Source organism: Corvus hawaiiensis, chromosome 11 (genome assembly GCF_020740725.1).
Source record: "Corvus hawaiiensis isolate bCorHaw1 chromosome 11, bCorHaw1.pri.cur, whole genome shotgun sequence".
Taxonomy (NCBI): Eukaryota; Metazoa; Chordata; class Aves; order Passeriformes; family Corvidae; genus Corvus; species Corvus hawaiiensis.
The window spans coordinates 8,127,193-8,199,281 of NC_063223.1; the positions used below are offsets into that span (position 1 = coordinate 8,127,193).

General features: G+C 39.7%; 2 long non-coding RNA genes across 2 annotated transcripts; one reads left to right on the forward strand and one right to left on the reverse strand.

Moving 5' to 3' along the window:
* Positions 1–8,417: 8,417 nt before the first annotated feature.
* On the reverse strand, positions 8,418–15,483 carry LOC125331861. Its single transcript, XR_007206246.1, has 3 exons — positions 15,368–15,483; positions 9,679–9,802; positions 8,418–8,508 (listed from the first exon to the last, which is right to left on the reverse strand). It is a non-coding gene; the product is annotated as an uncharacterized LOC125331861 (long non-coding RNA).
* Positions 15,484–16,769: 1,286 nt separating this feature from the next.
* LOC125331695 lies at positions 16,770–38,415 on the forward strand. The gene is made up of 3 exons (XR_007206162.1): positions 16,770–16,853; positions 17,103–17,163; positions 38,269–38,415. It is a non-coding gene; the product is annotated as an uncharacterized LOC125331695 (long non-coding RNA).
* Positions 38,416–72,089: the final 33,674 nt, after the last annotated feature.

A 72,089-nucleotide genomic window follows, 5' to 3' on the forward strand; every position in this document is an offset into this window, starting at 1 on the left:
GAGTTTTCAGTTAATGATCTGGCCCAAATTTTTTTCCCACCCATGGGACTTACCAGATCATGAGGGACTTGAAAAATGCAATTGCAATCAATACATGGACAAATAATTTTCCCAGCCCCATTCATCCTCTTGTTGCAAATTATTTATTATTTTTAATTAAGTCCAGCAATTCACTGACTGTAAGTAACTGGAAGTGCATCCCTTTCATACCAGAGAGGCTGCACAGGCCCACAGCTCACAAGGTGAAGGGTTTTCTTATAAATTTGCTCCATTTTCCTCAGTTGTAACTCAGACAAACAGCAAGAGAAAAGGAGCCCTTTGAATGAACTTTTTTGACTAGTTTTAAATATCCTCATGAGCTGTTCTCTCTTTTCACAAAAATCTGGGGAAAGATGGGTTCTTCATCTGCCTGACCTACATGAGGTGTGCGACCTTCATGTGACTGATAAGCTTTAAATCAAGCTCATGAAAATGCCTGATTCTGCAAGCAAACAATATTTTCTCCTAAGAAAAACATTAATCAGTTTTCATTTGGTTTTTACATTTTGTTGTGGAAATACATGCCTGTGACTCAAGTGAGTGAAGGCTCTTCACACATAAAAATATATTTGACTTTTTCGGATATTTTGAGCAAATGTATTTCCAAAAATTAGGACTGTTTCATGCTAGGGGAAAAAAAGATAATTTATTCATCAAGTACCCTGGAATGTGATAACTAGCAGGCACCAGTTACATCTATTCAGTAAACTCCTTCTCAGGAAAGTTAACTTAGCTTTAAATTATTCATTTAGAGGTTGATACACTCTCTAGGAACAGTAGGAGATGTAGTGGGTGTGTTACATTTAAGGCGTAACAAATGCTTAAGCACAGAGGAACCTCCACTCAACCTTTACATGGAAAAAAAAACATTTTAAGATGCTTCATCCAAATTTTATTTGTATTTTCTTTTGCCATAATATGCCCTTTTGCTATTCATTTGTGTGGAAATGTTTGCTAGAATAATTGAGGTTTTGTCAATAAGAGACGCTACTGAGAAAATATAAATATCTGTTGCCAATAAATTACACATCTGAACACCTAAAAGATGTGAAGTGCAGCTTCAGCACTGTCCTGTTCAAGATGAAGAACTACAGCACATGACTGATGACACATAGTTAAATACCATACCTTGAAAGCTACAGATCAGGCAAAACTGTTCCAATGTGTGTGATGTCATCGCATCCTGGTAAGGCTAAATGAGAAAATCAATGTTTGACAAGGAAAACCAGATCATAACTTCATCGATTGATAATCTGTTGTATGTAACTCGCTTGCCCTTTCATGTCTCCACACCCAAATTGTGTAATTCAATTCATTCCATGGACACCCTGATTTTACACATGCGAGGATGTGGTCTGGCAGCTCCATCTGGAACGTAAGTGTGGGTTTTCCAGCTCAGGGGCATCAAGTAAATCCTGTTACTATCCCTTCTTTGTTAAGTCAAGTCATAAAATTAAGGGCTCAAGTTCTTTCATGCTTAGGTGCCACATTCTCCAAGGAACTGCATTTTGGGGTGCATTTTGCCTTTCCTCTGACATGTCCAGCACAAACTAGAAGAGTGTTCAACACTTTTACAGCTCTATGCTCGTAACTTCCCTACGCCCCAAGTGAAGCATCAGGGAGAGTTCAACTGGAATTGGCATAAATGTAGGCAAATTAAAATCATTTTAAACATGATCAAAAAAACCCCATTCTTGTTTATGGAGGGAGATGATTAATTTTCCAAAATGCTACTGCATATATTAGAGCCACCAGGAGCAGCTCTAATTTCTGCTGAGACCATTTATGGAGATTTCCATTCCTTTATTTATTCCTTTATTAAATAAGGGAGATGCCATAGCAACCCCTGTCACACACTTCCATTCATGTATTGATTCAGCATTATTCAATCTGTATGTAGTTTCATTATTCATTATTCAATTTAATGTAGGTTTTAATGTGCCCATTGTCTCACATTACGCTGTAGACTCTCAAAATCAAACCCATTCACTGCAACCCTCCTGCAGTTCGTGTTTCTGAATAACGTGGGACAGAAAAACAACCACTTTTGGGAGCCGGCTTGGGTCTAGGTCTTTATCTGTGAAGACTTTTCCCAAATCTTTTCCATTTGACTCCCATTTCGTATCATTTCCACCTAAAATACCAACCAGCTCAAAGCCCTGTCATTCATCTGAATTAAACAAATTTATAGTGAAGTCAAATCAGTCAGTTTGGAACAGTGTTGCTCAGGCCCATTTCCAGCAAAATCCATTTGCTTTTCATAGCAGACTCATCTTCTCAGCATAAATTATTTTATAAAAGCAATGTTTCTGAGTATAATTTCATTTTTTTACTATAGTAAACATTTTCAGCCATTCACCAAAATGGGGATGGTCCCTTTGGTTATACAGCTCATAACCTAAAATGGTAAAATATGGATCATCGCAGCTTTCCTATAAAGGCCATAAGTGGCTAGTGGCATGGCAATAATTTTTGTCCTGAATATCAGAAAGAACCTCTACAATAGTCCATCAAACCATTTAACCACACAATTCCATAGCATCACTCATGGGACCAAAACCAAGTGTGAACTTAAAACACAGGAGCAGTTCAGTACCTGAAGCACAGGCTGGAAGTGTCCCACCTAAACATGATATCTAACCAGTACATCAATTATGTGTGTAGCTCTTCTTAGGCCATTGTGCAGCTTTCTGCTCCTTCCCAAGTTCTCCTGGAACTGTTGCTCCTGGAATTCAGTGATACACCCAGGTTGGTTCCTGTAAGCCCTGCTTTTACTCTGTGGAGATGGGAGCTTGCTCCTCATGCATGCCAAGCCATTCCAGATGCTCCATGACCACATTATCCAGGCTCCAAACCTGCCTTAGGAAAAGCAAAGTAAATTAGTTCAGACTTGCATGTGCATTAGAGTAATCCCAGAGTTAGAGCAGGTACCTCCCACAGCTGGGAATATGGGCACAGCAACCTCTCAGGTAGACAAACCCTTGAAAGGGTCACAATCATCCAGCGCAGAGAAACTCTGGGAAATCTTGCTTTGAGATCCCCTAGGAGCTCACACTCTTTTTGCCTGTTAAGGCTTTGATGCAAAAGAGAAGAGCTGTTCACCCACAATGTGAGAGAAAGTTGGATAACCACTTTTAATGGCATATGGTATGTCCATCTGCTAAGGATATGGCATGTCACACATCTGTTTTCTGGCACTGGCCTGGGAGCAGAGCTTCTCTGAGCTGCTCTCAACACTATCAGCTCCCTTCCTAAATAACAAGTGATGGTTTACCCAGGAAGGAAGCAGTGAGTGAGCAGCAAGCTCAAATCAGGGTCCTGAGCCATACCAGTAGGAATCATACCAGCACAAGGATTTGATGGGGTGTCAGCAGGACACCACAGAGAACAGAGTTTGCCCACACAGAATTACACTCACTACTCATGTAGGAAATAGAAGACACGAGAATGATAGGAAAAGAGAATAATCCTCTTGTAAAAGCTTTGTTCACATCAAATGTTGTTGACAAGCCTGACCCCAGCTCTTCTCACCAAACAAGCTGTGAATAACAGCAGTGGTGACATTGTCCGTATTGGTTTGGTGTTCTGGTCATGCTCTGAATCTTAACAGATCTGAAACTTAACAGATCTGAATCTTAAAATCCCAGACCTGTATCTGCATCGTGAGGTGCCTCAGCAGGCAGCTGTATCCATAGTTTTAATGAAGACTCAAAAAACCTAAAGATTCCTTTCCTTAATATTCATTATCCTTCCAGGATGAAGACTTGAAAGGCACAGGAGCAGGCAGTGATTAATTATTAGCAAAAACCCACTGGGACAACACCCAAATTTAACTAATCTCAGTAGTTTCCTCCTTTGGGAGCAAATCTTTCTTATGTGTTATGTCAGCTGAGGAAACTATGGAACCAGAAGTTTCCCTACCAAAAATAATTTACCAGATTGAAAGGATCTTTAGGATGATAATTTTACTCATCTAATTGTATTTCTAGTCCAAAAGATTACATAAATAGGAACTAAAATGAGAGTTTCATATAGACTGAAATACTGTTCACTCTCCAAAAAATGTAATCGATATCTTCGGGGTAGTTCAGAGAGTGAACATATAATCATAAAATACAGGAACAGAATGTGTTAGTAGGGACTGAAAAAAACAGAACAAATGACATGGCTTCAGCATGTAACCCAGGAAACAAAAATACCTCGTTCAGCTGGCATTTTTCAAAGTGATATATGTCAATACTGTTGTTCCCTTGTAGGTTAACTAAATGTGTCAAAAATGGATACAGTCTAAGACTCGGTAAAACAGTCTCTCTTTACAGCTTGCTTTCTTGACAAAGTTCAATTTCTATTACAGGAGGCCAGCAGTTAAAGAGAGTCACATATCTCTAGCTTGCTATTCTCTGCCTTTGATTTTTATAAATTTTTACCATAGTATAATCAAAGATTTCAACACTGAAAACATGCATTCCCTTTTGTTAACACTTTAAAATTTGAAAACTCAGCAGCAGGAGGTAAAATCAAAAATCACTTGCCCTTATTCTCTCATTCAGTGGAGCAAAAAGTAACAATAAAAAGTCTTTTGTTAGAGAAAGCAGGAATTTTAGGCATCACAAACAGCACCAGGACAAGGGATTTTTAAACAATGGGCTGACAATTGATGATCCTGAAAGGGGAAAAATGGCAGGAATCTGAAGAAAAGCAATGCAACTGCTGCTTCTTTTCTGCTTGCAAAGAGAATATGGAGCATCATAAAGCTTTGTAGCACTATTCTTATACATAAACACGAAACACATCATCATATGGCTTTCTGTTATTATGGATATGCATAAAGCTGGACATATGGCACAAGGCAGTGACTGTACACAGGACAGGAGTGGAGGGTTTCCCAAGGCACATGGATGACAGTGTTTCTAGCCCTGCAGGTGAGAATCTCTGTGTTTGCAGGAAGGTTGTTCTTGCAGTCTAACAACTCTTCATAGAGTCCGTTCGTGTGGCAGGCAAGGGTGAGCACGTTGTATGTTAATTGTGCTTGTATTCTGCAGCTCTAGGAGTCCTCTTGATCTAAGTGAGACAAGGAGATTTTGAATGTTCAATAACAGTCACAATACAATATATTCAAGAGAAGACTGTGCTTATCTTAACAAATTTCCTCTTTCACTTTGCTACAACTCAAGGATACTCAAACTTTTCATGGAGGGATAAACTACCTCAAGTCTGCCCAGACTCATTCCCTTTTTGATGTTGTGCCAATTCACAGTCATCCCTTTGTCCTCTAAGAATATTACGTGCAATCTGCAGGTCCAGTGAGCTTTCTGAAGTAACTTTAAAAAAAATACCCAAGAAACAGTAGAGGAAAGAGGTTGTGAAGGACAAGCAGCATTTTCAGCTGGCAGCAGCTGCAGCTGCCCAGCTCTGTGGCACCCCCAAACCCTCCATTGGCTCCAACACCCAGCAAGTGGCTGGGTAAGACTCCAGGCAAAAAGCCGCCACTGAGCTTTGTGCTGTCACGTAACAAATCCAAGGCTTGTTAGTTTAATGCTACCTTTGGTGTGTCTCCACTCCATAACATTCACAGCAGCAACTGCAGTGCAGACTTACCCAGGGAGAGGCCAACAGATGTGGTGAACTGTGCTCACAGCTAGAAGTGCAAAGTGTTTGATCAGCTGTGTGTAGATAATTAGTTCTATAATTTTAAAAGTTTCTGTTATTCCTTAACATCCACTCTAAGCTGCAGCTACAGAAATGGTTCTCTAAATACCAACTGTCAGAAGAAATTCCCATTCACCAGAATGTTATTTTTAATTCAAGGAAGAACTGAAAACAAAAGAAATTTATAAGAATGCTCAGACAACTCACAGGCCAACCTTACATTATTTTAATTAAAAAAAAAAAAAATAGATTGATTCCCAAATGTGACTCAAATAATCTGTTAAGAAATAAAGTGCCAAATATTAAGTGAGGTGATCTTCCAAAACAAGTATCTACATCTTTCTGTTGGAAAATTATTTAGACCACAACAGCTCTGAACTTTGATAGCATCAAGCATGCAAATGCCACATTGATTGGTCACACTTATTTTATTTTTGCATAGCACAATGTATTTTAAAGATTAACTCTAGCCAGCTCTGTTCACTGGTCAGCTATGGGTGGACTACTCCTACTTTCTGTTTTTCTAGCTGAAATCAATGAATATCCAGAGGATAACTTGCTCACATCTCCCTTACACCATCTCAGAGAGAATTTTGTGTATGAGAACAAAAGGGTATCCACTACAACTCAAACTATGGTTCCAGCTGGAAAAGAACCAGTGAGAACAACACCTTTTTCTGTGTCCTATGTCCTTTTCAGACACCACTCACCTAATCCCAGTGACTATTACGACAGAAATTATTTTGATTCTTCTCAACTCCTGAGAGCCAAATTGGAGCTAAGAGGGGAACGGAAGTTGCCTCCTTTGCATCAGCATCCTAAAAGCTGTTAAATAAGTTTTAGTCCTGGGCAGGTGCATTAAAATATGAAGGTATTGAGGCATTGATTAGGACCTAATTTGGCATTGAATCTTCATCTTTATTGTCAATGCCTGTGATAGAAAGTTTGCATTTTGACTTCCAGAGTACAGGCTGGAATTTGAAAAAGGAAGAGAACATATTTCTAATCCTGAACTTAACAGGTTTTACACTGGGTCCTTGAGTGACAAACACAAAACTTTATAAATATCATACTTGTGGCCATCCACTGGAGCAGAACAGCAATATTAAAAGCTTACATTTCTGAGATTGTACATTTCTGAGCCCTTCATAGCTTTGCTGTACAAAAGCCCAAAAATGTTTGAATGAAGCCTCTGATACTTCTCTACATCCTATTGGTGATGGTGCTACTCTCTTTTTTTTTTTTTATTTCTCCAGAGCTTTTAAATTAAAATATGCATCTCTTTGGGGAGTAGATGAAAAAAAAAAGAAAAAAGATTAAAGCACTACCCAGTGCAGTGTATTTGAAATTTAATCAACATTTACCCACTGTACTAGTTCTCAATTCCCACAGCCAGATAAGGACTTTTGTTATTTTCAATGCATGCATACCTGTGCCTGGCTTTAAAAAAGAGGCAGTATTGAATTTTTTCTGAATTACACCACTTAGGGTCCAGCAGAAAGCCTGGTGATATGAACCTGCTACTTCTGTGCATTTATGTGGAAGAGAACTTTAAAACATGTCATATTATCAACCCATTTGTGCAAATGAAAATGGTGTTTTTCAAGACAACAGCAACCAAGCGTTACAGAGCAGACGGAGTTCATGTTACAGGTAAGAAATGGCCACTAAGGGCTCTGGGGTTATCTGCTCACAGGCCCTCCCTCTCCATGGTTTTATGGGTGTACCTGGTCATTTGCAAAATCATGACTGATCTCAGTCATGTAAAATGATGATGAGGAAGGTTTGCTCAAATGTAAAGGGGTTAGACTTGATCAATCATCATCACTGCTGTTCTGTCCTTCATTATTTTTACTTTAGATAAAAGGCCAGAGGGACTGTAACCTTTGCTGTACCTTGTTATTCACCTCTTTGATGTGAATGGAACTCCTTGCTAAAGGAAATCAGTAGGTTTGGGGCCAATTTAAGGTATGAACACCACACACCCATGTCGTAGTACTATCCTTCAGTTTTGGAGAGGAAGTAGCTGCAGATATGGAAAGACCTGGAGTCTCTTGTAAAAATTAACTTGGAAATTAAAGGGGAGAAAAAATTAAGGGCTGATTTTCTCTAAACGAGGGAAAGGATGCTCTGCGGAGCAGGTGACTGCTTTGTGCTGCCAAGTAACCTACAAATACACTTCAGAAGCAGGGGATTAACCGTGCTGTTTGTTTTGTGTTTCTTGATAGATTACCTCTGATAGGGACCTTGAGATTCAGATTTGGAATGCTTACTTTAAAAGTTTCCTTTGTATATATAGTGTCCTACGTGTATAGAGCAAAAAATACGTTCAACCTTGATACCCTTGTTTAATAATGTAGAATGTTCCTGTTAGTTTTGTATCAGTTGCTTGTAATTAAGACATTAGGTGTCTTTGTTACAAAAATATAATAAATGAACTTCTGCCTTCAAACTACCCTTATGCAGGGCAGCTTTTGCTGTAAGGGAGATGCATTGAAGTGGCTGCTGTGTCAGCAATGCTCCTTCATCACGCTGTGCTGTGCCACTATAAAGCACTATGACCACAGAGAGTTCCTTCCCATCCTTCCATGAAGTACTGTTAGTCTGTCAGGGAAAGGATATTCCAAAATAACCCACAGAAAGTGATTTTCAGGGCGAGTCCACAACATTTTTTTCTATTTGGGCAGAAATATTAGAAATAGCAAATCCTTTCCTTACCACCATTCTTGAACTGCACTCTGGCAACTTTTTATTTACAACACTTGGCAGCAGGTACCAGTCTTCAGCAACTGGTATGCAGTTAAATGCTCCTCTTTGCATCTGCAAAATGCATATGAAAGTTTAATAAACATAAACTTGATGATAGAGTTTTTAAGGCTTTAACGTTGTTGCCAACTAATAGTTGTTCTCTTACCTAAGTTCATGAGTGCCTAGAAAGACTATCGTTTTTAAATCATTAATGACACCCCAAGGCAACTGCAGCAGCCACCCTATATATTAATATAAATGTTTTAAGGAACCTAAGCACAGTCAAGCTCTCTTAAAACCAAAAGATTAACTTCATTTGAACTTAAACATATGCTTAGAGCTATGCATACATTTAAGTGTTCTGCTGAGTGGCATTTTTCTTCAAAGAACAGCCCTGTTAACTTCAATAAGACAATTTATATGATCATATTCTTCTAGTCTAAAGTATAAATTTACAATCCATTAATCACAAACCCAAACCTATGAAATACCATCATAATGAACTTATTTAATAAAGTTCGCCTTTACTCACTTCTAAGTCTGACAGTATATCTGGAAGGAATCTCAAGAATATGGGATTGCAATGCTTAAAGGGCACTGAGTATGGAATTTTAGAAGCCACGCCCATAAATTGGTTCTTTTTCCCTTTTGTTGGTCAGGGCATTTAAGGGAAGTCTTGATGCCACTTCAGACAAGCTTTTATATCCAAGCAAAGGCACCTGTGAGTAACACATCACTGTTTGCTGCCACTCAAACAATGGAAAGGAACAGTCTAGAAATGCTGCAGCACTTTTCAGCCTTTTTATAAAACACGGAAAGCAAGTTGTGTATCAAAGTTTTCTCTGAATTATGCTTAAAAGACAATTTTATTAATATTAAATAGGCCATACAACACCTTTTGATTAAGCAAAGACTTCCAGTTTCCCCGTGAGTGAGAGCATCTGTTTATTGTCAGCCTCTGCTGCAAGATCCTTTGAAAGGGCATTGCTTTTGCCAGGTGTCCATTTTGGGATCAGGAGCATTGTTCCTGATCAACACAGCAGCTAAACCTGACCAGAGAGAGGTTTCAGGGAATACATCATGCAGTGAGCAGGAGGATGCTGTGCACAGCAGGGAGTCTGAAGCACACACAGGGACCAAAAATACTGGGAGCAGCCAGCCAGGGCTCCAGAGCTGCAGCAGGGGTGTATGAGGAATCAGAAGGAAGAGGCAGCATCTGCTGCAGCTCAGAAAGTCACTTACCTGGTTTGACTGGATGCAAAGAACCACCAAAGGTATGGCAGAAGTGAAAAGGAGGAGTTTTTATTAATATTTCATCTGGTGTAGTCACCTTCAGATTTATTTATGCACCAAGAGAGCATGTCTCCTGAAATGAAACAGCAAGAAATATGTACATTGAGTTTCAGCTCAGAGCTTATATGCCATATATTGTACCAAAACCTGAGGGATACATACTGGAGAAGGGAAGAGGGAAAGGTACAGAGAGCCTCTCATGGCTGGGGATCGTGTGCACTCTCTGCAGAAGGGGTGGTTCCCCTGCAGAACCACTCAGAGCAGATCTGAAAAACACTGTACATGCACCATGCTGGGATTTCTGCTGTATAAAAAATGAAGGAAACAACAAAGTGAAGCCAATGAGAAATCCACCTTTTGTCCTGGACTTTGGGCTGAAAAAAAAAATACATCTCATCCTTTCCTCTTATTTTCCTTAATTAGAAAAGGGAAAATAATGTTTTTTCCTTTCAGTGAAAGAATTCCTCATTTCCTACTTTGTGGCCCAGCCTTCAGTGGTTCTTGGTAATATCAATGAGATTTGGATAGACATCTGGAAGGCTTGGAAGAAATCAGGTGACTTTAGAAAACTAGAGATAGAGCAAGAGAGAGAGGAGACAGATGAGTGTGGGCTGGGGGCAGAACCTCTTTAAGCAGCACAGATGCTCCAGAAGAGGATGTGTGTCTGCAGCCTTACACCCAGTTGTGGGCAGTCAATTGAGGCATGAATGGAAAATATTTGTATTGGGAGTGGAAGGAGAAATCATGGATATAGGCATCTGAATTTCTTAAATTCTTTCAGCAGTCCTTTGCTAAATTCTGCTCTCACTGCCATGAGGTTAGTTTGCAGTCTGTAAACAGATTCACAGACCCACCCAAACCATCTGTATGTTGCAATGACATTGCCTGTGACTGATTTGAGCTTTTCAAACTGATTCAGTCACTTAATTTGTTTGAAAATATAGGTACTGGCATTCTGAGAAGTTCTGCCATAGATTTCCAGGATGATAAGTTTTCATCTATGGTTTCACAACTATTATTGTAACACAGAATTGCTCTTATGTGTCTGGAAAAAACAGTTTTCTTGGTTTATATCTAAATAATAGCAATACCTGTAAAATTAATTATTAAGAATGTTAACTGTTAAGGCGTTAATTCTGTCAGGATAATACATGACTCACTGTTGAACTTAACCTTCACCTTGAACTTAATTAAAGAAGAGAAAGATGTGGTGGTTGAAAAGCAAGAACATCAGCAGCTTTTCAGATACTTTCCTCCTGCTAAAAGCAATATTGCTACTCATCCTCTCAAGCTTTAGTGAGTTAAAAGGTAGAAGAGAGAAGAGGAGAAGTTCTTAGGTCAAAATATTACAGAGTAGCTAAGCACAGAAGAGAAAAAGCAGTCTCTTAAGAAAAGTCAGAACAAGGAACAAAAGCCTAATAATTTACAAGCCTACTTCTAGAAACAGACACTGTAACATGTTTTCATTGCACTTTAGGCAACATTCCCTACTTTTCATTGAAAAATGAGGAAAAGAATGCTTTGCTATTGCATCTATCAGTAGTGCTTGTAATATACTTCTACTTGACCTGGCACTGGGAGAGAAAGAAATGAATTAAAGTGCTGGTGGGAAAGGAGGGGTAAGAACATATAGGTGGGTATTGTGCTTTACTAAAGCAGGGAGCTGTTCATATTGCATTTTGGGTTTGTAGTTTGAAATAATTGGCAGGGTGCTCAGAGCAGGTGGATGGTTATTTCTAGTTTCTTCTATTCTGGTCTAATAAATAAAGTAGGAAATGCACCCAGCCTTTGGGTCCTCAGACTGGCTTTGGTTTTATTACTTATGTACTATTTGCAGCCTTAAATATTTGCTTAGTTTGGGTACGTAATGAATTTCTAATTTCATTGCTGGCTGTAAGCATGACAGAAATCATTACATCATGCTGTATATGAAGAAATCTGTTTTAATTTCACCCTGCTTTAATGACTATACTCAGGCTATTGTGTGGCATAATCATCTCTTATTACTACACCCTGCACCTCAGAACTGGCAAAGAGGAAGTGTCCTTTAAATTGAAATCAAGTTCTCCTTCAACTGTTTGCAACATCTGAGGCAAGGCTGCTTTTAGTCTGATTTTCTTTCTCAAGACCTGCCTCTCTTGCTATGAGTATCACTCAGTTGAACAGCACTATCCTTAGACTTCACAGAAAGGCCTGCAAGAGCATCTGGGCAGGACTCAGCACCATGTGCCTCTGAGACAAGGAGTGAAAAATGTCACGGGCTGCATCCCAGACTGCTGACAGAGAAGGCAGCAGCAGGGGAAGGCAAACAGGAGCAATTCGGGAAGTGATAGAGTCCCCAAAGTGATGTATTCTCAAGTTAGACAGAAAGGAAAAAGCAATCAGGAAATGTGTTTGCCATGGTTACTAACACTATTCCAACTCCTCATGAGAAAAGGAAAAGCCCTCCTTTAATTTATAGCAGTGAGAAGTGTTATCCCCGTTTGGCTGTCAGAGTCTATTAATAGCACTGCTTACTAAATGGCTTATCTAAATTGCTCAAGGTGCTTTTTGGAGCTGATATGATTGGCCCCATTAAAAGGAGTGCTGAACTGAGGTCCAGATATGCAACTTTTCTAAGCTTGCAGTCCCTGGTTCCTGCACAAACCAACTTCTGTAAGTGATCCTGTTGCATCTGTACTGCAAGATGAGTTCTGGTTTGGGAGCAGATTTGGGCAAACCCATCCATAGGATCATTATGGTTCCAACATAGGTAAGTTGAAGAGATCTGTGTTCATCTCAGGAAGACATGGATTTGAAACCTGAAGGAGACTGGACTTGAGTTTACTGAAGTATACGAATATCAGTGCAGACCATGAGAATGAAGAAAGCTCAGATCCCCTCCAGGTCTGTCCCTCTCACATGGACAGTGTGGCCGTCAATGAGGATGGACAAGTCTGGTCTTGAGAGTGGGGTTGAACCTAGTATAGACAGATAATATAGGACCTCAAAAAATGTTCCCTTAGGAGGAGAAAAAAGAGCCCTTTTAATTAGGTTTGTCCTACATAAAACATGCCTGCCTTTCAAGGCACAGAATTTCATGGGCAGACAGAAGAGTGACCACGGAAGCCAATACTTCCATTAGATGGAGAAATAGCACATTATGCTGCTCTAGTCTAGTCTACAGCTCCTGAATTTTCTCTCTTTAAATGGCTATATAAATCTAGTGGCAAAAGCAGGCAGTTTGTCAATGAATGACTAACACCAGAGCAGTGCGCTGTCTCACCATCCTCTGGCAGCTATTACACCTGAGCAGTATTTTTTGGGAGAGACTTGCAAATATGTGTAGGCTGAAGCTTTCAATATAGACTAAGGGAAACTTTACCCTTTTGTTTCTAAACTGACAAACTAACTTTCAACACATATTTTTCAAAGGTTAATAATTTTAATTTTTAAAAAATCTCTATATTGTTACTCTATGCTAATCACACAACCAAAAAGTTTCTCTGAATTACTGGGATACACTATTGCTTCCTGCTCAGGGAGAGCTTCTGGAAGTATCATGTGAACAAGCCCAGCCTAAACAGACCATTGTTGTAGGCTATTTATGTTACCCAAAAAACAATGCTATGTGACTACCTTGAAGTAAGTCTTCTTCCCATTTGAAATGCTAAAACCTAAAGTACAAAATAAATACTTCGAGCTTTCATTTTATATACTTTACACCTTCACAGACCACATGAGAGAAGACAGTCTTTCCCATCACAGGAGGTCATGATGACCTCTCTGGAAACCAAACAACAAAATGTGTCCATCTGGAAGATTACAGAATAAAGAGGGTTTTTTTAAACTATGCATCATCCAGTATCTAGCTTTGGTTTCATGAATGAACTAGAAGCCCTAAATATTTTTTCACTAATAAGAGAGGAAGGTTGGGGTCCCAAAACTGATTGTTCTAAGTAGTGTTCTTCTGAGATGTCCAAGGAAGCCTTGGGGCAGTGGTGTGAACAACCCTTTGTTACACAGCACAGAAGAAGCATTTTGTAAAGGAACTGAAGGAGATCTTTGCCCAAACTGGTTTGCACCCCTTGTCCTGAGGTTTTAAAGAATTCTGACAGTAGCAGGTTGGTTCTCAGCAGCACAGACATTCCTTCCTATGTATACGGAGCTGACTTCCTGCTGCATTGTTAAAGATAAATTACAGTACAGCAGTTTTTACCAGGGAGACTGTGCATTTACAGCACTCTGTAAAAACCTGGCACTTTAGCAGAAGAACAGATATTTGAAAACAATATCAGCTTAATTTCCCTTTCTTCTCCATGCAAAAAAAAAGCTATAAAGTGTTAGATCTTTCCTGTAATTTGCTTAATTGGTTAACTTGATTAATGTAGATGACTGAACAAAGGGTAAGGCAATGAAAAACAGGCCATTATCTTCATTTGTTAGCATAGTTCGATTTTGTGTAAATATTTGGTTTCAAATTTATTCAGATTCTTACACTGGAGAACATTTTTCAAAAGCAAACAATTTTTACTGGCAAAAGACTTGTCATCTGAAACTTCACTCCCCAAAGGTAAACTGATTTAACTAGCTACATATTGGAGGAATCAAAGTGCAATCTTAAGAATGACGGTGATGGCAAAATGAGCAATGTGATGGAGAGTGCTGCTTCTCCTGCTCCCAGAAGCTGAGAAGTCACTGCTCTCAGTTTGGATTCAGACACCTTTTCCAGCATGCCAAATAGAAAATTAATACTCTATTTAGTAATCTGATTCTTGGTGGCTGCATTTTACTGAAGTTCAAGATTCACTTCATAAAGCAGTTGTTCTTTTGGTAGTTGTGCTTCGTTTAGGAAACATTCAGAGCAGAGTGAATTGCACCTACAGTGATAACAGGCATTTGGCTTTCAGATTTTGATTGTGCCATTAAAAAATGGGGAAGGATTGTCACTCAGAAAGAAGATCTTGATAAGTAATATGCTGGAAGAGTTGGAAGCAGTATGGGGAAATGGACAATCACACCAATTGCCTTAAATATTGACTGAAGAAAACCACTTTTGTCCCAGGAATATCAGTACAGAAGGAGGGTGGCCCTGAAGTAAATGTATGTTCTTTCCTGTTCATTGTGGCATTGCTTTAATTTCACAACTCAGTAGTCCAGGCAACTCCTGAGTTCCTAAAGAATTGAATAATTGATCCATAATTAATGGATGCACAAAGCAAGAAAACAGGAGCAGGATACTGGCTAATACAAGAGTCAACTACGGGGAATGAGGCCATGTACCTGTCCAGCTTTTGGAAATTGTTTTATTAACTTTTATTAGATCTACACAGCCACACGCAGAAGGACACTTTTAAAAGCACAAGGCATTTTGAAAAATGCTGTGTACCTATGCCACACTTTCTATGAAGAATAATCTTAGAAATTCAGTAAAGACACACAGAGTTGTATGCAGGATGATTCAAATTCACAGCCACAGTGATCATGAGCTTTTCTTTGTACAGATGGAATGAACTGGTGGTACTTTCACATTGAATCACACACAAGGCATCTCAAAGTTTGTAAGAAAAATAAAATTTCAGCATAGAGACTTCACCCTGCCCTTATCTTTCCCCCAAAGTTCAACCTACAGTTTCCAAGAAAGCAGACAATTTGTTACCTGGCCTCTGGGCATGTGGTAGTACTACAAGTAACCCTCCTTGCTTCCTGGGCTTGTGGAGGAGAGGACCTCCTGCTTCCAACCAGACCACTGTCACAAGAGAGATCCCTCCAAAGCCTTCCCATATTCTGGATTTTCCCTGTGCCATCCTCGTGCCAACATTATGCACCCACATGCATCTGTGCTCCCTGAGTATGGGCATGTAGTCTGCAATTAGCTCAAGTTTAAGCACTCAGGTTACCATAACACCCAGCTCTCAGATACGAACAGATGGCATTTATAAATGCACGGAAACTGGAAGGTGATCCTCTGCAGCAAGTTTATTTCTGTAAGCCTTTCAGAGTCATATGAAAATGATAGAGAGTATTAATCCATTGATCTGCTGAGCAAGAGGAACAGCAAACTGGCTTGTCGGAGTACCTTTGGCTCTCACTGGGATTTTTAGCAAATGAAAACCAATACAGTTAGGTTGGCAACTAAGCCCACACTACTTGTTTTGGAACAGTGGCTCTGACCTGATGGCTGTAATTCGGTCTCATCTCTTATTTCTCTGAGCTTGGTTAAAATACTCCCAAGAAGAGGAATCTCAGAGTTGCATGGGCATCTCCCCACCCTGCAAGGCACCAAACACCTCCTGCATGATTGCTGTATACTTTGGATATCAGCCAGCAATGTGCAACTGGAGAACAAAAATGAATTAAGAGGCAAAGATTCATAGAATAGAATCACAGAATGCATGATTCTAGACTGAAAACAGAGAGCAGACTGAAAACAAGGGTCCTGTCCAGCTCTAAGCACTGCCAGTGTCTGAAAACCTCAAGCTGACAGCAGTTTGAATTCTAAAATAAAGACTCCATTTTCCCATGTACAGCAGATGGAACTAAATGACAGAACGTGGATAAATATAGAAGACTAAAAATTATAATATCTATTTGAAGCAAATAAATCACCAGGCTCATAACCAAAGGCATCCAGAAGGAGCTGACCAGCACCAGCCAAGCTCTCCCTGTGTTCATGCTGCCTCCTCAGAGAAACACACAAGGTGACAGGCACTTGCCAAGAACCTGCAAGAGGAGTAAATCCTAAGGTACCTGGACTGTGGCCAGGAGTTTTAGGATCACATACATGAACATCAGAGAACTTCTGCCAGGCAGCAATTCTGATCACTGACTTCTGATAAAGCTGGATCACATGTATGTGTAACATGAGAGCTGTTTTGAAACGAGTCTGAAATTCTATATCAAATTTCAGCTTCAGGCTCCCTGAAAACTGCTGGCTTAGGGTTGAATTTTTTTACTTCATGCTTTTTTTTGTTGATGCTAAAATTTACCAGTAGATAGAATCTAAATGCAGTCTAACTTCAGAATGAATCTGCCTAATTTAAAAGAATGTGCCAGAACTTGTTCGTTCAACTGAAGCATAAAGATTCCAAATAATTAACATAAACACAAGTTTCATCTACGTTATGGAGATGGATTCCTGTCAGGTGGGTGTTCACTGTTTCAGTGTGCATAGCCAGATGCTCTAGTCATTCTTTTAGAGGACCTAGAACATTTATAATGATTAATCACATTTCTAAAGCGGTAATGTATGCTACCATCTGTTTAATTAAATCTCATACTTCCAGACATACGCCAGTCAACTCATAGGGGTCAAACACTGTTTTCCCCCTTTGTGCATTAGGGAAAAATTGGTTTATACCATTATACTTTTTATGCAGTCCTTCTGGTTTTAGGTACCAACCACTACTCGAGAGATGACTGACAGCATGACAGGAGACAAAGCTATTTTAAAAGGTAGGGATCTGACCTCTGATCTTGCCTTCTGTATAATTACTGTATGTTTTCTTAGCACCTGTTACTTTGCACCTGAGACAGCTGTAAGTATCTTATGCTAAAGTGAGCTAAGAGAACAAACTCAACAGGTTATGAAAAAACTAAACTTCTCTAGAAACATTTGCTCGCTTCTTCACATGCTTGAGTTCACATGCCCAGAGACTCGTTTAATTTAGTGTAAAAAAGGATTTTGACAGGGCTGCATGTATCATCCAATCCTGTCCATTGCATGAAATTTGTCACTATGATTTTTGGGTTGTTTTATACATGCCTAAAGCCTTTTTCACCCATTTTCTTGTACTGATTAAGGTCTTGGTTGAAATTGCTCAAAAAAAAAAAAAAAAAAAAGCAGCCTTAGGGATTTTAAAGGTTGTTATCTCCTACTTTCATTTCATAGCGACACTAAAGTATCTGAGTTTGAAATATTGCATTTAATGTAAACTGCTGAAGCATGCTTTAGATTTCAGCTTGAACTTTACATACCACAACTCGCACAGATTTGTGCTTTATTAGCATTGTTATTATGGTTTTTTCCTTAGTTTATTTGTTTCAATAAAGGAATTTCTGAACTGAAAAGATATTCCATGATGCAGTATCTCAGGAGACCTCCTGACCTCCAAACTGTACAAGGTGTTTGAATCCCACCTGCTGCCTTTTACCCAGAATGTGCCAACCCTCTTGTCCAGCTAGAAAGAGTGAACATTTCTGTTGCACTGATTCTTCTTCAAAGTGAGAAAAATTGTTCTAAAACATAATTATTTCTTCAAATATTGTCTGATCCTGAAGTATGTGTCGGGTTCCTTACACTGAGTAGCTGCTGAAAACTGCTGTGGACACAACTGAGGAACTATTTCAATATATCAGGGTACATCCATTCCTACTCAGATAGCACTCCCAGAAACTGGCCAGGTTGCCAGAAGGAAAATTACTGCATTTCTTTGCATTTATGAACTTGATGGCTGACTTATATTAGAGTGAGATTAAGCAGATTTATCACTTAGCTAATTTAGTAAAATTTTCATCTATCCAGTACTTGGCCATTTTGGTAAATCAAATTTAAACCTCAAATTCAAACTGTTTCTTGAAGGAGAATGACAACCTATTGTAGCCTCTAGTGAGACACTTACTGGCAAATATTTTCCTTGTCTTAATTAAATATGAGCCTGTTCTTGTCCTTGTGTCTTTTCCATCTCTATTTGGTTACATCAGTATTTAGGAGAATAGTCTTTCCTACAGAGGGTCTAATCCTTCTATCCAATAATGGCCAAATTCAGAAGACAAGGTAAGAGAACACTTATGGGGAAGAGCCTTAGGATAATCTGAACACTGATTTTCTGACTGGTTGTCATCATTAGGTTCTCAGTACAGGCACTGTTTATAACTTCTGCAACATTAATCTTGAGAAAAATTCCTTCTGCACATGGAAAGGAACTATTATGTAAATCTCCTCAAAAGTATTTCTAGAAGTCACCCTAAGTGAGATGTTCATCCACCTAAAAATATCTGCAAGGCTAAACAGTTCCTCAGCCAGACCTTCACGCCCTGTTCTGATGTCTACTACTGCTTCTGAAGCTGCAGAAGCTGCAGCAGCTCCATGCTGGCAGGAGAATGTATTTAAACTCTATTTGGGGCAGAATAAGAAAGGTCCTAATAAAGCTTTGAAGACAGAGGTTGTTGAGAGCCTCACAAGATGCACAGAGCTGATAGCATACTTTGTTGATGCAAATATCACAATTAGCACAGCTCCATTCTTTTCTGTTATCTGATATTTAACATTGTGACAAACTCTGGAGCCAAGGGAAGGTGTTCAGCTCAGAGAATTGGGGTTGTTCAGCCTGAAGAAGAGAAGGCTCTGGGGAGATGTTCCACCAGCCTTCCAGTAGCTAAAGGGGCTCCAAGAGAGCTGGAGAGGGACTTTTGACAAGAGCATGTAGTGACAGGCTTTAAACTGAAAGAGGTTTAGATTGGATATGAAGAAATTCTTCGCTGTGAGGGTGGTGAGACACTGGCACAAGCTACTCAGGGAAGTGCCCCATCCATCCCTGGAAGTGTCCAAGGCCAGGTTGGATGGGGATTGGAGCAACCTGGGATAGAGGAAGGTGTCCCTGCCCATGGCAGGGATTGGAATGAGATGGGCTTTAAGGTCCCTTCCAACACAAACCATTCTGTGAATCGATGATTCTAATTCACACTGTCAAAGAGGAGGATTCTTCATGCAGAAGGAATCTCATATGTGCTTTGGACACTGAATGAGTCAAAGAGCTTAGAAACTATAAGATGGCAGAGACTGATGGATTTGAGCATCAGAAGAGGATCCTGTCAAAATGTAGTTGGATTTGGTCCCCCTTGTATGTTCCTTTTTGGTTTGAATGCTTCCAAAGGGGACATCAATCCTGTTGGATATTTTTACAGAATCAAGCAGCTTGCAAATAGATGTCATAAACATTGCTTCATGTGCAATCTGTTTGGCAAATATCTCTTTACATAAAGGGATCTCTTTAAATAATTCTCATTATAAATATTGTAAGAATAGAAACAGTTATTGCACCAAAAAAAAGTCCATGATAGATTTTTCAAAGGGGTCACTGACCCAAAAGTCACTAAATAAAACAAGTATGCACAATGAATTGTTTAGTCACAAAATTTGGGCTTGAAAACTGCATGTGCCAAGGTGTAAGACCTTACACCTGGTATAATCCTGTCTTTGGCAGACTGTCTCAGACAAGGATAAAATAAAAGCATCCTGCTCACTAAAGCATCAAGGTTGATGATTGCTACAGCTGAAATGCAGGTCTAGACTGAACACAACATGATCAGCTAAGGCAATGTCTGTTCTGAACTGAAGAGTTTTATTAAAGAGGCCCGAAATAAGCAGGTAATTTTTAGAGCTAATTTCAGAAACGTTGCAAACTGAAGTCAGAATAAAACCTGCTTTCAACTTCCCTTAAAAATTTCACCTCAAGTATACAATCAGTCTTGAGTGTCTCCCTTATGACTCTTATAGTTGGGCATTCTGACTACAAACAATAACTAGTATAGACATATATTAAATGAAAACAAATAGATTTATCATTATGTGGAATTTTGGAATATTACATGGCTTTAATCTCTCTGACACATCTGAGCTGTTTCTTCTTGAACAGATGGTGACATTACAGTCACCACAAACACTGAAGAAAAATTGCAAGAAAATATAGTTTTACACACAAAATTTAGAGTTTGTGTGATGAAAAACATTGTTAGTGCAGTCTAACACTCCATTTTGAAACCTGTTCATATTTAAAACCTAAATCACAAGCAGAGTACACATCTTCAAAGCCTAATAATCCATGCACCAGTGAGTTATTGGAAGCAGGTGAAAGTAAAAATCCCTTAAAAGTTTTGCTAAAAGATTTGTCTTCATCATTGGTTTTCTAACATTTAGTGACTTTTAGGGCTCTTCTATAAAGGGGAGATTAAAAATGCATCTGTATGAGACTAGAGCCAGATGACCTTATTGTCCTGAAATTTCTGCCAGAAAAGGATCTGGAGTAAGAAAACCTCTCCACAATCTCACGTAGATCCACAGAGATAAAATCCTTTAGAAGAAGACTGATTACGACCCATGATCTGAAAAAGATCCCTTGTGGATTACTGATTTGGACATTTGTATATGTGGATGTTCAGGCTCCTAAAACATCAATGTAAACCCTGGGACTGTGCCCCACACAGCAGGATGGGTTCTGTCTTCTCAGGAGGCCACTGCCCCCAGCTTGTCACCTGTCACATGGATGGTAGATGTCACCATGGGAGGGGATAACTGGATGGCCATTAGACTCACTTGTTTTCTGTTTGATCTGTTAGATAACCCGAGACTGGTTCACTTAATGCACTGACTTAGAAAACGAATGAGTTTAGCAGTCTTTTGTAAATTGTTCTGGTATCCCTGCAAAGAGAAAGAAAACACGTCAGTCAGGATCAGGTAAAGAGCTGGAAGGTCTAGGTGCACTTGCAATCCAAATTTAATCCCTCAGATGATGGTTGAAGCCTCTACTGACTGTTTTGGACTTGTACATACACAAACCTGTGTCTGCCTAGGTTGTCCCATCTAGTGAAAAAAGACTCAGATTGGCAGCTACAGTTTAGCTGAGCTCTGAAGCTGAACAGATATTTGCTCTTTGTTTTCCCTACAGATATTCCATTTGGATTTAGCTGTTAGAGTTGATATTACCGTCCCCAGCCATGCCTTGACTGGGCAGGTGGATTGGTGAGCTCTTACAGCTTGGATACAGCCAGTCATGGGCTCACTTTCAAATATTAGGTTTGAATCCTGGGCTGTACAGGTCAAAGGAAAGGATTTAGCATATAAAACCTGCTATTAGACAAAATAGCAATCCTGCTCTGCACCCCATCAAGGCTGAAATTCATGTGGGCAAAATAATTGCAGTATCTTTAAGATCAAGTACCATTCAAAACAATAGAGATCATCATAATGGGAAATACATAATAGGGAAGTAATAAGGAATAGAAGTAAATTATATAAAATGCCTCTGGGCTGAAAAGCAGTAAGAGAAAAACTGAGGTAAACCATTACAGCATCAGATTAAAATACACAGTTGATCAGGTGATTGCCAGAAAAAGAAATGCTGTGTAAGAAAAAGTCCCATTTATAACTGCTGGATAGCTAAAGCAGTGCTTTCGTCCCACAGTAACATCTTAAAACAATTTCTAGAAGAGTTCTCTGCAGCTGGAAGGATTATCTGACTCTCACACAATTCCTGTTACTCAGGTTCATTTCTGACAGATGTGGTTCGTAAACTGAAAGTGATTGGTAGTTATTTTTGGGATTGCTGTAATGTAAAATTCACTGCTAACACAATTACATTCTGATCATCTGCTAAAGGAAAGTCTGAGCTACCCAACGAAAGTACAGTGTGCTTCTGGTTGAAGGCTCCAAGGGAGGTTGTCGTAGCTATTGGACCTGGAGGGAATTAGATGCATTTACCAGCTTTGGAAAGCTTCCAGCCTTTATCACCAAAGGCTGTTTGGAAGCACTCCTAAGAGCATCTGGAACTTATAGCAATATTTTCCAAAGGTTTGTTGTAGTTCATGCTTCTTGGGCAGTTTCCAAAGAACCTGGGAGATTTTACAGCTATTAGAAAGCAATGCAAAAGCCAGTGGCTGAAATTCATTTCCATTAAATCACAGGATTAAAATTTTCAATAAAAAGTCAAAGGAGGATGAACTTGGCATGCAATAAAATTGAGAGGTTCACCTGTGAGCTTCTGTGGCTGTGCTTCAAACAAAGCCAGCTCTGTTAGAGTAAGGCAGCCTCATCAGCAGTACAGTGACTTGAGCTCCACTTACCTACCTCCTCAGCTGTCCTTCTACTGTGGCATTTTGGAGGGTGTTTCACATTCTACTCATAGCAAATAATATGAGAAAATCCTATTTAATAACACATTTTAAGAACTTGTATGCAATATCTTGAAATCAATAGAACGGCAGTGGCTCACCAGCCCTCAGGACACACTCTGAAGCTATTATCACAAACTGTGGGGTTTTATTTCAGTTCCACTTGGCCAAATAGCAATCAGTCCTATTTCATGCTATAAAAATACACTATTTATGTGTGATCTTTAAGTCAGGGATGATTTAGATGGACAGGGGAGCAGGATAAAGTGATATAAATAACATGCTAGCTCATCTGACAAAAAACTAGTCAGCAACCTCTGCTTAACACTGGATTTCAAAGGACGAGAGGTTCAAGAGTAAATGGGGAAAAAAAGAAATTTGGGTTTTGAGATTCATCTTATCAAATACCCTGGATGTCTAGTGATGAAAACTGAGATGAAACACAACACTATACTGAGAATCAGTTCTTTAAATACTCACATGCTTTGAGGCTATATCCCTGAGTAACTTAAATCTGATATAATCCAGTCGCATCATATAACCTATATCTTAGTACCTACACAATACCCATTCATGGCTAAGCTGAAAAGAACTGATGCAAAGTGCTGCTCTAAATAATTATCCTCCTGGCTGCACCTCTAGGTAAGAGTTTTGCAAAGGTTAGTCAGATGGATGGGATGGATGCAAACAGTTACCCACAAAGCAACCAGAAATTTATGTAGATATAAAATTTAAGTGCCAGGAAACACACCTAAGACAGATACATGCTTCCTCCCTTAAATCTGTGGTTCTGATATTTCCCTGTGTGGGTAAGACTGAGAATTTCTGGCTTATCCTATCTGAAGCATCTCTACTTGGGATAAAAATCCTCCTCCAAATTAGCATCTTAGATATTTCACTCATACTGCCCTTTTCTCCTTGAAAAGGTAGTCTTAGAACTGAAAGAAACACTGCCCTCTCGCTATACTGGGGAAAGCAGGCTCTGATCCTTTGTAAGCTGCAGGGACTGCTTTATATCATCTATTACTTGCCTAGAAGGGGCTAAACAAGAAGATAAGGTCTTAGAAGCATGATTAATTTACAGACGCCTTCCAACTAGAATATAAACTGTTATCCAGAAAGATAAGCACGAATCTTGATTTATTTTTCATTCAAGAATGACTGCAGCAGTAGGAACAGCGGTTATTTCAGTTACTGTATGTGTATCACTCTTCCCAAGTAGAAAGGTCACAACACGGAACCTCTTCAAACCATTCTGCAGTATTCACTTTTCTGTGTGACCAGATGATTTTTGACCATGGAAGTTCCTTTGTGCAGAGAGACTGGGAGGTGACATGTTTGCATCTCAGCTGCCTGGAATCTGTTCAAATTCAGCTCACAGATGTTCTCCCTTTCTGTATTCAGTCCCAACACCCCAACCTGTCATAGCCTTGTCTTCCATTTTTCTTCACTGTCCCTGTGAGCTACAGTTGACAACTTGCTTATTCAAGCTTTGAGTAATATAGAAAAGCAATAAATTCACTAGAAATTGTATCAATTTTTCTTTTTTTTTTCTGTCTGGCTCAAATATCTGGGTGGCAGATCTGCAAAAAGTCTGCTTAACAATCCCCGTCCTTGCTTTCCATTTCCAGAAAGATTTTAGAAATGTTGTACCAAAGCATCCAATTTCTACTCTGTCTTACCTGCCACATCTCCACTCCACAGAAAGCACTGAAGGTGTTTGCTGCTGTAGATCTTCACTTTACTTTTCGGAGGCATCTTTCTGTTAGATCTCTGATAGCTGTCAGAATGTATTGCTTTCCTGCCTGATATTTGCATGGGTCTTCCATCAAATATTGCCATCCACAGCAATCCACCTGTCCGATAAGTGAAAATCTTCTTTTCTCAGCTCTTTTCCTGTAAACATTACTCTTCCATCTTTCTATATTCCTCCTACCTTCATCAGCTTTGATTTGGAGCTACACACACACAGACTGTACACACAAATACCAAGATGCTGTAGAAACAACTGAAGAAATTGAGGTGTCTCTCAAAACAATCATTCAGAGTTAGACTGGGAAACGTAATGTCTAATTTATCATTGCTGAGTTATGCATCATTGGTAATGTCAGCAGTGAATGTGCCTCTTTGAGAAGAAGGAAATGCCAAGTTTTTTGAATGCAGGATTGTCCCAGAAATGCCATCACATATGTTTCACAAGTAATACAAGACTGCAGCAAACTGGTGAACGTGCAAAAACATTCAGTAGTTTTCTTTTTAAGGATGGGTAACATTTTAACACTTATAACTTCAACAGAACATAGTGCATCTGGCTCTATTCTCTTCCAAGTGAACTGAATGCTCTCTGTAAGGTTGGATAATAAATACAGTGATATGCTATCAGTATAAATTGGTAAGCTGTAGCTGATATCCTTGATTCCCATTTAGTTAGGAAATTTTGTCTTGTAGTTATCCAGTAAAAATTAAGCACTTTAGATACTCATTCTAATCTTCTTCCCATTTTAACTCTATGTGAGCTAAACTGTTTAGGATATCAGTTCTTATGTCAAGTTTCACAAGAAAGGAGTATTTAAGAATTCAGATATTTGTTCAAATCCAGAGAGTCTCCACTTGCCTGAATGAAATAAGATTGTTATGTCCAAACTTTATAAGCCACTCTCAACCAGATTAACAGAAACAGCAAAACATTCAGCCAAATATCAGAAAAGTATTTCCCAGCAAGAGTTTAGAGAAGAGAGTCATTACTCCTTCCCAGGTATTGTTTTTTGCCAAGTGCCAATGTATTGGCTTAGATGATCCTTGTTTGACTCACAACTCATTCTTATAGTAAGAGGGAGGGGAAACAGCCCTGAAGGAAAGTGGTAAATGTATGCCAAGAAATTGCTGGGCATAAAAAAGCCACTGTTCTGCTTCCCTTCTGTCTAAAGAGGGTATGGATAGATAAGTTAAAGTGAGGGCATGGGAGATGAGTGTGTGCAGGGGACAACAGCACCACACACACCTGCCTTACTCACCACAACATGCACAGGGGACTGAAGCAGCTGCTCCTGAAAGAAGTGAATTTCAGAAGCTTCAAACTCTTTCCTCTAACAAATGGCAAGCTGTCTCAGGGAAAGACATCTGTGGCTTGCTCCTGGTGAAATTTTACTGTACTCACAAAGAAAAATTGTCTTTGCTCACAATTGCTTGCACAATAAATTCATGTATCCTTTGCAAACATCTCAAGATTTGCAGGAAAATACTAATGAAAGAAAGAGTGGGTCATTTCACTTAGTTCAAGTCCAGTGAGAGGGAGTGATGTTTGAAACCAGCAAGAAAGAAATTGAGGACTGAATAAACAAAAGAAAAATTTTTGCAAACAGCTTAAGAAACCCAGTCTGAAAACAGCCAAAGAGCACAGATAACAGCAAACTAAATAAGAGCTATGAATACATAACATAAATACATAAATACAAGCATATTTGATTTTGAGATTTTCAGATAAAAAGCCCGAACTTTCTCTCCTTGCTCTACTGCAGTTTGTTTGTTTTGCATACCAAAATTATTTTGGTTTGTCCATTAAAACATACTGCAATTTCTCTCCTCCAGAAACCCCCACTTTTCAGTGCAGTGACATTAGCTCTAGGAAGACACATGGCTTATTTCAGCTGAGATGTGCTCTGATCTACAGGAACTAATTAGAGCATTTTCTCAAGCTCATCTCTTTCTTCTCATTACTGGTGACCAAAGACAACTGCTGAGATATGATTATTACAGAACTGTCTGCTAGTGTATGCATTATCTTTACAGAAATAAATCAGCAAATACTACCAGAGTAAGGGGTAAGGAAGGCTTAGAAAAACAGCCAGTGGCAGAAAACAGGACCTACAAGAGTCACCTTAAGGCCAACCAAACTGATCTCTGCCAGAAACAGCTTCTGAAAGAAATAGTGTTGGGGGAAAGGAACACAGAAGAAATTGAGCCAGTGCAGGGTGATATGAGTGTTTATTCATAATGGCATTCATAAAATGATCAGAGAGCGGAAACATATTTTCTATGAGGAAAGGCTGAGAGAGTTGGGGTTGTTTAGCCTGGAGAATACTCTGGGGAGACCTCATTGAAACATTTCTTTGCTTTAAGGGGGCTTGTATGAAAGATTGGGGCAGACTTTTAATGGGGTTTGTAGCAACAGGACAAGGGGTATCAGTTTTAAATAAAAGAGATTCAGATTAGATATAAAGAAGCAAATGTTTTACAATGAGGGTGGTGAAACGCTGGCCCGGGTGTGATGGACATTTAAGGTCAAGTTGGATGGGGCTCTGAGAAACCTGACCTAGTTGAAGACACCCCTGCTCATTGCAGGGGTTGGACTGGATGGCCTCTAAAGGTCCCTTCCAACCCAAACTGTTCTATGGTGCTGTGATTTCTCAGTGTGGTGTGCAGGTTGTTGCAACAGATGGGTATTTCAACCAGTGGTTTCAGGCATGTCATATCTTCTGGAAGGCTGAACAGCTTCATCTGGAGAGTTCTTGAGTTCAATAAATTAGTGTTATTTACAAATTAGTTTATTTGTTTGGGGCCATTCCTTAGCACCATACTCTATGAGTGATTATATTTGACCTCAAAGTGACAGTTTGCTTCCTCTGCAAGTCCTTAATGCCTATGCAAAAGCAAACAATAATTACATAAAAAGCAAGGAAAAGGCAGGAATAAACTGTTCACCTATTTGAAATGTGGATCTCTACTAAAGGTATAGCATTTCTGCATTTGTGGTGCTTTTCCACATTCCTGCATGTTATGCCTTTTTTTATTGTCTGGCTGCGGGAACTTCTAAAAACCTGAAGCAAGTTGTCATAGAATCATGCTCTTACTGGACTGAGTGTCCCATGGAGTCAGCTGATATATCAGCACATTACAAAGACAGAATAAGATTAATGTGAGGGAAGTGCAGAGAGCTATTCACAATATTGGCACCGTTGTGCCCCTAAGAAGTGCAAAGGTTGCTCTGGCTGTTCAAACAGCCTTGCCTGACTGTATGTTTCAGACAAAGAGTAGGTTGCTTTGCTGAAGAGTGTTAATAAGACATGCCAGATCTTAACAGAGCCAGTCAATATGACAAATCCTGTAGCCTGGAAGAAATGGTCAGGGCAGAATTTAGCTTCAAAGAGCAAACCCAACACCAGAACAGACTCAAGTAATTATGAAATCTACTGTGCTGCACAAGCACACTCCACAAAGAGTATTTTAACTTCCCCAGTCCTTCAAAATATCACTTTTTTTCTTCTACTTCTAGAATGCAGTGGGACTTAAAAAGCATAAGTTTTTAAAAGTGACAGATTTAAATCCAAACCAAAATAACAACAACAGGAAAACAGGAAAACATCACACTGGGTTTATGAGGGAGAAGATCAGATGGCATTTTTACATGCAAATGATGAATAGCACAGTGAAAGAATTCAATATGATAAATGTGATGGTTCCTCTCTGCTATTAAACAAGTGTCTGTGATGCATTTGTCCATGCAAGCCTTACAATTCTATAGGAGATTGCAGAAGTTTCCCATGCAAATTTGCAGCTGCTGTAAATACAGAGGGGGATACAGAGCACAAGGTGATGACTGGTTGACCCAACAATCCAACAGAACTGATGGATTTTTTCACCGCCAAAGAGGGAAACCAAAAGGAAGATCCTTCTAGGTGTTTCTGTGGATTTTGTTTGGTTTCGGTTTTTTGGGGTTTTTTTAAAATTTTTAACATTTAGTTACTCCTAACACTATGTTTTGTTTTTCAGGAAGAACAGAGTCTATCACAGTCATGCACTGAGTTCTCAACGCAGCATTACTTTTCCACAATGCCACCAGCCAAGACTACACTAAAAAGTTTAACTTAGTCTCATTGTGTCTTTCAGGCCTGAAATAAAATTTACATAACTCAGGAATTGCCCCCTGAAGAGTTTCGTTTCTATTGTCAGCAGCTATGTGCTAGCAGGGAAAACTGTTTTCAGCAATATAAGCAGTGTACACCATCCCTTCACCAGGGGTCTCTACACCAGGATTGTAGCACAGGGACCTTCCCAATTGCACCTGATGACCAGTCCTTGTTTAAATTATCTTATTTAAAATAAGATGTGCCGGTTTGGAGAAATTTGGAGGAAAATATCCTCTGATAGAAAGCAGGTTACAACCAGCCCTCCCCCACCAGGTTCGGGAAAAAATGAATTTTCCTCAAAGGAAAGTGAAAGAGATAAAAACTATTTATTTAACAAACACACAGGAAAAGAATAATAATGCCAAATAATAAAACATCTTGCTCTGCTGAGAGAAACTTGGGAAAATTTCAGAATCCATCCGTGGATCTCTCTCCTCTCTTTCCCTCGGAGCTGGGACGGGGTGGGCTCCCTCCTCCACGGCCTCCACCTCGGTGGAAAAAGTCCCAATGTGTTCTGATGTTGAAACAGTCCAAAAAAGAAGAAGGAAAAAAAAAAAACAAAGTCCCAGGAAAACAAAAGTTCAACTCTCTGTCTCTCTCTGGAGAAAAAGGAGCTGAAAAACTGGCTGGAAAGCAAGCTGCTTCATCCCTCTCCTGACGCTGCTGTTAGAGGCAAGAGAGGTTTGTCTGTGTCCTTGAAAACATCAAAACAAACTGCAAACTGCTTTGAAAAGGTACACTTTTCTCTCCCCCCTCTCAGGCTCAGTTTAAAGGCACTGAAAAGCACAAAATTAATTTGTGGGCATAGAACAGTGATATGGGATACACGTCATAAAGTCACCCCAAGACAACCGAATAAAGAGTGACAACAAAATAATTTGATCACTTTCACAACCAACTAATTACTTTCTGATTTTTAGCACTTGGAAGCCAACATCCAAAGTCACCATCTTGCAGTCCCCAAAAACACAGAATTTTCCCTGCAGCCAATGAAGATTTTTCCAGGAAAGGCTGAAACAGCAAACCAAACACCCTGAACCTTATTGTCATAAGGAAAGACAAAGTGAAAATGAAATGAGGTAACCATAAATGTTCTTCTTGAAATGACACAAAAACTTTTAAATGGTGCTAGAAAGAAAGGGTCAGATTTCTAATGGAGAAATTCTGCAGTTGTTGTGTGTCCATGTTGAAGAGAAAGAAAACTTTAGTCACCACTGGAGAAGTGTCCTTGATTAGGGAAAAAAAAAAGGAAGAAACAAATAATGACAGCCAATTTCCAGTGCTTTTAGGCTATTTCATATCAAACAGTGTGATGAATGTAGCAATATCACTTTTGGCTATAGCACAAAAAATATTATCCTCTATAGACGCTGCCGCATAAAACAAAAATGCTTTTATTACCACTAGCAATGATGTGACATGCCTGATAAATGCCACTTTAAGACTCCTTTGGGTCCCAGCATCCCTTCACACTTATTATCAAGTTACTAATAGATTCTGTAGGTTTGACTGGCCATCATTTAGGAGTGTCATTTACTCTAAAATGACAGAAAAGTAAAATGTTCTAAAATGCTCAATTTTTCTCTTTTCCCTGACTGAGTGACTAATGAGTAAGAATAATAACTTTTATTCATGTTGTCTAGGTGATAAAATGGCCATTGTAGAATGATGAATATCAAGTAAAGATGTTTTCATTTAACACAGGCAGGGAAAAAAAACATGAACCTTTAAGTCTTAAAAATATGAAAGAGAGCAGGCAGCTATTTAAGTATTCACATCTCCTCTATGACAACTGAGTCTGTTTCCTTTTGTTATTAGTTTTCCTCTGAATGCAGAGAAGCACTGAAAACAACAGGGTCAGACATGTTACAGATTAAATTCTTCCTTGTAGCATAATACTGTCCAAAGGCTCCCACTGAGATTAACACCCCTTTTTTCTGGGTAATGTATAGACATACCATAAAGGTTAATTCCTGCAGTGAAGTGTAGAAGTTATGTAAACTAGACAGGCAGAAGATCAGAGAGATGCAAAAAAAAGGGAAAATAGTTGTGTAGTAGATACCTGGCAGAAATCACAGGGTATTATATTTAGATTAGAGATGATACTCTGGTTGCAGACATCTCAGAAAAGCCTTTCCAAATCACAACCATAACACCCAGCAGAAGATAATTTTCACCCACAGCTGGTTTCTATGCTATATTAGAGAACCAAGAGCGAAAAAAGAATATAAACCACGTCTTTATGCAAATTTAATTAATTGGAGCTGAGTCCCTAATTCTCTAAAGCCACTTCAAAACCCAGCATAAATTCTTGTCTGTATGAGAGGATCTGATCTCACCATGACAAAGATGCAATAAGTAATTCTATATTAACTACCTCAAAATAAATGTTCACCTGACCCTCTGCTCATCATGCATCCTTGTAGTTCATACTCAACCCCTCCACTTCTTTTCAAACCAATTGTGTGCTGGTAAAGTATAGGGGGTTTTAACATTTTTCTTTTAAAATTATCTTTCCCTAAGACAGCTTCACCTGTTCAGTAAGTTCATTTCCGGATCAAAGGCACAAAGCAATATTGTGTCTGTATAAACATGTCAGCAAGTAATCATATTCTAATGTTATTTAAAGTAAAGGGTTAATTTAGATCAGACCTGGTAGCAATTCCAATAAGTTCAGTGGAGATACTACTATTATATTGCATAAATTATATCCTGATTCAGTTTCATTGACTTCAGTATTGATTTTCATCTGGATGAGTTCACAATCCCAGATCTTTAGCTTTTCAGTTCTTCAGGGTGATTGAAATGTCACTGGAGAGCCAGTTCTGCCAAAAAGGGATTAAGTGAGGCAGCTCCGAGCAAGCGTCTTTAGTCGTTCTCCTTGAGATGAAGAAATTCCATCAGGAAAAGAGCCTGGAGGACAACGGGTTTTATGGTGAAGGGGATGAGTGGCCAACACCCCAAATTGACTCACCAGGCAGAGCAAACTAAAGACTGTGAGAGATTAAAGCATCCACTGTCACAGCCTCAGAAAAGGAGTCAACTCTGCAACTTCTTCAGGGATAGTGCCACAGCCTCTGATCCACTCTGAGAAGATCAGAGTGTCACTGCCACTGTGCTTCGTGTTCATTAGACAGACCTCGAAACACCAGCTCTGCTCACACAGTGGTCAGTTCTGATCATAACAAGTTCCTTGGCAAAGAGGAGAAAAAAACCCAAGTGTATGATCAGAAAGATCACAAAATGTTGCTCTGGCTGTATTGCAGGCTGTGTAATGTAAACTCTATCAAATAAACCCTCCCAGATATTTTCCTACTCTCCGATTACTGCACTAGAAATGCTCAATAATGTTCAACAAATGTATGAAAACAGCATATGTCAATCCAGCATTTTCTTCAAACTGTTCTATTTTCAGTTCCTGTTTTGTTCAATTAACACTGCTATCACTGACTCACTCTCATTACCACTGATCCTCTTCAGGAGAACAGAAGGAGTTTTCGTTAGCACTGAAAATCTATAGTTCACAGAATATTCTGAGTTGCATGGGACCTGCAAGGATCATCAAAGTCCATGTCTTGGCTCTGCACAGGAAATCCCAAGAATCACACCATGTGCCTGAGAGTGATGTCCAAACACTTCTTGAACTTGCTCAGGCTGGTGCTGTGACCACTGCCCTGGGGAGACTGTTCAGTGCCCAACGACCTTCTGGGGAAAGAACCTTTTCCTGATATCCAACCTAAACCTCTTCTGCTACAACTTCAGGCCATTCCCTCAGGTCCTGCCACTGGGCACCAAGAGCAGAGATCAGTGCTGCCCCTCACAAAGATTTTGAAGAACCAATGAGGTCTCCCCTCAGTCTCCTCTTCCCCAGGCTGAACAAACCCAATGCCATCAGCTACTCCTCATACAGCCCCTCCAGACCCTTCACCATCCTCGTGGCCCTCTTTGGATACTCTCTAATAGCTGAATGTCTTTTTTATATTGTGGTGCCCAAAACCTCAAGGTGAGGTGGCACCAGGGCAGAGTAGAGTGGGATTGTGTGTTAGAAATCATTTGTAAAATTATTTTTTCAGTCCTAAAGACAAATTCATTTTATACCAGCCTAGAAGACTCCCTTGCTGTTAAATCATCATCACTGAAAACATCACTGAAAGGTCATTTTGTCAGTGTTCTCATTCTATATTGCCAGACCCAAATTTCCCATGCCTGCCTGGATCTCTCTGCCTGAGGCACTTTCTTTCCTTGTTGCTCAGGTGAAGGCAGCTGCTATGTGGATATACTTTACAATGTGTTTTGAAATTATTCTCTAAATAAAAATTGGGTTCTGTAGGCTGCAATAGGCAAGTATAAATAAAGAATATGTCTGGTTTAAATGGAGTGAGTAAAATATACATCCCTAACATAGAATAAGAAACATTTCTGGATAGAGGCAGGAAGGTAAACCACTTTGTTTTAAGAAAAAGCTAACACTAACGAGCACTTCTAAGATGGATTTGTATTAAAATTACCCTGAAAAGATTTTAAAAACAAGTATATTAAAATGTTCATGTGAAATTGTTATGAATTTTTGTCTGAGGAGCAAGTTGTCTTAAAGATTCCATTTTCTAACAGAACTATATTCACTCTATGAAATATTTTGCATTATATTTTAATTAAAGTTATAATTACAGAACTAAATATAATTAGCTTCTTTCTTCAAAAGAATTGGAAGTGAACTTACTTTATTAAATTTTCAATTTGTTTCCTGCAGTGTTACATAGTTTATTCTAATTAATTGAATGAGATCTCATAAATATTTTATCAACATAGGGATGTGATTAACAACTCGAGTTTTGTGTGGTTTTCTTTTTTCTTTCCAGCTTTCTTCTTCTCTGCATTACCATTTCCCCAGTTTTCATGTTCACTCTCCTTCCTTTGGTGACAATTTAAGTATGGGAGGCCTGCCAGAAACCCCCACTTCCACAGCAAAATGTTGCATTTTTGCAGTCTCGGCTGTAAGAAGCCATTTTTACCTTCTCTTCAGGAGTGTTAGTTATCTAAGGAAGCCCTCATATAATACAGGCCATGAATGTGACACTCATTTCTTGGGTGATTTATGACTTCCACACTGAATAGCTTCCTGCAGAATCTCCTCTGCTTTTGGGGGGTGTGTGCAGCATATTTGTTTATTCCCTGAGGAGATAAAGCAGAAAAGAGTAAAAGAGATTGTAACCCCCCATTAGCACACCCTACTCCAGAGATTACAAAATGAAGCAGAAGGTGCATTTCACACAGTTCCCTAGTCCCTGTTGTGTTGCAAAGGGCTCAATTTTCACATGGCATCAGTGAGATTTAGACTTGAGGGTGCTGAACAGAGCCATTGCGTTTTGAGCCTCTGCCTCACCTGTTCAGCCTCCTGTGTGGCATGCAGACATTCAGCAGGACAGAAACACCCACACTGTGCCCTCAGGCCCCTCGTACAAGATCAGAGCTGCCATCAGGGGAAACCACACCAAGGGCTTCACAGGCTCAAAAGGAAAGAGGCAACCCCTGCTTCAAAGCATGTCAAAGCAGATAAAAATAGAAGGAGGACATGGAGGTGAAGGGACCTGCCTGTAGTTACACACTGCATCAGGACAAACATGAGAATTCACTCTCCCAATCCCCAACCCAGTGTTTCCTCCCTCCCCATCACTGCTGGAATGGGATGATTACAGTTCATGTTGGAAATGCTGCTCTGCAAGCCAAAGTGAGAGTAGATAAACTTACCAGTATGGATAGCTAAGCAAATAAACAGCATGTTGACATCAAACAGAAAAAAAATATAAGTACAACTGTATATAAAATGAATAGTCAGGAAGAAAGAAAACAATCATTATAGTTCTTTACCAGATTAAATCTGTCAGCCCCTACTTTAAGGGGGAAAGAAAGTCTCTGCCGTCAGAGAGTAGCTCCAGATTAATTTAATTAAGCACTGCTTTAATAATATCAAAAGAAAGATTGAGCTGTTACCATGACCTTTACCATGCAGCAATTTCAAAGGTATGGGATAAATGGAACAAAAAAGAAATCCATATATGTTTTAACTATTCATTGAGCTTAGGCAGGAATTGTGTCACTAGCCCATCTTGTATCGTTGACAGCAACAGGCTGAGTATCTTTTAATATCTGAAGAACAAATTGTTTTCTTGCAAGCATATTTCAAAAGTCCCCGTGACACTAGCTGCAAGTGGACACATTTCTTCCTGGTAAAAAATTTCCCCTAATCGTTTTTCCTGTCCATGCATTCCTTACTATTTATTCTTTAATTTAGGGCAGATTTGGAAGTAGAAAAGTGAGTCAGATTTGTTTCACATGCTATATGTTGTACAAAACTGAGTAGTCTTCATCTGCATGCACAGTAATGCTGCTTTTGAATTGTAAAATAAATGAATGGAAGTCATGTTGACAAGAACCTTGCACTGATGATTCAGTGATCCTGTTGTACTGTTAGTGTTGTTTTCCAAAGTCTAACACTATTTTCCAATCAAATTTTGATTGATAGATGAAGTTAACCCTGATGTTTGCAGGCACTTCTTGTAGAGGTTGGAGCTGCGACTGTTGATGCCAGACCTGGATTTGACCTGAGATTTGCTCTATATTTATGTCTTCTAATGACTCCAAAGTAGCTTTATTGTGCTTGGATCTTCATCTTCTCTTAATTTACTTTACTTGTTTGAAATCAAGTAGACTGTTACTTGCACAGCTGCAAAGGTAACAACAACAGCAAATGTAATTTTTATGTGGAGAAAGTCCACATTTCTCAACTCCTAATACACCAAGAAAGATGAAAAGGCCAGAAAGCTTGTTCTGCTGTTAAAATGACAAGATTATGGATATTTTTTAAAATTATTACAAGACAAGCCTGGGATTCACATGTAATATTTAAAGTACATCCAACATACTTTAGGCAGCACATTATTAATGCCAAATGAAGTATATTCTCCAAGTACATATTTACAACTCTCCAGTATTACAGCTCCAAGTGGAGATTCCTTCCCTGGCCTATATATCCCACTGTGGGAAACATCTTGCTCCTTCTTAGGGTAATGCAACCTCCCACTTTCCTAATTCAGAATTTCTGGCCTTTCATTGGCTGGGTGCTCTCCTGGTCAGAATAACATTTTTATGGTTATTTGAGAGGGAACTTTGTGTAATATCAGCGTCAGCAAAGGCAGCTGGGCCAGCTTCCAAACCCTTAAAATTCCCTTCCCACAATGCTTCAACACACTGTGGCATCACAGTACTATCACTTTATCTGGTAAAAAGGTATTTTATCTCCTTCTCTTGTTTTACTTTGCTTTCACAGCCACAGTCTCATCTTTTACCTTGTAACATAACTTCAGATACTTTTCCTGTTACCACATTCTTTATTGCTTGCTGCAGATTTTTTTCTCAACATATGTGGGAAACAGTCTTCACACTTTTCTTTCCATTCCACATCCTTGACATAACGGGTAGTTTGAACAGTTTGCATATGTACACACAATGGAGAGGGGGATCTGTGCTGACAAAGGGATGGATGCTTCAAGCATTTTGTTGAAACAAATTTTAGAGAAGGTTCTATTTAATTTTTTACGGTTTGGACATGATTTGAAACCCAGATAGTATTAATTTATTTGTAAAGTTAACCATTGTCAACACTGTAGTATTTCTTTTCTTGATTTTCACCCACTCATGAGGGAAAGAACAACTGAGATCACTGTGTTTGGCATGGGGCAGGCAGGTGCTCAGATCCCTCCAGGGAAGAGGCTCCCAGCTTTGTGGGCTCAGGCGATCCCTTTACACACTCATGGCAGAGGGTCCTGGAAGCTCTATGGATCTACAAAGCCACACTGAAAAGAGAATTATGGGTTCAGGGAGCTGACACAGGGCACACCATGCCAGCTCTGCTGTGTCCTAGAGAGATGTTGAATTATGAGATGGAGAATAAGTCATGTCATACTTCTTGCTACCCATTTGTCCAGAATAGTTTCTATTTCATATCTCCCTTTTTTTTTCCCAGCAAATTTATTGATGATAGAAATATTATGAGCTGGGCTATGCCAAGTAGGAATATTCTAATAGTGAAGAGTCCTTGGAACAACTGCAAGGACTTTGAAGCAAGATGTAATAAAACCAGTTCTGAATGTTTCCAGGTTGTGATCACTTTTGTAAGAGAGGACAAGTGAACAGGTATTTTGATGCTGGAACTTAGATGAGTATAATTTTTAACTCTAGCTGTAACTAATCCACAACCTGGATTTTTCAGCCTTTGGGGTTTTGTCACAGCATTCACGTGGCATTTGTACCACAGTATCTTGATCAGCAGGTAGCATCTGTCTTGAGTTTTGTTCTATTTAATTTGATAAAAGTGGAGCTCATGCAAAGACAACTAATTGGGGAGCTGAATACACAACCTACCACCCACCATGTGCCATTACTGGAAATAACTCCACAAAGAAACCACATTTGGTGCTGAAAAGCTAGGACAGCTTTAACTCCTGATAGCATTCTCTGTTTCATTATCTCTCCATGACTTGGCACGCTTTTTGTGACACAACCCCTCCCCCCCCCCCCCCCATACACTCCCTGTGCAGCAGAAATTGATCCAAAGGCATTCTGAGTAAGGGACCTTTGAAATCCTAGAACTGCCATACCCCTGGCTTTACACTGGCTTCAAGAGTGGGAAGATTGGCAACAAGATGCAGTCAGAGCAAAGATAGTCTTCCTCTGTATGCTATGGCACCAAGATGATTATTAGACCAAAAATTTATTGAAGAGATACCCCATGGTCTAATAATACACAGTGCGCAAACATTGTTTAATGCACACAGCAATTCCTGTGCTAGGGCTTCACTTTGTGGGACAAAAGACAGACATGACACTGGGACAGGAGCAGATAAATAAACACATCAAGGAACTGATGTCCTACAGGGTCACCTTTTATCTTCTTGGAGAATGATAGAGGAAGACCCTTGTAACTGCTCCAAGCCAACTTCCTTTCAAACTGTTGGGGAAAGTATTGGCTGTCCTTGTCCATTTTCTTTGGCCGTCACAGGCTCTTCTCTCACACCTCTGCAGGGCACTGCATGACTAGGCAGGTTTCAGTACAAGGAAACACCAGGTCTTTACAGCATTCCTGAGAGAAACAGAACAAAAAAGAATCCATATCTGGCTTTTCCAGAAAGCCTCTGCACAAGAGCATATCTGTGCTCATCCAGGGCAGAGCAGTTCAGAGGGACAGACTACCTGGGGCATTTATCCTACCACAGTCAGTGTGTTGATACACCTGTGGCTTTAAACAAGCTGCCAGGACCAGCCACTGCTCTGTGCATCCATCCTGACTTTTCCCGCAGGCACTCCTGAAGTCCTTACTTTGTAGCCGCAATTCAGGTTAGGTTCTAGTTCAGTGTCTTTTTCCCATATCAATTCATCTCAACACTTCTGTCTCTACAAAGAAACTCTCAGTGTGTTATCTCACTTTGTGTTTCTAGATGGGATCAGTATGGCAGTTTCAGAGCGATGCTTTATTTTACTGTCACCTGGAGAATGCCCCATCTCTTCTCCCCCTTCTGATTTACATAAAACAACATAGGATAAGTGGAAACTGTAAAGTTTTTATTTTAGAGGCACCGTCACTAAAATGTCTTTAGAAGCTTCCAGAACAATAAGACGTCATCTATTTCTTTTGCCCTTATCATTTCCCAGTTACAGACCTACAAGCTATGGGTGAAGCCAATGTAAAAGAATATCCTTTTCTCTGCAGAGATTTGTTTCACTGAGGACCAGCTCCCCTGGCCTTCCACACCTTGAATCATCGGTGATCTACTGCTGAAGATCTGGACCCAAAAATAACTAGAATCACTCCAGAAAGGACATTCAATCTCTACTGGATTATGTCCTTGACTCTTCACTGCCCACTCAAATTCTCGTAACTTTGTGTTTAGACACTTCTCAGGTGTCATATTGATTTTAATAAAGAACTTCCTGAAAATTAAAAAATCTGCATGTTTTTTCACCATTACCATGGAGATCCTTGAATGACCTGCTATCAATATAGGCTAATTAAGCAGGAATTTCCATTCTTCACATTACTCACACATTTGATCCAATTTTTTTGTCTCTTGGAAGTTTCCCTAACTCTTAACGTATTTTGCTCATTTAATGCAATTAGAATTCAACATAGGTCTCAGAAATCAAGACAATAAAATCACATCTCACTGTAACTTTAAAGCTGTCACAGAAGCTCAAATTCTTTCCTAAAATCTTTCTTTTTCTCCAATTAACTATGATATATTTACTGCTTATTTTCCAACATTAAATGCTTCAGTTCAAAAGTGCACTAAGCAAATAAGTAATGTGCAAGGCTTTTTAGTGTAATTCAAAGGAAATCCTGAGAACCTGTGACACCTTATTTTTCAGTAAGAAGAAAAACACAATTGTGGATAATTTAAATCAAACTACTTTGCAGATTTCTGAACACCACAATTCTAATTCTGTAGCCATAATTTTCACTTTACAATGTACTTTCTAGAAGCCAAAATGAAAATTTTAAGAGTTTTGAATACATGTGGGTGTGAAAATGCTATCAAGGGAAGCACAACTTTTTTACTGATTTCTAGAAGCTGTATTCCCATATCAAAGAGTCGGATTTTTCCATCAACTTGCTTTCGCCAAGCAGCTGAAAGCATGAAATAAAAAGAAATGGAGGAGAGTGGTTCTGTTTTCAAGAAAATAATGTGGAAATGTGCAAGTTCATTAGTGAACAGGATTATTTTGCAATTAGTTGGTGTTAGACACAGAGGCAAAGAGACATTAATCACAATGACCATTGTGAAAATCCAGTGTGACCAGTGGCCTTCAATATTCTGTGGGAAAGTGTTTGCAGTAGCTTTTAATGCCTTTTCTTTTGGATGTTTTCAGAAACCATATGATGTAACATTTTTTTATCGGCAAATGTCAGTTATGCAATATGAAAGAGTTCACAAGACAGGGTTAGCTTCAATATATTTCCCTCCACACATTTCTGACTCACACAAAATACCGAAATTAGCAAATACCTTGTTTGCCAAGAAGTTTCATTTCCTGGTCTAATAGACTGTTAGTTTTTCAGAATTATTGAAACAAGGAACTTAAGTGAGACAGCATGAGATGGTCAGTCACTTTGGATTTTTCCATTTTCAATTTTATCCTACTTCAAAACTATTATTTCTAAAATTTTACAAACTGCTGCAGACTGGGAAACCCATTTCCCACCCAGGAGCAGTGTCAGAAACTTCTGCTTCCATCCAGGTGTTCCTGCAGAGGGAGGTATGTCTGATTCTGCTGCACACTCTCATTCGGAAATGATTACAAATTGCTTGATGTTTTTTTCCTCCCACACTGGAAAACGTTGGTTATTTAGCACTGGAAATTCAGGATCTTCTGGGCATGTTTAACCCATGTAGGCATCAGGGAACAGAGTTAGAAGAAAAATATTATATTCTGCCCAGGGTTTGATAGATATGACTCTAATGGACTCAGATATAACTTTGATATGAAAAAAGAAAGGGATGGACAGCAAGTGATTGTACAAACTTTAGGTAAAGTTTATTACCACTTTACCATCCCTGATCAGTCTGTGCCTGTGCTGTACTTGCTCACTTGCATCTCTCTTGACAGTGTGAGCTCTGACCTCACAGAAACAATCTGGTGTATATCGAGCACCTGAGAGCTAAAGATATTTCACAACAGCACAAAGTGAATAAGCACAAAGTGAATATACCATGGAAGCATTAGTTCTGCTGGGAGGAATGGAGATGGTACAAGGGACACCACAGATCTATGAACACCCTTAAGGGACCTCTCACATTTTTATCATTTTATAATCACTTTAGCTGCTCCCTGTGGAAAGGGGGAACTTCTAGGAAACCCCAGGAGACTCTGATGACCACTAGCAACTCTATAAAAGGGAAAGAAGTTCAGCTAGCAGCAACCAAAACTAAATATCAGCCACTGTAAGTGTTCTGGAATTCCAGCTCATCTTTCTTGCAGACAAAGCCACAGAAGCATATCTGTCCTTTCTTCTACCCACCTACAACCTTTCCTGGGACTTTGCAATCCAAGGAAACAGAAACAGATTTTCCCCTACAAGGAGCAAAATTGGACAGGGTAGAGCCTTGCAAAGCATATTTGCTTGCTGGTTTGTTCCTCATGTGCGGGCTGGAGTGCTCTTTGGTGAGGACTCACTAGATATGCTCGTCAGAAGAGGTGTTATTCTGGAGCAGGAGCAGGAGCAGGAAGTTGAAGGCTCCTGCTAACAGATGGAAGAGCAGCCCCAAGCCTGCTTTAAGCCATGCCCAGGAAATGGTACTCATGCTCTCAGCTCCATACTGACTTGAGGGGAGGCTGAACATGGCACTAAGGAAGCACATGGCTTAGGAGTTTGCAGAGGGGATTGGAAGAGAGAGCTTGCCGGCTCCACATGAAGCACACTAGAAGCATTATTCAAATATTAATAACAGCTGCTAGAAATTTGGAAGAGACAGACAATTGAAAAATGCCCTGTGCATCTGCCTTTCTGTAACCATGTGCCCAACACATACTCTGTCTCTGCCAGGAGCAGAATTCCCTCTCTGCAAGGCAGCACAGTTGGCACAAGTGCATACCTGGATCAGAGCTGGTATGTGCTGCAGTTGTTCTGTGCTCCCAAACCTCACCACACGCACTGAAACCCCCCCAGCACTGCCAGAGCACAGCCTGGGGGACAAGAGAAGGTAGATTATTATTCCCTCTTCTCTGGACAGAATAACACAAGGAACTGAAGAGTTCTTACCATTTTTCTAGCACTCCTGGCTATAGATGGAAGTATACAAGTATAAGTGAAATGTTTCCGAGAATTTAGCCCCTCAGTGGCTACTGCACTTTTCTCCTGCAGGTGGTGCAAAGATAAAGCTGCCTAAGTAAGGGCCATCAGCTCTTTGGATGGATTAGACCCCTTTTGTTAAACCAGCTGGTTCAGGCAGCAAAAATGTGGCAGTCACAAAAGTGCCATCCATCTCAGTCAATCTGGCACTGGGCTTCTGAAATTGTCTTGGGGTGACTTTATGATGTGTACCCCATATCGCTGCCTATGCCCAGAAATTAATTTTTGTGCCTTTCTGTGCCTCTAAACTGAGCCTGAGAGGGGGAAGGAAAAACTGAGCAAAACTTTTTCAAAGCACTTGGCAGCTTGTTCAAGGTCACACAGAGATAGCAATTTTTTTTTTTCCCAGCTGCTGCATGGGAGGGAGGAAGCACCCGGCTTGCTGCTCCCAGGTCAGTTTTTGGCCAGCTGCTTTTTCTCCGGAGAGAGACTGAGAGTTGAATTTTTTTTCCCCTTCCCTGGAATTTCAGATTTTCTCCCTTTTCTGCTGGACTCATTCAATATCAGAACACATCGGGAGAACTTTCCACCAAGCACAGAGGGCCTGGCCCTGGGCCAAGCCCCAGCTCCGAGGAGACCAAAGGGAGGACTCTGACACTTTCCCAGGTTTTTTCTCCACAGTGAGAGATTTTATTATTTAGCATTATTATCCTTCTCCTGTGTGTTTGTTAAATAAATAGTTTTTATCTCTTTCACTTTCCTTTGAGGAAAATTTATTTTCCCCTAACCTGGTGGGGGAGGGATGATGACCTGCCTTCTCTCAGAGGATCTATTTCTAAATTTGGCCAAAGGGGCACAGAAATGAACCCTGTTGTTGGGGCTGCAGTGTGGCTCAGAAGAGGTGGTCTAAAGCTACCATAGATATGCTGATAAACTCTGCAATCATGGCAATGTAGACACACTTGGAGATTACACATGGATCGCTGCCAGAAGGAGGGAAAGAAGTGTACCACAGCAATATTAATAACTGTGTTATCAGTCTAGCGTGTTATGTCTATCTGCTATCCACTATCACTGTATTTACCCATTTTGTTGCAGTCAACAGTTCTGAAGGAAATTCTCAATTTCAGCTCCACCCTATAATCACCGAAGAGGAGACCTCAATTGTCCCAGAAAGTTTGTAAGTGAAGCCTATCAGACAAAAGAAGACAAGGAAACTGTTGGACATTGGTCACTGGCAGTGGAGGACAGAAAATGCCAAAGAGGCTGGAATTAATGTAGATCTCTTGAACCTTAGTCTTAAAATCATTCTAGCTCTTCCCTCTTTATCTCTGAGCACTGTAAATTGGGTTAATGACCCTACAGCAGCAGACTCAGAACTGAAATCTCCTCGATGATCTTTCATTTGTATTTCTTTTTTTTGATGCATTATTCTAAGTATATCCATACACATTCATCACATGTACCACAGCTTCCCTTGAATGACTGGAGTTTTTTCAAATAGAAAGCAGTACAGCAAGGAACTTTTCCACTTAAAAGCATTCTGCTCCAAAGAATCATGGCTGTCATTTCAAAGGTATTTGTTGTGTTAACAATATTTTTCCAGGAGAATGTTTCATTTTGTAATTTGGAATATAAGGACAATTGTGGGAAATAAAAACCCATGAGAGTCATATGATCAAAAATCCACAAAGATTTCAGAAGATATGAAAAGAAATATGTCTTAAAAAACCCCAGACATGCAAAATAGAAGATTCAGATTAAATTCTCATAGCTGTAGGGCTTTTGCTTGCTATTCATGAGAGCTACAGAATTCACTTCTACTTGACATCAGAAATGCAGATTCAGTGAATTCATTTAAGACAAAATTGAAATCTTATCTTTTTAGGCTGGCTTTTCCAGCCTTAAATGCAGCTCAGTTTTAAAGCTCCTAGATAGTATTTTATGTGAAGTTATTTGAGATCCTTTGTATTTTCTGCACTATATGCTTTTAGTTTAATTGTACTTAGTGTGCATTACGACATAGCGTGATTAGTTGAAAAATGACAAACCAGGTAATGGGAAAGGCAAAGCAGTCACTTGCTAATGCAAAACGATAAATGGAAGACCTCTAAGCCATGTTGAAGAACCATAAGAAGAAATATTTAGTGAATGAACATACTACAAGGATTTCTACATTTCCTATTTCTTTAGCTGCTATGCACAACTGTGTGTATATGGGGATGAGTTAAAAATTGTTCTGCTCCACCATGCCCCCATTTTTTCCTGTCCACAACACAGCACATCCCAATGTTCCTTTTTCCTCTTCCTTAAATGTGAAATCTCCATCTGTTCTTTCTTACTCAGTCCATACCACCTGTTTATGGACTACTGCCCAAGTAAGATGCCACCCAGGGATAACAAATGGGCCTGCTCCAGAGTCAGGAGGGCAGAAGTGCAAATGGCTTTCCTCAGTTCTCAAAAGGCTAAAGTATATTTTCTTCATACTGAACTATCAGCTCATGGTCAATGGAGGCAAATTTCAACCTAGCAACTTTTCCTGAAGTTTCAGAAAGTCCGTCATAAAACTAAAGGCAACCAGTTGACATTTGGTTTTTTTAAAGGTGAATTTTGTTCAATCACAAATTGCTGCTTTAAGTTCATTATCAAATATTGACTTCCCTAATATTTAGCACTGCACAAACACATGACCCTGACAGGAGTTATTATGTAATCTCTTGGGAAAAGTCTGGGAGTGAATAAAGGTAAAAAAAGGGGAGAAATCTGTTTCTAATTTGACCAAGTGATAACATACTTTAAATATCAGATGATTTCAGTGAAATCTGTTTTAAGAACTCAAATGTTCTTGCTTACTCCAAGTATCTGTCATTCCATCTTACAGTCACCCTCTCACCCATTCAAGAGATACAGTTAAATATTTCTGCATTCCAGAGTGACAAAAGGCTTAGTTCAACTTCTGTCTTTAGCTCACTAACAGGAGCAGTTGCTGCTGCCCAGAGTCTGTGATCACTCTTTTGCTGTTTCTCTCTCCCTCCAGCCCCACATACCCCACCTTGCTCTAGTGCAAATCCAACTACAGCATTCCCTCCAAGTGCCCCTCTTTTGCCAGGAGCATGGAGCAAACAGCAAATACAGGACTGCTGCACCTACCTGCCTGCATAAGGATTTGGGTTCTCCAACTCATCATGTCTTCTAACTGGTTCAATGAGCTGAACTCATTCCCTAAGGAAAAATGGGATTTCTACTAAACATTTTTCAGCTTTTTGGGAGAAATTTTCCTTACTAAGAAGAGTTTTGTCCCACTCTGACAGATGCAGGCTGAAACAAGAGTGTCAGCTGTTCCATGTTCACCATTCCTGCCCCTGAGGAGGGTGTGTTTCCCAGGAGCACACATACATCACTGACTGCTGTGGTGCAGAGAGAAGCACCAGGGCCAGCCTCCTGCTATCCATTATGTCCTCATGAACAGCACCTATATCCCCATCAGTGAAAAGGCAGACATGCACCACAAAGGGTAGCCACAACAACCTGCTAGAGGCTTCTTTGCTCACAGTGCCCATTTCCCTTCCTCCTAATTTCAGAGAAAACTGCTGCAGAAGAAAAAGAAAAAAATCAGATGAGCTTTTTTTCATGATGCTACAAACTGCAATTAAAGATTCATGAACTGAAAATTGTCCCTGCACTCCTGTGCAGCAAACACAGTGGTCCAGGTGCATGCTCCCATGTCAGCTGTACATACAGGTAGTTGACATGTGACATGGATGCATCACTGTTTTTTCACTAAAATAAGAAGACGCAACATCTCCTGACAATGTATTTCCAATACACTCCATGTTTTCTCTTTTGTAAAAACATTTCCTCTGGGTCTGCATTTGCAACAGTCCATCAGCTCCTATCAGCTCCCTTTAAGGGTGTGGGACTACTGAACAGGCTGCATCACCACTAAGAAATGACAGCAATGGGAGTCTTAAGCTGTAAAACAGGCATATTTTCTAGATGAAGACTTTGAACCTGTAGAAATGAAGTCTGAAACTGATAGTGGCACTAACAATAATAAAAAAAAAATCTTTTCTAGGATAAATAGACATTGTTCCAGTTATTTTATTTTAATCAGTCTACTCTAACATGGAATTTGGCTTATAATTTTTATAAAATTCCAATATATTCTGATATTTATGATTGATTTTGGTACAGAATCATCAAAGGAATGCAGAACAAAAATTGAACAACTTCCTTAAACCATTAGCAGAGCTAAATTATATCATGAATATGAAAAAAAGCATAGCACACAGGCAGCAGAAAATGAAAGGCAGATGGGTACAGTAAGAAGAGAGATCAAGGTGCAAAAATATCAGTTCAGATATTTTAAACATGACTTTAATATTCATCAACTTGTTCTTCTGTATTTTGCAGTTCATTCATCTGTGACTTAGGGGTCACATGATAAGAGATATGGATTGAATTAGGAAACCCATTTTTTCCAGCTTTAGATTCAGCTTTGAATGAGAATAGGTTAGTGCTGGCAATTTCCGTAGCAACAACGGGACGGGGGGCTCAGACAAGCGTTTTGTGTTTCCCCACAGTTAGTAGAATTTCCTCTTTCTCTTGGTTTCCCAAGGTATGCAACAGAAATAATGATATTTATCTCTGGTTTTAAGATGCTTTGAGATCTGTGATGAAAAAGCACTCTGTCAGAGCTTAGATAATGTAATGTTGCAGGCAACTTTCTCCTTATTTGGCTCCATTTTTCTTTTCAAACTCTGTTAGGCACCCTTTTAAACTTGTGGTTCTTTTAAAAGACTTCAGGTTGTTTTCAAGTCTGCGTCCTTTCCTTTAGTCCCTCTGTGACCACCCCTTGCACAGGTGACTCTGGGCAAGTTCCTGTGCAGTCACACTGTCCCTCTGCCACTGAACTGCCCAGACTCTTTACCATGATGCTCTTCACACACTCTTTTAGGGCAAGCCTTACATTGTGTGCCATCAGACAGGGGAATGTATTAGGTTCGTGATTCACATTTAGTTTCGGAGTAGCTGAATGACAGGCACTGACAGGGCTGGAACCAGACAGTTTCTAGAGCAACTCAATTCTGACAATATCCTCTTGAAGCCAAGTAAATATCCTTTAGATTTGCTGGAGTCTGTGCATATCCTGCCCACACTTGCATGGGCCTGAAACATAATAAAAGTCATTCCCACTGGCACTCCAGTCTAGACCACCTTCTGTTCTTAGCACACATAGTAACCATTTTCACTGCATCCTTATCAGTTTGTTCTTTCAGGAAATGCATTCTATTTTCCATTAAGTCCTTTTCGCATAAAGCAATTCTTACATCAAGCAGTCTGCCACGCTTCCTTTATCCTTGACTGACCTTTGCTAGGGTTTGGCTAATGCCTTGCCTACCAGTTCCATTATTCCCAGCCTGACTGTTCATACTGAGGGCAGTGTTTTCTAGGAATTATGGATACAGCACTGCAAGCAGCCACTTCCCCCAGTCGATATCGTGATGAGACCTATTCAGGGATAAAATCTTCAGGTTTCAACTTAATAAGAAGCCACTTGCATATTTCTGTCCAGGTGCAACAGTTCGGTTTTTAAGTCATATTCTCAGCCTGGGCACAGATCTGCTTCACTATGCCAAGAATTAACTCACCCAGGGCTGTGAAGGGTCTATGGCACTATTCAGTATGGGAAAAGTCATCTGCATCCAGCCCTAAGGAAGGGTCTATGAAGGGCTGTGAAGGGTCTATGGCACTATTCAGTATGGGAAAAGTCATCTGCATCCAGCCCTAAGGAAGTGCATGCAAAGTTCCAAAGCTCTGCTGGTTGATGAATTAACTGGAACCTCACATGCTCCAAACAAAGATCAGAAAGGCTTCTCCTTTCTGCTAAGAAGAAGCACCAATTTCATGGCACTGTAAGATCTAAAAGATCCTGTCACAAAGCCTTGAGAATTTTATCCAGCTATTCATGTCCTGAGCCCATTACTGTAATTATGATGAAGGGTTAATATCTCAGGCTGGGATTAGGCACTTCCAATTTTACTGTTTTGCAATAAAAACAGTGCAAAGACATCTAAAAGAGTGTAAATTGTATCACTGCTGAGAATCCGATAAACAAAGTGATGATGTCTTGTCTTTGATCTGCCTTGTTGTGCATTACTATATTTCTGAACTGACAGAAAAGATGTTCATTTCAAGGCACCAAAATGTCTGAACTATTTAGGAATTGTCACCTTGAATCAATTCTGGTTTCGTACACTGCATCTTTGCAAGCATTATTTCTTCCAGATCAATTCCATATCCAAACTAATTGTTTAAAGCTGTGACTTTAAGGGAATAACTGTGGCACTCCTAATTAAAACAAAAATATTTCCAGTAGGGTACACAATTTACACAAAGGTATTGACAGCAACAAATGTTTCCAAATGCAGATCTTTCACCTTTGCACATACAAAGGAGCTTTTTAAAGGCTGAAGGGCCTATATTAGAAAAACATACAGTACCTACTTCAACATGAGAATCAGACATCATTTATAATTCATGTAAGTATATTGAAGTTTTCCACTGCCATCCAAGAGAGATGGTTTCAAATCTATGGAGTGCAATAAGCCAATATTCTGTGTTGCAGCTCCTATATATCTCACATAGATTTTACTCAGGAGATCATTTCTATACTAAGGTCTTCACATCTACAATGTGCTAAATTCAAAACCCTCACTATCTCTGCATATCTATCAGCATTAGTATGTCAGCTTGTACCCCATGCTATTTTCATAAATGCTTTAAGGACACAGTTTTGTTGAACAGATAGAAGATAGAGTTAAATGTAATCTGAGAATAATGAGAAGCAAGAGGAATAGTTAGCTCAATATACAACCATTTTTTTTTCCATATTCAATATGAAAACCGAAAAGAAATGAATGATATCTCTGGTCAATTCCTTCTGCATTGATGCAAAACTGCTGCACATAATTCAGCTACTTCCTACAACCACACAATTTAAACGCCCAACAAGTGAGCGACTGAGCTAAGGGAAGTTTATTACAATTCAACCACAAACAGTTCAGTTCTACTCAAAGACTTAGATTCTATTTGCCAGTGAGAGAAATTTGCACTATGACTGCCTGCAAGGCATTTAACCTATCCAAGACTTCTTCCGATCACAAGGGCAATTCCATTGGCAGCTCTGACTCTTAATTCCCTAAAGCTTGTAGTCTTAAATAATCCTCTGAAATTTTAGGACTTACATTAAATGATCATGTATAATGTATAAAATCCAGTTTCACAGTTTGGTAAAAAGTCCCAGAGAATTTGATTTCTAATAAAATTTTCTTCCATCTCTGCAGCTCACACTAGTATTTAGCAGAGCAGAGATAATTCATCACAAATGACTTTATCGGCTGTCATAGACTTAAAACAGCTTTGTTCTGCACTTGATTAATTTGTGAGGCAGTTTATTCAGATATTGAAGCTGCTTGTTCTGCATGATTACTAAAACTAAACAGAAACAAGTATCCATTATTACCTAAAAATAATGAGTGAGGAAGAGGCAGGCACTTGGGACCCAGGGAGGTGACATTAATGTCCAACATCTTGAAAACAGCAGCATTTCAAATTATTGATGCAAAGCATTTGACGACTGTCTTTAAAAGGCAGGGACAGAAGCTGTCTAGACATGATCAGATATCAAAGTCTATGGATCTGGCAATCTGATAATTTTTTTTCTCTTTTACGAAGGTAAAGAGGCGCCTGTCAGTATCTGACAGACTGCAGACACAATGATTATAACAACAACAATAAGAACTGCTCTCTGTAGTACTATTATCCTCTGAATAACTTTGTTGAAGGAACTCCGTTGCAGTTTTTTTGTTTGTTTGGTGGCTTGGTTGGTTTTTATTTCTGATGCAGGGTAATGTCTGTATATTCTGTGACCCTTTGTTGCAGCTCCCACAAGACAGGGATTTAGATACAGATCCCAAATTGATCTCAAACCACTGTGGAGAGACTAAGTGGCATCATCTCTAGAAGGTGAATTGGAATATATTCCAGATAAAGCAAGTTGTTCTTTTTTGAATTGGACTTAGGGAGTAAAATCTGATTTAACCCTTCACATGCACTAGAAAGTTTCTCCAAGCTCCTCATCTCATGATTATTTATGAGGCCACAGGTACAATGATAACAGTTATTGCTCTCTTTAGCAGCAGCCTATAATAACAGATTTTCAAGAGGTTATACCATGTATTTAACATAACAGTAATTTTAGGAATTGATATGTGCTTGTTTAATAATTGTTGCTTTTCTCCCTGAGGCCTCATGACTGTACTTTTGTCAACAGAAAATGGTAATGCTTTCCTCTAAGGGAACACTTCCAGGTCAAATGAAAGTTGAGATAGAAAGCACATAGTAGCAGAAACTATGATTGGGGCATTTGGTTTAGTATTTTCTTTCTACCAGAATGTATAGGCAGTCCCTGCTAAGATATACCTAAGAACAAATTCCCAGCTCAGTATTAGTGCTGGATTTGATGTAGAACAATGATGCTGATGTCATTTGGGTGGATACCAATGAGAAAAATAAGCTAAAACAGCTACTTAATGGGACATGAAGGGATTCCATATGAAACGTCACAAATGTAGTTCCAAGAGTTATAACATGTTCTGACTCCTGAAACTGAAACTGTTGAAACCATACTCCATAATTTTATTTTCTATTATTTGTAAGCTTTCATACATCTCTCAAATAGTAACACCATGTGATGCTGCATTATGGCATTTAAGCCTCTGGGTTAAAACACCAAGTCTGCATCGTGTCATGCTGTCTCATCCCCTGGTGTTAAGTCACATTCAGAGATTTTCAAAGGCTTTAAATCCAGACTGCTATTTATCATCACTGGGAAATGGATTTTTAAGTCACACCTCTATGAAGGCTGATCATCACAAGAGTGAATCAATTTCCAAATTGCAAAAATAATACTGTTGCTTATTATCAAGAGGACTTTAGACAACTGGTCAGTAACCATTTTTCATAGCAGTCAGTCCAAATTCCTAGTAGAAAATCAGAAATTAAGAGGAATAGGCTTGTCACAGCTCACCTATAAGAAGTGTTTCCCATTTCTTGGCTTCAGAAGACTTTGGAGGTTAACAAGACAGTTTGTGCTTTGCTTTAGAAAATCAGCATCCTGTTGTGTTGAGCATTGCATGCACATACAGTAGGAAAATGTTCTTGTCCTTACAAAGCAACTACATAGATAGATCAGAAAACATCTTATTGTCCCATTTCAGAGCAAGGAAATCAAAGCCATTGTCTGAAATCTGCAGCCGAAAGCATGAAGCAAATCCATGACTCCTAAATGTGCACAAATCATCTTTTTTTTGCATGAAGACAGTCAAGAAACAATGGGGGAAAGTTCTGAAGACTGCAATTATTCAGGCAACTGGGGCAGCATTGAGGATAAGAGCAGGAGCCCTGTAAGCAGTCTCAGCATTCAGGCCAAGGGCTGTATCTCCTAATCCCCACGGATGGGTCCGTGGATTGGAGCTGAAGCCGGTTGCTCGGACTGCGAAATACGATGTGTTAAATGCTCCTGTGCTGCTGGTGAGCTGAATTCCTAAACCTCCACGGCTGTCACTTGTCTGTACAGAGGGTCCAGACAGATGTTGTGGTGTTTAAAAGGCGCAGGAGCTGTGTCTGTTCAAGGACAGCGATGAAGCCCCGCCTCACGCACGGTTCCTGCACCATGGCCCGGTGCACACAGAAGCACAGGGGTCAAAGGGGCTCCAGCCCTGCTGGGACTTGAGAGATTGAAGCAGCAAAGCACATGAGCAATAGAAGGTCCAGGGAACCAGAGTGAATCCAGTCCCAAGAGATGCCTCAGCCACACAGAGTGCAGGTGGAGGGGCTACAGCACCACCTGCCCTGATCCATTGCTCCACTCCCACTGTGGTTTGTACAGTTTTTTCAGCTTTTGGCTGCATATCCACTCTCAAATGCTCTCAATTTCTGCCCTGAAAGTGCAGTGCTGTTTGCCCAGCCTTCAGGTAGCTGGGGTTGCTATTTAACACCAGGTCATCCATGTCAGTGCCTGATCTACTTCTCCCCTTCTTACTCCACAGCCTGAATTCATTATGGATTTCAGGTATCTCCTGAACTCTTCATCTGCATTATGAATAATGACAGATAAGCAGATAACATTACCAGGCTGCCCTATATCCATCTCCAGAATCTGGTGAACTTTTACTTATGCCATTAGAAATACTTAATAGAAAAAGAGCCTTTGTTCCTGTGGTAGTCTTCATCTATTAACCCATTTTTACTAAAAAAATGCATGTCTAACCTCAAATGGGAGGGTTTGTCATACAAAGTTTACAAGAAAAATGAGTCATTACTTAAAAAGTTATTTAATAACATTGCACACAAATGACCAGAAATGTCAATTACCAGGGAGAAGGGGCACAGGACACTTCATGTAATCGCAACTGTTGCTCAGGGGCACTCATGTTTGAGCCTTTCTGACAATATCTAAAACACTCTAATTGAACTGCCTGGGCATAGAGGAATTGCTTCTTGCTCCTGCAAAATAGCTAGCAGAATTACAAAAATGGCGGTCCAGAAAAATGTAGTGTATTTTCAAGCTTTTGAAATGTCACACTCCTGGGCACCAATTTATCTGAGTTACATTGCAACATTACAAATAGCCAGCAAGCCATACAGGGCCATTTTTCACAATAAAAATACTTTCCTAACTGCTATTTTAGTTCAGTAATGATTGTATAGATCTGTTTATTATGCATTTATATTTTTCCCTAAATAACACCTTACTGTTGGCAACGTACTGGAACAGGGGAAAGTGTGCAATATTAATGGGGCCAACCACTTGCTTCAGCTTAAAAATATTTTTGACTCCAGGGGAAGAACAAAGAGAGAGAAAAAAGAAAAACTCATGAGAAATCCATAAAGAAAACAAAGAAATCCTTCAGCTATTTTTCTAATTTAATATTGCTTCCACTTCTATCTGTTGTCTCCAGGATAATGGCCATTATGATCCTAGGGAAAAGATTACATTGATTGCAGAGTGCCAGGGAAGCTGTATTAAAGGTCAATAAGGAAAAGTGGGATATATCTCTGCTGGAGCTATGATTCAGCCTCTTGAGCCCACTTCTGAAGATATTTTCATTGTTTTTTGTTGTATGTAGAAGCACAGATAAGCTGCCACTTTTAGAAAAGCACAGCCAAAAGCAAGGGATTCCAGTTCCCAAATGCCTTAATGCACCTGCATTGTACATCAAGGAAACTATTAGGCATGCAAGTCCTAGTTCTTGGAGACTTCTTTCATTAGCCCTAACATAGCTGTTCTCACTGATGGATGCCCTGCACCTGCCCAGGTTAGCTGGCTGTCAGAGCTTAGCTTGGGACTCTGAGCCCACAAGCATATGTTGCAGTGCTAGAATAAATATATGTTGTGCATCTGGCTAATCCTCAGCTCTCTGTGGCTTGTGTGTCTCTTGGAGGTAGGAAATGTATGTCTCGTGAAAGGTACACATCTGAATTTGGCCACTGAATGTGTGCTCCCTGTGGTACCAGAGACGGCAGTAGGGCCTTAATTCCACGCAAGAATTATATTGAACCTTTCACACTTCTTGCATTTGTCCTGGAGTCATCCAGTAACAATTATTAATAGCAAATCAACATGCAGTCGGCAACAGCTAACTTATCAATTGTCTTAACAAACTGCCTGCATAACCCCCTTAGCACTGAGAAAACTCTTGAAGCTGGAAGGTCAGGATTTGAATTCAATGGAACCTTAAAACTAAAATTAAGGGGTATGAATACCCACCCACTATGTCTACAGGCCAGCTTTCTCTTACAAAGGGAGGTTTGGAAAACCTCCCTCTTATGGTTCTAAGTGTGAGTAACTTTCTAACAGAAGGAGTTGCTAAAGGAACAGCTCTGCCACTTGAAGAAAATGGTTGCTTTTCAAAGAATTCATTGCTACCAAGTTGGTTGGCAGTGAGAGCAATGGAAAATGGTTGTGCATTTCTCATAACAGCAAATGCAAATGTTTTAGGACTCCTTAGTCCCCCCTCTCCCCCGACGTCATGCAGAGGTGAGCAGAGATAAGTATTTTTAACACTCTAATAAAAAAAGTTTAAGTACTAATAACTATTGTTCATTCTGTTGGCAGGATTTTAGTACAGAACTCTTTGTCTTCAGTTTTTAGAATCATTATACTACAACCTAGAGAAAAAAACATTTATACTTTATATGAACATAAAAGAAGTCCATGCATATATTCTAATCATATTCCTTAGCACAGGCTGCCTCACTGGTGTGTATGTCTATAAACTGGACTCCTTAAAATAAAATCTGGAAGCTTCCAGATTAATTAACAAATAAAACACATGGAAAGTTGTTCAGGCCACAGTTTCATATGTGAATAACATTCTCATAATAGTTTCATTTTATTTGTGCTTTTAAACTGTAGTTTAGGAACGGCTTGAGGAATTACAGTTGTTACAGGGAAACAGTGAACTCAAGAGGAATCTTGGGATAAGCCAAAGCAGGCTAGAAACCACAAAAACTGAGGGATGGCTATTTTGAAAGGTAATATGCTTGTGACTTCTACCACTTTCAGAAGGGCTACCAAAAGTATTTTGTGTCTTCCTAAACTATTTTCTCTGTATTTGCAACTTCTCCCAGCTGTGTTGCAGATGGGGAATATCTCTGGGTCAGAATTAGGCCAAGAGCATTCAGAGAAGCACTGACCTGCTGGATCATCTCATGGCTTTGGGCTTCAGAGCAGCAAAATCAGATTATTCAGAGGGACACTGAGATTGGGATTCAGCAGCCACCAGCCTATTCACACTTGGGACAGTCAACAGGTCTTGATTTCAATGTCTGCTCATCTCTAGGGACAAAATCTCTTCTCTGAGAGGCAGTACCATGACTTTGCTTAAGTGATCATCTGACCCAGAGGAAAAGCTGTTTAAACAACCCTGCTTGGATTAAAAAGCCCAAAAGGAATTGCTTACACTTTCCTGCCCTTTTACCCACTAGCATTGAGGGTTAGCATATGTCTGTGAACAGTAGCATGCTAATCCTAACAGGAGAACTGATGCTTAACACCCAGTGTATTTTATCTCTTTGATCACAGAAAATAGATAAAAACTTCCTGCCGTGAGCCAATACCTCATCCCACAAAAGCAAATTCCTAAAGAAAAGTATGTAGCATAAGGGCACCTTGAAAAAATCTCTCTGTGACACATGGACTAAGTTTAAACAGGCCAGTTGCCTGTGCCAGTTAAATCAGTGCCAATCAAACATCTAATCCATCTTCAACAAAGCATTCTTCCAAGTAAGAATGTCATAGAATATTAGAGGCTTCCTTCTTACTTTTCAACACAAATTTGAAATTCTGATTTTTCATTCAACTCACAAAATCTAGAGGATGAGCTAAGAAAATAAGTCATGATAGAGACTGCATACTTTACCTATCATTTGATAGGCAAGACATTGTTATTTGTTTGGTTAAACAGTGCATAATTAAAAGTCAATATGCAAAACTGTAATAGAATCTGTGTAACTAGTCAAATTCTTTTCAATGACATTGTCTAATTTATTGGAAATCAGTAATAAAATGTTTGTTTCCAACATTATCTACAAAATGATTTGTATATGATTTGAAAATAAATCCATATGGCTTTGGGTCCACAGATAAACATCCATGGGCAAAGTTCATGGGAAGGTGATCCAGCTTAGACACTGAACTAAGAAATGCTATTCAGGGAGAACAAATTATAGTTTACTTCTTCAGGTCTCTAGCACAGTGTGCAGAAATGAGTTTAGTTCCTTTGAGAATATCTGTCATATCCAAACAGGGAAATACCTTAGTAGGCTATACCCATTTCATAATGCATACAAGATAGATGTCTCCAGAGGAGGGACAGGAGTCATCTTATGTTTAAAAGTTTCAGAGTCCAAGCTTGTTAAGAAAGCTGGAAATCAATTATAGAAACTAATCCTGTCAATGAATTACTACTGTTTGTTAGCAAAGCACCACTGGTGTGAAATAATTTCATTAACTATAACAATATACATGCTACACGGTGCCGTAGTCCAGCCAGTTTTCTAAAGTCCGACATGAGTCAATGAGTGGCAACTACCCAAATCAAAAGAAACAAATCCAGTAATCCTAAGGATTTTGCTTCCAAAAGGATTTAAAAGGAAACAGTACTTATTAGTGCTTGACAGGTGCACGTAGGAGAATAAGGAAGGGAACCTACAGATTGAGACAGGATACTTCCAAACAGTTCTTCCAAATGCCTGAAAACATTTCCAAAAGGATTTGTTCATGCCAAGAAAAGCAGTCTTTTCTCCATTGTTGCTCAAGGTGCCAGGCATGGTAGGAGCTCACAGAGACAGGGCAGGAAGCCAGACCCAGCCAGTTCCTGTTGTGGATTGGAAACTGGCCAAAGAGCCAAGCCTGATTTACAGAGCTCAGGCTGAGATCTTGATTTCAACCTTCCCACTGCCTGCGTCAGTCTGAAATCAGGCTCCTTGCTCTGGACCCTCTCTCAAGCTTGGCTTGGCTGGATATTTTTTTTTTTTAGTCCTCTGAGCAGGAATATAGGGGTAATTTGATGTGCAAACAGCACAGCTCTGCAATAACAAGCACATGAAAGATAAGAGACATAGTGCTGTAAAGTAAGCCCCAGAACTGCTTTGGATTTTGAGCAAGGACACAGCTACTGAGTGTGCAGTGTTACAGCACTAGACCACATGCCCTGGGAGGGAGAGGCCAGAGGACTGAGTAGGTAGATGGACCCCTTTGATTCCATGATTCCTTCCATATTCCTATTTACTAGGCAGAGGAAATGATGCACTGATTCTAAGCAGTGCTAATAATACTTAGAGCCTGAAGCACTTCCCAGTTCTGCCCCTGTTTTGCCTATGTGACACAATGAACTGCATGTGTGGCAGTGCAGTCAGGACAAGCAGTGCTTAAATTTTATATAATAAACATCCTAAACCGACTCCAAACAGCTTCCCTCTGTGACCATAGGTGGGAAGAATCCATTTTGGAGACAAGTTGAATCCACACTTAAGCTTTGAAAACTTCCTGCCTGAGGCTGAGGCATAAGGGGGGACAGGCAGAGAGAGTCAAGAGATGCAAAGCATCGGTCTCAACATCTCACCTCCCTTGTTAGCCTCCTACATACCTACAGAAGTTTACATTGAGATTTAGTGTATTGCTCAGATCCTCCCTCTTCCCACCTCCCTCTGCCTCCTGCACTGGCTACAGTCACACCATCCCTTGCAAAGACTTTGAGAATCTTCCAGTCATAACAAGAGAAGAATTAATTCTTTCCTTCCCCAGCACACAAGCAGAGGAAGCACTGCTGGTTGGCTCTGTAGGCCATGCATGTCTATGCCCTCATTAGTTACAGCAGAAATTCTACCCTGCTGAAGTCACCAGGAATTTTGACAAATGACTGTGCTACACTCTTTGAAAGCACTGGCTAATATCTCAGCATCTCCGAACTAGTAGAAACAGCAATTTCTAGTTTAGAGGAGATTATCTCACAGATGGATTAGGAAATGTGAGTAAAACCTCCTGGATATTCCAGGTAGGAGAGATTGGCAAAGTCTGTTCCACATTACATGAACAAGAGCCCCACAGTGACCACTCATAGCCTACTGCCCATGTAGTGCCTTCACAAGACTTGCAGAAGCTCCTGAGAGAAGATGTGTCCCAATACCGTGGTCTATAGAGATTACTAGTACTTCCCCACTGTATACAGCTGTCCTTACAGCAATGTTTGGAAAAAAAATCTTTGAAATAATTCTTTAATGCCTGTGCCTCTTTCAAAGTCAAATTTCTGTCTTAAAGGTCCTCAGTCCTGTATGTTCACCATTTTCTTATCCAATGTACATTGGAGATACCAGACACTTTAAAACACTGGGAAACATGGTGAATTTTTATGGAATATTCTTCTTATCTTCAAGCACTCAACTACTTAAAAGAAAATGTATTTTTCAAATGTGTGCAGCACTGATTTGGCATCTTTATGTTAAAATTAACTAATTTTATGGTGTTACCTTCTGGCTGCTGCACATGACAATACAGAGTCGGCAGTTACAGCCCATTATAAAGGGAAGAGCAGCAAGAGGGTGTTAACAGCCTATTTAGGATTTAAAGCATCTTGCAGCACGCAGTTTTAAATTCAGGTGCAGTATAAGGTCAGCCTTGAATTGTATGTATAATATGTTTGTCAGGCACCCCATGTGTAAAACTGACAGCTCTAACCTAGTTGCCACAGGCTGTTTTATACAGTTGGGAATATTATGTCTCTTTGACTTAAGTGATGTACACTTGAAAAGAAAATTGTTTCATTTTGAGGAAACTTGGAAAGTGAGAACCTATTGCATTAATAAAATACAACATAAACTTTCTAGCTAAAAAGGCTATTTGGAAGTAGTTGGCATCAGGTCATGCCACAATTAAATGCAATACATACACATTAATAATAATAATAATAAAAGAATAATGAGGCTCACATAGTCTGGTTTTATTCTTGTAAAATTTGACACGTGAAGTCTGGCTTTGCTCTGCTACATTAGAAACATGAGTTGAATGCTTGGAACACTCTGGATTCCAGGGAGTGCTTGGTGCATGGCTCTGAGAGGAGTGCACAGAGCCAGCAGTGCTCACAGCTCTGTGCCTCCTGCAGTACTTGAACCTCATGGTTCCTGCATGATCTTGAAAGTCCTGCTGCACCACGATAAGGGGTTACTTTCCCACTGCTAGCTTTGGGATACAAGCTGTTTGCTACCACCACCACCATCTTGTGGAGCTGCAAAGCTGGGGCTCTACCTATTCCCAGATGATTTGGTAACAATTAAACTTTGTTGTCCCCATTTTATATTTAGCCAGCTCTAACCAGGACAGAATAACCCTGCCATGGAGTGAAACATGAGCAGTCCAAGGCAGAGGCAAGGCTCCAGTGCAAATCAATTGAATTTAAACACCAGACAACTTCTCACTGAGAGCAATCCTGCCTTTCAGAAAGAAAAGGATAGTGGAACAAGATAGGGTAGCTTGGAAGGAGCACATTGATGAAGAAATTCAGGAACACAGCAGCACTGTAGTTTGCCAAAGTCACGTAATGGCTCTGGAATAGAACTGTTTCTCAATCTCCTGCCTCAGCAGAAAGCCAGTCTTACACCACCTGTAACCAACCACCAGAACGAAACAGAGGAGGGGACATCGTACAGCAACTGCAGCAATGACAAAGGTGGAGGCTCTGACAGACAGGATGACTGAACAGTATTTGGTTACCATCTCTTTGTTATGTCATACAGCTTTCTTCCAGTGAACAACAGTTTCCAGTCACTTCTGCCTTACTTTCTCAGAAAAATGGATGCTGATTTATCAGGCCATTGCACACTGATCTAAAGAGTCCAGCTCTTCACAGAAAGGTTTGAAGGTACAAAAGTTTTTTATAATCTCTCCTCGGAGGTAGTTCCTCAACTGGTGTAAAACAACACTCAGTAATGTCAAATGGAAATAGGCCAGTTTATATTGCTTGAGGATTTTGTAGCTTTATTTCTTACATAAGTGTTCCCAATATCTTTCAGTCACCTCCCTAAAAGGTGCAATTCAGATTGAATATTTATCATCCTTCTACATTTTTTTCTTCACTTTAAATTGAAAAAGAAAATAACAAGCTGTCTGCAGAGTAATCAGTTGCTATAGTAAACATTACTTTAGCATACAATGCAGTACTTATCTCTGTTCTCTTTAATTAAATCTGTGGTGTATGCTGTCATTTGCCTATGCAGAGCAAGTGTTCTTCTCTTCAACCCGAAACTTAATTTCACTAAATAACTCTTTGGTTTTAGAATAAATTGGGAAAGAGGTTAAATTAGCCTGATTTTCCTCATTTCCCACGTCACTCATATGTGCAGGATGTGCGTTACTGCTCTGAATTAGCAAACTTCAGCACCCAGTCGTAATGATGGAAAAAACACTTACACTGTGGAAAAAAAGGCACTTTTACAGGCCTTATTTATCTTCTAATGATAATGGATGTTCCAAGCCTAGTGTATAACTGACTATATGAATTTTTAAGTTGGGGGATTGCATGCAGGCACTATCACTAGTGAAGGGCCAAAGTATGAAGATACTAAATAGACACGAGACTCATGATTTCAAGCATTTATGAAGGAATCTTTGGGTCTCAATTTCTAATGTGTGCATATATGTATAAACAAGTATTGGTGGTAAAGTTATACGTCATTTGTTCAGCTGGTCCAAATCCCTAAAAATCCCTTCTACATCAGAGAAAATGGTCAGGGTTCTGTCAGCAAAGTGTCTGGTCCTACAGTCCAAAGAGAAGGGCATTTAGCTGTCTTGGGAAAGTCTCTGAGAAAAATGTAACCAAAGGCAAGTTTTCCTACCACTGAGAAAGCACCTAGAAAGACATTTTACCTGGAGACTCCAGCTATTAAACCAAGGCATCGCTTAGAAGGCAGCAGTACCTAACAACTGTCTTCAGTGAAGTCTTTGTGCCCCAGTTCAGAGAACCAGCTCCAGCAGGGCAGTTCTGGGCTGAGCTGCAGAGCTCAGGAGCTGCTCTGCAGTGGCTGTAAGTGACTGGTGCCTGTAGCCATCATCCACAGAGATTAGGACCCCACTCTGCACCCAGGTATGTGCAGATCTTGGCTCAATACTGCAGAGTTGGAGAATCATAGAACACCCTGAGCTGGAAGGAACCCACCAGGATCATCAAAGTCTGCATAGAACAGCCCCAATAATCACAGCCTGTGTCTGAAGCACAGACACTTGAAGAACAGTTTGCTACTGAGGCTCCAAACACTGTGTTAGACACTGAATAATCCAAAGTTGAACTATTAAAAGCAATAAGAACATAGCACTGCATGTAGAATACTGCCTGAATTTTTGTCAGTGCACTTTGCAGAGATGATGTTTTTCTTCTGGTTTAACACTTGTGCCAGTTCAGTCTCTCTGCAGAGTGAGTGCATATCCTTGGTACAGAGACATGGAACACTGTGCTGTTTCACAGTTGTGTGGTGGGGCCCATGGGCACTGATCTAATTCCTCTGCATCAAAACAAGGCATCTGTAATATTACAGCACAACTTACAACCAGGCTGGAGCCAACACAGCCTCCACACTGCTGGTAGGACTGTGTCAGTTCAATTCTTTATGCTTTCTTCACCAGCTAAGGCTCATCTCCCCAGTCTAATTGTATCAGCTAATAACCAGTAACAGTCTCAGCAATGGAAAATCTAGGAAAGTCAAAGGAAGAAACTGGAATGATGAAACAGCAGTTCCCATTTCTGATCTTTAGTTACTTACTCTGAAAGTTGCAAAAAAGATTTTCATCTCAGCTACAGTACTTCTTTTTCAGTGTCAGAACCCCAGCTTTGCACACTGGAAATAGTGATCAGTACCTGTCTGTTCAGACTGTCACTTGATTATTGTCCAAATTATCCTTACATAGATTTTCTTCAGTAGTTAGGATATTACAACAATCTGGAAAAATCTTAACAAAACTAGGCTCCTCTATGAAGATTTAGACTATCCTCACACTATTCAGTCTTTGCTACAGAAGGTGAAAAACTATATCATCTCTTTCATAAAAAACCATATTTAATTGTGAACTGTATTGCACACATAAAAACATGTTCTCTAGCTTCCAAAATTATTCTGCAATCACGTTTAATAATATTCCCTATCATATTTACTTAGACATTATATTAAACTAATAAATTGTTGTTGAAATATTGCATAATGAAAAAGGAAATATGTTTATTTTTCTAATAAGTTCCATGTTTTTTAATCAGTTCAATGTGAATTCAATACAGCCAATCTTCTCTTGGTACTGCTTCCCTTACTGAAATCAATTCTTCAAAAGGGAAGGAAATGAAACAAAAAAGGGAATGTAAATGTCTGAGTTACAGTCAATGGAAGTAATCATAGAATCATAGAATGATTTGGATTGGAAAGGGCCTTAGAGACCATTTTGTTCGAAGCCCCCCTGCCATGGGCAGGGACACCTTCCACTAGATCAGGTTGCTCAGAGCCCCATCCAACCTGGCCTTGGACACTTCCAGGGATGAGGATCCCATAGTTCCCTTCCATTTTTAAAAAACAGACTGGGAGTTCTGCCTTTACACTTGTGCAGGGGTAAAAATTGTCTCCCAAACAAAGCACTCAGACATGATGCATCCTTGGTCCTCCTGTGGGCAGTTCTGAGTCCAGCCAGTTATCAAATCTGGCTTCTGCTTTTAGCGGAACAAACTACACAACTTCCCTCTGTGTTTGAAATCTGGTGCTCAGTGCCTGCTGAAGCACTTTGGATGATTTCTTTGTCCCCATGGTAGTCTCATAAGTAGATGAAAACTTCTTACCTAAGTTCATAACCAAAACACTATGAATTCTAGGACTTCCCTTCGTGATTAAATAAAATAAACATAGAAAGGAGTGCCAAACAATATATGGAAGAAGTAACCTGCTTTCACAGTTCATTATTTTTGGGAAAAAACAATCAATTTGGCATGATGTTGATGCACTACAAACTTCAAAGACCAAATAACGAGAGAGCCTGTCAGCTGAGTGCAGGACTCGGTGCAATACCTGTCGGATCCTGAGTGATGGGGAGAAGTTGTGCTGCTGGACTTCACTGCCTGTCACTTACATCCCCTTTATTTTTACAGAACAATTTACACATAGCCACAACTACTGTTGTAAAGATAATCCCACGCCACAGCAAACAAATTAAAATGGAAATTCTCTGTGAGGTAGCATCAAACACTGTGATTGATGCTTTAGACATGCAAGACAACAAATTTTCTGGGAAAACATGACTGTTTAGATTTCCATAGGACACATTCTGGGGGCTTTTGACTTTGTCCATGTGCATGGCCAGTTTCATACTCTACCACTTAACTCTATGGCAGAAGGAAATTTTATTCGATCCATTGGCCAAATATTGTATACAATTGCAGATTCAGGATCTTGTCATTTTGTCATTTTGGAAATATTCTGTTTGATAGTTTATTTTTAAATGTCCTCAAAAGGAAAATAATTGCATGTGTAGGAATTTAAAAAGCAAGAGTTATCTAAAGAAAGTGGCTTACCTTGTGATAAACTATTCTGTCAACACTTGAGCTGAACTTCATAATTCTTCATTCCTGTGAAGGACATAATATTCTGGATCACTTTCAGACAGGATTTTTTTTTTTCATTTTTTATTTTAAGAGCAGAGTTAGGATTTTCTTTTCTACACAAGAAATCTGCCTTCTCATCCTCTTCTCAGTGTCTGACTCTCAAACACCATTTGGTAATTTAAAACATCAGTTTGTCGTATGCCATTTTCACCAGGGAAAGGATATTAGCTCTTGTCTGTTCTTCACAATAATTAAGAAAAACAGGAGTATCAAACGGACTGGATGTACCTCAACTTTCATGGTTCAGATATGACCATCAGAGGAGTAATGCGTAGGATCTGCATGTCTCTAGAGCTGTAGGATACAGAGTGTAAGCCTTGTGCTCCTGTCTGCGCATTTTGCTCATCTAGTATGGGATGTAGCAGGATAGTATTGATTCTCCTTCTACCCTTCCTTCATTTCCTATTCCTCAGCCTGTTCCAAATCACCCAGAAAATGTAGCTCCAGCAGCAGAAACTTCACAGGTGTCAAATCCAAAGCAAGAGATAACAGAATTAGCTGCATCAACTTTGCACAGATGAAGATTCCCTTTAGCACAAGGTGTATTCTCCAGGTGTCAATCTGGCCAGTTAAGTTAATTTTGTTCTGACTGAACTTAATGGGCTGTAAAATCTCTTTCACTATAAGCAATTCTTATTCAAACCTAGAAGCTAAAATAATTTGTTCTCCCTTTTTGAAGCCAAAACTGAAAGTCCCATGAGTTTCCTTGCAAATTGACCACACTTTTCTTTCCCTGTGCAATGTTGCCTTGTTCACTGGAGAGAATGATAATTTCTGCAAAACAGTGCAAAACTATTATAATCAACACTGCTCCTGCTTCCTCTCCAATATAACACTGCAATCAGCAAAGAACACTTATGGATTTCTTCCATGGAGCCCTGAATTTGTTCTTTTCTTGTTCTCCTCAAATCCATTAGCAGGCCAGGAATTAGCTATGCCAGTATGTTCATCTATAAGTTGATTCTTGAAAGCATTTTAAAGCCCAGAATAAAAGCCCTGGATCAAAGATGCTTGGCTGAAGCAATCTGTCTGGGGAACTGTAGGAAAGAATTCCTATCACAATGGGAAAGATAAAGTGACTAAAACTCAATCCTAGTAGTAGTTACTATCAGGAAAGAGCAAAAACCACCATGAAGACAGGAAGAACTTTCCATGCACTGTGGCAGGGGGCCAGAAACGTTGAGGTGCCACAATGTTTGGCTGCGGTTTCCAATCCCCTGGGCAAGAAGGCTACAGGTGATGGTGTGAAGATGCAAAAAAACACCACACAGAAACACAAATGTCTGTGCTTTACTGGGTTCATGTGAGTAACACAGATGCTTGCCTGAAATGCGGAAATACACCTTTAATAAAGATAGATCCATGAAAGAGCTTGCCTTCAGAATCCCTGCTTACTGATCAGCATTTCTTTTTTTGTTGTTTTTAAAGTGTTGCAGGCATTCCTGACATTTGTGCTATCTGAAAATTACAGCTGCACTCCCAGTCTTCACTTGAAGGCATCCTCACCACTGAGAGCTTTTCTGAGAAATGGCAACCTGTCCCCTCATCCAGAAGTGTGATTTTTGAATGGAGTGCAGGCAGATGATTTCAGCTGAATGGTGTCTTCTAGAGGAAGACTCTTACATCTTCTTATTTTCTGTGATAGCAAAAGCCTGAGTCTATTTATTCAATTACCATGTGTTTGAGCCTACAGGCTTTGCATGCTTCTGCCTAGCTAAAATAACTCGTTCTACTGCTGCAATCTAATTGAAAGAGTTCTGTGCAGTCTCATTATGAATTATTCTGTGTTATGCTAGGAAGGCTAGAGGTTGTGAAACTAGTTATATCAGCAAAGCTGGCATCTGATTTCATTAGCTTGCACTGTAATTGCCTTACATTTGATGGGCCTCATACCACCACTCCTGCTCAGAGAAAATTTCTGTTGCCTTTGTTTCAGAGCTGTCAGTTCCACTTTGGGACCTTATGGCTCTGTGATCTGGCACTTCATACCACAATGAGCATCTGCCTGCCAAAATATCCCAAGCAGTCAGGGTGCAACAAGGAGTGTGGAGATGCCATGTCTTTAGGAAAATGCTTGTATTAGTCTAGTCAACTCCAGAATTAGACAACTCCATTTCAGAGTACTCTGAATCGTTACAGTCCTTTCATACCTGGCCAGTTTGCCCAGTAGAAGCACCGTCATGTCCAACAGTGTTCCAGGTAAAGCAAGACCAGGAGGTCTCCAGGACAATACCAAGTGCCAGATAAGCACAGTTCTGAGAGAGAACACATGGGTCAGCACTGGCACATGAGTAGTGACAAGTGTTTACAACTGTTTCCAATGCCATCCTCTTCTAGAAACATTGACCAATGTGGAGTTTTCAAGCAGGATTTTGGTAAGTGGCCACGCCAGTATTAGTATCTCTTTTCCCTAGCTTTTTTTTTTTTTTTTTCCTTAGCATTTATCTCAATCACTGCAGTACTCAAATAGTTGATCAACAGGTTTTGTCTCTCCGACAGTGGGAAAGAAGAGTGGAAATGGGATCCTCTGTCTCTGCCATTCACAGGAAGAAAGATGTCATATACCAATTATTAAGTTTCACCTAGATTTATGGCATGTGTTTGCCATGCAAAATGAAGACATTACCCACAAAGATTCTATGATTTATTACCTGGAGAGGTGATGCATCACTGAAGAAAAGGAAATGGTGGAGGAATAATAAAAGAGGGAGCTAAACACAGGCAGCATCAAGGTGGCAAGGGTTTTCTTCCTTTGCCAACAGAAATTATGCTTCCTAATCCATGTACCTCTTTTAGCTCAAGGAAAGGAATTGGAAATCACAAGGATTTCTGCAAGCAACCTCAAATAGCAGCTGAAGGCCACATTCTTCTATCAGTTTCTTATCACTGTTCTCCAGTTCACTGTAATATTTGCAACTGTCTTTTCCTCCTTTGAAATTCTCTGAGTCTCTGCAGAAAGTATATAAAGTGAACTAATATACAGTTCTGGAAGAGTTGTGAACTTTAGACCGTCATTTTCTTCCACAGCCAAGGAGCATTCCTTCACATTCCATTCACAGCATTCCTTCTTCTGGAGTTTCAGAAGATGTGAGCTTGGGCTCTTCCTGTACCAGAAGGACCACGCAGTGCTCCTGGGGCCATAGACCATTACATCATTACACCACCACTAAGAATTACATCAAGAGTCACTGTCAAACACCTCCCAACAAATCAAACTCAATCCTCTCAAATTGCTGGGATAAGAATAGTACAATTGTCAAAAATACATCACATTTTGTAGGAGCTCTCCAGCTCCTTTTAAATCTTTTATTTGGAAGTATGCATGAAAAGATAAAGTTACTGGCACATTTAGCAGAATGTCACTCAGTTTCTTCTGTCTGCTCTTAAATGCTTTATCAACTAGTTTGATGTAGTGAAAATACCACAGTTCCAGTAAAAAATTAAATGTAGAACATGAATGGCTTTTAGAGAAAAGCTATAAACCAGTGTGTCATAACAAGCTGCCTCACTGCAGGACACAGGGTGCTTCCAATACATACCCTGTAGAAAGGTGAAATAGCTGAAGCACTTGAAGAGTTTAATACAATATCTGCCATTGTTTCTACTGTAGGGGTGGAAGATACCAATATAGCTTGGGTACATTTTACATAATGCTATATACTGTTGGCATACTACTTGAATTTGTATAAAGTTTCCAGTTATCCTTGGACTAATCAGCTTTTTATTTATGTTTTACTGTGGAGTTTTATGGCAGCAAATTCTTCTGTAACACATAGTAAAACTGAGCTGGTCAAGCAACCATGATATCCCAGAGAAATACATGCTAGTGGGGTAAAAATTTCTGAGTGAACTTGAGGAAGAAGGTGTAATTACATAGACAATGCAATATTTCCAATGAAATTTCAGAGCAGGCTTGAAAAAATGAATTTTCCAGGCATCATCAAGTTCACAATGTAGAAGAATGAATGTGAAAAAGAAATCAAGACAGAGCTGCACAGAAAAATAAAATAAATAAAATCCAACATTCACACCTGTACATCACTAAAGAAATAAGTGTGTCTGCTCAGGTCAGGTGGAAAGCAGTTGAAAATACACAGGCTGGGGTACACCTGAGAAGATCCACCCAGTTCAGTCACAACAGGAAGGTTGGCAGAAGTACCTCTTTATGACAAAAACGTCTTTGCTCCAGAGTCCCTTGCAAGCGAAATGGATCAGAAATATTCCCCCCACACTGTGTGGACAAGGGAGTGAGAAATGAAGCTGAGCAATCTATTAAACAGTTCTGTGATGGAGCTGTAAGTCACATCATAAGGTGAAAGGAAACTGAAGCAGAGTCTGTGACAAATCTAAGGAACTGGCAGCATTTGTTAGATAAATGGAAGCAAGTGACAATAGACAACAAGCCAGGCTGTCTGGGCAAAGACTTTGTAGTTCTGAATTTTCCGGTGACAGAAAAGCACACCAAGATTTTTAAAGGCTTTTGTTCCCAGAACCACTGACATGTCACTAGGGAATGCCAGCAAATAAAGAAATAACACATTTTTTATTGCAAAAAGACACAGTGCAAAAGAAGGGAAAGAAGGTTGCTATGAATATTCAGTCACTGGCTTGCCTAACATTTCTGAGGTGTTGGCATTTGACCATTTCTATCCTCTTTTAGTGCCCAAAATGCATTTTAGGCACAGAACTGTGGAAAGCAGGTTTTACAAAGAATAATATTAGAATGCTGGAAAGACTGTTGGTCTGAGACAACCTCATATGATTTCACTTGAAGAGCGGCACTGGAGTAACATGTCTAAGATGTAGCTTTCCTCCCAAATTCATTGATTCCAGAAGTGCCAGAAAACTGGCCTTGAATAACAACTATGAGGAATGAAATGATGGCAGTTCACAGCCCTCTCCTCAGTCGAAAATACCAATTAAGCACTGCATTAACTTAGTGTTCACCAAGAGTTATCTACTTAGCTCCAATCAGATATATGCTCTATATTAGTTGTAAGCTATGTTCAACTAAAAGGGTGCAACAAAGGTGAATGGGGTGCAGTTTTCTTTATATTTTTGTGGATGACACAAGTATCATCTGTGGCTATTTACTCTAGCCAGGGTTGATCTGGCCTGTTACTTCTAACATGAAACTATACTATTCTCTCCCACAGGGAACAAAAAACCTCTGTGAAATTAAAATCTTGATGCTATATCATAAAATCAGACAAAATGAGACAAGCACCAGCAATGACTTATCAGCTGATGTCAGGGGCTGAAAAAGAAGTTGAATATTCTCTGAATGAAGCCCACCTGCTTCATTCCAGAGAGACTTCTTGCTATATTGCAAGGCATTGATAGCAGTACCATCAACTCAACTAAAATCAGAACCTAGCAGAATATCGATCAGCAGGATCTGAAAGCACTCTTAAGAACCTTGGCCACCTCAATATCAAGCAGGAGCAAACTACAAAATATGTCCATTGCTCCTCAGTACATCCTGCTATCGAATTTTTCCACATCTCAGAAACTTTTTACTGAGCTTATATAGCTTATTGTGGGAGTAATAGAATGAGTGAATAAAATAAAAGTATTCTATCTTCTGTGTCATTGAAATGCAATCAGATTTGCTCAAAGAAAAAGTGCCATACCATCTCCATCCTCAGTGTTAACATTCAGGAGTTTCTCCCAGGTTTGCTTATCTGATAAAAAGCCTCTCCACCTGGAGTCTGATATTAATGCATAAATCCCAGAAATGTGTCTAGAAAAGTTCACACTATTCAACTAAAAAAACATTAAACAGAACATGAAGGGAGGATAAAACCCTTTCAGGTTAAAATATGATTTCTTTATTTCCTTTGGAAAGAATAACAACAGACCACAATCTCAAGGGAAATTGTAAATTCCCCAAGGAACAAACAAAATAGCTGAAGACTTAAGAGATTTAAGATATTTGAATAAAATGGTTTTGTAAATTAAATATTCAAAACTCTGCTATTTATTTAGGCCTCAATATTGTAACGATATCAGACTGCAGCATGGCAATAAAGAAGCAATGAACTGGAGACCTCTGGTCCTAAATATATCAGCTCCTTCTGCTTGAGTTTAATGACCAACCCTGGAGCTAAAAGTGGTAACAGCATATCATCTGCGGATTGGGACCTAAGAGGATAGGAAACGGCACTGACTGCTGGCCAATAAACACTTAATCATGTCTATCCATCTCTCCCAGGGTTTTACTCTGCCGTCCATCACTGTACCATCTGAGTGCCTTCACGTAAAATCAATAGCAGTGGTGCAATCCCTGGAGGATGTCACAGAAACTCCAGCACGTCTCCTCTTCTAGGTGTTTGCATAGCCACAGAGTCACAGTCTTTGATTTTAATGAGACTGTTAGTGAGTACTGTGTTAAGGAAACTTCCTGTAATCATACAAACATTAAACTATTCCTCCAAATGTTACTGGTACTAACAAAAAGGACCAGACTCAGATACTACATCTTATAGCTCAGTTTGAACATTTGATGAACTGTAGGTACAAAAATGCTGTTAGTGAGGATTTTCTTGTTATTTTTCTAAGTCTGTGAGAGACTTTCTCTCTCACAGAAGAGGTAGCAGGGAATGTAAACAACCAAGCCACCTGCAACCTTGGAAAGTCTTGTTTATGGTACAGTAGAAAATATTTTGATAATGGACGTTTTAGGATTTTGGCCAATCACCCCCAAGGGGTGGCTGGTCCTTTGTCCAATTAGACTATGAAGAAAAAAGTCTATAAAAGAGTTTGTAAAATAATTAAATAAATCAATCTTGCTGCACAATTCCTGCCTGCTGGATCTTCTCCTCCTCCTCCTCCCTACAGCTGCGGGACATGGTGATACACCGTAGGAACCAGGCCTGCGGTAATAATGAACAAATGATTTTGTAGTTTATCCATCAGCTGCACACCTTTCATCATTTAAAGATAGGGAATAGACAAACTCACAAACACTCTCAGGAAGGGCTGCCTCATTTCATACAGGAAGTAGTTCACTGTCTCCCCCATTTACAGCCTTTGTCAGCGCCAATCCTGGATTATTATACCTCAGTGATGCTACCAGCATCTTCTGTCATGCTGATGCCTGCACTCCATTTCTCAGTACACTCAACACATCATATCAGTTAGGAATAGATGTATGTACATATTCATATTCATATTCATTCAGTTCCATTTACTAGCCCATGCAAGACTGAAGTTCAGTTGTGGTAACTCCAAAACAGATAATATTTAAACACCATTCTGATTTTCTCCAGCATAAAACATGTATAACGTTATTTCATGTCTCCGATTCTCCAAGTTTTAGTCACTTCCTTAGGAAATCTATAGAAATGCACCTCAGAAAGAAAGCAGGCAAATAAATAGGCCCAAAAGTTTGTACATAAAGCTCCCTCTCTTCTCAGTTCACTGAGAGGTGGCAGCAAAGTGCTCCTTTCCTCAGTTTCAGAGCTGCCGCAGTTTCAAACAAGTATTTTGTGAACACTTACACTTTCAAATATACTTTCAGATGGATGACTGAAAGCTTCATTAACAAGAGCAGATTTTCTTCAAGGGATAGGATTTGTCTCTACTGCCACATTCAAGGAGCAGACAAACACAACCACTGATGTATCAAAAAACCCATGAGCTGCCCAGGACTGGCATGCTGAGGACAGGCCAAGGTCAGTCGTAAGGTACCCAAAGGACAATTGTGCAGCATCACAGGAGCTGCCTTTCACAATCTGACCTGTAAAACAAGGTATAATGTATGGATGGGTTGGTCAGTGAATCACTCCAGACTTAGGAAGAATCACCACAAACACAACAATGCTCTGAATATTTGCTATACATGCTACCATACACTGATATTTATATAGGAGAACTGCAATGGGAGAAAGTATATGGAATCCAACTTTCCTACTGCCCACTCTGAAAACATGCCAACCCAGAAAGTTGAACAAAAGTAATTTCTCCAATTTCACCTGATTATACAGTTAAGAACTGAAGTAACAGTTCTATTTGAAGTAACAATATTGAAGTAACAATATTATACTGGACTTAACTGCTAAAGACATCAAGAAGAAAAAAAACTAATGGAATGTCAGTATATTGCCATGAATCTTAGATTTTCATTAACAATAAAGTGTAACATTGCCACTAAGGCAATGGAAAGCTCATAGCTGAAATGACCAGGAAAATATACTGTGAACAGCTACAGTTATACACATTATTTCAAGAACAATCTAATAAAGCCTAATTGTTTGAATAATATTAGGAGATTGAACAGCAACTGCTTTAAACTCACTGTCTCCAAGCAAAAAGTCCACAGTTGCAATAAACCTTAGAGCAAAAGCTCTCAAACATGGCTCTGGAGCTTTCAGGCTACTTCATCAAATCATTCCAATAGCCAAGATTTCCATCTCTCATAGATCCTCCTCAGCGCTCAGCTATCCTCTCTGTTATCCTGCTGAAATCAAAGGATACTGGGGAAAAAAAAGGCTTGAGGTTGCTCCCACTGCAGCATCAGCAAAGGCAGATGGGATTTGCACGCAGGCTGAGTTTGGACAGCCCACAAAGGCTGCGGGTGTGGACACAAAGCGCTTTCTGAGCAGCTGCTGTTCCTGGGCCTGGACACTTCAGTTACCCAGGAGAGATGAGCAATGTTTTTTACTGCTGTGCTGAAGCAGAGAGAAGCTTTTTCTTAGCATTCATTTCATTCATTAAAATGAATCGTCCTAATGAATTATTGAAGTCTTACACCTCAGATTTAGTTTCACTTGTTTTATGGTATGTACAATTGTCTGGGTATCATTTCTCTAACAAAATATTTTATAGGTCTCTACTACAGTTATTTTCTGAATACTTGCAAGGGCAACTGACAGGTTACATTTTTATTTCCTGGGCACACAGGAATGCCAGGTATGGGAGGGAGAATCTTTACTGGGTTTGTCTCTTAAAACTGCCACTAACCTATAGCAGTATTTTCTCACCCTCCTCTTCCCTCCCTTTAGGCAAAATGGTACCTCAAAGGCTCCTAGTTTTACGCAATGCTCTCTAAGCCTCCTCTTCCCCAACTCCACACTCCCAAAATAGAGAGCTACATCTGCCCCTATTTTTGTCTCTTCCTAAAAAGTTTATTGAAATTTTTGCTTTACAGTACGTTTCAAAACTGCAGAAGGAATGACAGAAAACAGTAAAAACTTTACAGCACATCCCCTTCTCCCCCACTTCACACCCTATAATCTCTGTAATTAGAAAGAAATTGTATTGCTTTTTGTTTGTCTCAGGCTTTCCAGAATAATTCAACTTTCAGCAAAGAACATATCTGGAAATACATTTATGTCCTAAACATAGAAATAAAAATTTTCTAATGAAAGTTAAGTTGCACTCTTACCTACAGCATTCCCTACTGTGAAGGTTACTGTTTAAAAAGTCTGATTATAATGCACCATCTGCTTGACTTCTTTACACTCGCTTTATTCTTTATTGTGTGCTGTA